General features: G+C 40.9%; 1 protein-coding gene across 1 annotated transcript; it reads right to left on the bottom strand.

The window, feature by feature from the left end:
* Positions 1-17,699: 17,699 nt before the first annotated feature.
* On the bottom strand, positions 17,700-66,951 carry LOC311035506 (NACHT, LRR and PYD domains-containing protein 3-like; the record flags this gene model as incomplete). The annotated part of the gene is made up of 21 exons (XM_084043763.1): positions 17,700-17,730; positions 20,769-20,942; positions 23,126-23,293; positions 32,556-32,827; positions 33,101-34,623; positions 34,863-34,975; positions 38,026-38,139; positions 39,078-39,191; positions 41,023-41,136; positions 42,968-43,081; positions 44,913-45,026; positions 46,858-46,971; positions 48,804-48,917; positions 50,749-50,862; positions 52,694-52,807; positions 54,639-54,752; positions 56,571-56,684; positions 58,503-58,616; positions 60,414-60,527; positions 62,283-62,396; positions 66,848-66,951. The coding sequence occupies 21 exons, from the start codon at positions 66,949-66,951 to the stop codon at positions 17,700-17,702; spliced, it is 3,981 nt and encodes a 1,326-aa protein (XP_083899889.1).
* Positions 66,952-72,089: the final 5,138 nt, after the last annotated feature.

Genomic DNA, 72,089 nt, shown 5'->3' with positions numbered 1-72,089 from the left:
TTACATACAGAATCTGCAGTTACCATTACAAGCCTACAACAACAACATTATGTGGGCTCACTGACAGCACAGAGTGCAATTGAGATGTTAATAGCTATTTAGAAGACAATGGAACCCCCCATTGTTTGGGGGAGAAGGTGTGAGCTAGTCTGGAGCACGGAGGGGAGACAGTGGCCAATAGGATAGCCTGATTTGGGGATCAAAATGACCGTTTTTCAGGCAGTGTGTGGGATAATGAAACCTCAGTCATGCTAGTGTTAAGCACAACTAGACCATACCCGGTCGACGCATCCGTGGGGGGATATGCGCACATGATCTGGCAACCCGGGAGGCGACATTGTTTGACACATAAACGCAAATAAGAAGCTGAGATTTGATGAAATTGAAAAACGGGCTTTACAGTTAAGTTCAGATGGTAGTGGTCAATGGCTGTGTGCAAATCAGAGCAATTGCTCCAGCCAGTGAGGAGAACCGGGTAGTGACACCACTACAGACACCACTACAGACGGACAAACAGAGGTTACTAGAATTATAGTAGGAGTTTGAGGAATCTTTACTTTACTGGAGTATTTCCAATGTTCAGTACTTTTACTTTTACTCCACTACATCTCAGAGGCAAATATACTTTTACTCCACTACAATTATTTGAAAACCTTAGTTACTAGTTACTTTGTAGATTTTGATTATTATTATTACAAAACATATATTAACCATTTCAGCCGGTGGTTAATATATGTGTTTATTTGAAACCATGTGACAAAGTAGTATGTACATACTACTGTACATTAAATGTCTGAAAATACACATGAATATCAAGCCAACATATTAATAGAAGAAAATATGTGTAAACTAGAAAAAGTGCTCCTCGGAGCACAGGTCTCCCGCCAGGTCAGGTAGGTTATTATGGCCTCCTGGTGGTGCTATAATAGGCCAATGTGAAAAGGGTGCCATTTCTTCTTAGGCCTTGCACGACAATCGGACACTGCATTCATGATTTGAGGCATTTTGTTCCAAAAATGTCGTTTGCTAAATTAGACCTGCTGGTGGCGCTATAACAGACCCATTTCTAAAGGGTGGCATTTCTTCCGTGGCCTAGTGGGAATATGCGTGCAGAATTTCACAGAAATCGCACACTGCGTTCATGATTTGAGGAATTTTGTTCAAAAGGGACCTATCCTGCAACCTTTGGAAGCCAATGTTAGCCATGTAGGATGGAATATGAAATATCACACACACCATACAGTTTTTTTTTCTTTTTTCCAAAACCGATACCGATATTTTCCGATATCGATTGTTATGCTAATATCGGCCGATAATATCGGGAGGCCGATAATATCGAACATCACTACTGTGTACCGATTTGCGTGATTTTTGGACAGAATCTGAAGGAGTAAGAGCAAAAAAATTATATTACAAAACTCAGCCTCCTGGTGGCGCTCTAAAAGGTATATGTGAAAAATGCAGGGCAAAGGTTTTCACTTTGTGATACAAGCATGAAATTTGGCACACATACCCTCTAAGGGCCACTCTTATGGAAAAAGGTGCTGGCCACTCAAAAATCGAAGATGGCGACCATTTTTTCCACATGGCCGCCACCTTAGCAGAGCAGATAGTGATATAATCTTTCAGGTTGTGATACAAATATGAAATTTGGCACACATACTCTAGGGGCCACTCTTATGGAAAAAGGCACTGGCCACTCACAAATCCAAGATGGCAACCATTTGTTTAAAGATGGCCGCCACCTTAGCAGAGCATAGTAGTGATATAATCATTCAGATCGTGATCAAGCATGGAAATTGGCAGGAGCAGTCTCCAAAAGTCATTTGACAATAAAACAATCACAAACACATGAAATGTGAAGATGGTGACCATCTTCCAAGATGTTGTTTTGCCCAAATAGTTTACTCACATTTGCAACTGCACAGTGCTGTGCAGACAAAACCCAATTTGAAGCATTTGCACCTTCCACTGCACCCTTTTTTGCAGCCACATTTGGTGAGGTCTTGACAACTCTCTGCAAGTGGTGAATTGGCTGTCCAGAAGACCTGCCATTCTTCACCAAATTTCTTCCATCCCCAGTGAGCTGGACTTTCCGATTTTGGCTGACGCTGGGTGGACTGACCCAATATGCAGCCTGCCTGATACGCTGCACGTTTGGTGTGTTGAAGCAGAGCTGCTCTTGTTGGAGGAATGGCTTCATATGGCCTCTGCTTTCGGGCAAACATGTCAAGTCTAGCTTCATCCACACTGATAGCTGTGCTCGATCGATCGTACATCACAACCACAAACTTCTCCAGGATCTCCAGGTCATCATCATTCAGTTTGGGAGGATATTGGCTTGGTTTGGTTAAGATGGGAGAAGCCTCTGAGCAAATGTCCTATGTTTGCCAGGCAGTCTTTTTGCCTTTATTGCGAAAGGCAGATACAGTATCACAACCAGTGGAGACGTGAAAGAACAGTATGCCTTTGGTCTTTACTTTACTATGGTGGCATCGCCACCACTCAGTTTAGTCAATAGTTTGCCATAATTTAGTGTCTGGGCACATTCATGTAGTCTGTTGTTCAGGTTCATTGTCATTACCTGTCTTAGGTCAGATTCAGGGGATATTTTATCACAACATATGCAAGCCAGACTAACATGACTGGTTCTACGGCGGTTTGTGTGGCCTTCGCTCATCTATTTCACTACTTTGAGCATCTGACTGTCGCTTCCTCGCACAATCTAATTTGGTGTTGTTGAACATTAGTCGAAAACTTGTGTGATACTTGGCCTGGTTTCTTCTCAAAGTAGCTTCTATGCCACCACCTTCATCCAACTTTGCTGGGTTCAGGATCATTGGCATTTGATTGATCTCACGAAAGAGTGGAACATTGGTGGCAAGCATGGTGTAGCCATCATGTTGAGGAACATGATGGGTTGGTGGTGATACTAGGTCATCATTATTTTTGTCTATCTGACAAAGACAACATGTCTTCCAATCAGTTTGTCTGTTGGCTAACATTGGATTTGCGTTTGCCATTTTTTGGTGGTTGATTTCTGACTAAGGCCGAGGGGCTATCCTTTTACCAACTTAATCAAAGTGATACTGCACATTCAGGTATGGGATACAACTACAGTGGTCACCTATTCACATACGCACCAGAGTCTCTGAAAGGTACCCACCATAACCCACCATAACCTTAGGTTGTGAAAGGTTGGGGGTGTGGCTATGCCTTGGGGGTGTGTTTTAAGTTTTTCATTTTAGGTGGACAGTAGGTGGCAGAAGAGAGCAGAGGAAAGCAATTACTCTACTTGCAGTTTATTTCTTAAAAGCAGAAGTCATTAGAGAACTTATGAATGCAGACAATTTATCATTGAATTAATAAAACAAACTTATGTACTAGAGTATTTCCAATTTCCAGTACTTTTACTTTATTTTATACATAGGCTATTTGAAAATAGCTGATCTACAAGCTCACAATTTTCACAATGCTATTTTGAAACATTTTACACAACAGTGTATTTTCAAACATTTTACAGTGGTGTAAAGTAACAAATTACATTACACAAGTACTGTACATAAGTAAAGATTTTAGTTTTTTTTTTTTCTTTACTGGACTATTTCCCTCTCTCTCTCTTTCTCTTGTTATGCAGAAAGTCCTCTTTCACACGTTATGTCAAAATCGTCACCTTATTAAACTAATGGCCTAAGTCATTTTTTGAGGAAATTATATTTTTGCCTAAGTCAGGTCCTCATGACACTAGCCTTATATAAACGTTGGCTATTTAAAAATAGCCATGTGATGCGTTGTGAGCTTATAGATCTGCTATTTTCAAAGGATTTTTATATATTTTGATAACCTGTGAAACGGGACATTCTACATGTATTTTTATGTGGTATATGTGGTGGCTTTTACTTTAAGTAAAATATCTGAGTACTTCTTCCACCACTGAAGAACAACAATTAAAGAACAGAGGATAAGCCAGTGTTTTTCTCATTCTTTTTTTTTTCTCTCTCTCTCAGTCATAGGAGACAGCTGTTGCGACCAGTGTTGCCAGAGTTTACGAGAGAAATAAGCAAACAGGTCTATGAAAACAAGCCCAAAAGAGATTGATTATTATAGGCCACATGAGCACATTAAACCTATATGCACCTCAAGTTCTCAAATAAAAAGCAGCAAGCTTCTACCAATATTTACAAGCAACTTTACAGAAAAACAGGTTGCTTATAATAAGCAAACATGGCAACGCTGGTCGCGACCCCTTCCTTTCATTCAGTGAGAGAGGATCATGGTTAACATATGCTAATAGACAGACAGTGGCTTCAAGCTTGGCCATTGTTGTCACAAAACAAGTTTGGCCACCTTCACACACAGTTAGGTAGGCTACAGTCAGCAGGGAGAGGGGGTTGGGGGAGAATTTAGCTTTTTTTGAAATCATGTTCTCAGTGGTGGAAAAAATGCTCACATTAGCTCAAGCACCCCTCTCTCTCTGTCTTCAGTATTAACTGGGTATCAACTGCCTTTTAAGGTCAACCCTAAATGCATCAAATTTTCTCTGATGTGATGTTTTAAGTTGTATGTATCTTTCTGATGCTTAAGTAAGAGTCCCTCTTGTGGTTAAAGCTGATGTCCAGTGATTTTGCGGCCCGGGTTTAAATCCCACGCTATGAGCTTGCAAATTCCATGCGGAATGTCCAGTTTTTGTTACCACAATATAAAAATACTCTGTTACAAGTAAAAGGCCTGTGTTAAAAATGTTACTGAGTAAAACTACAAAGTACTGGCATCAAAATATTTTCAAACATTTTACACAACAATGTATTTTCAAACATTTTACTGTGGTGTAAAGTAACACATTACATTACACAAGTACTGTACATAAGTAAAGATTTTAGGTTTTTTTTTTTCCTTACTGGACTATTTCCCTCTCTCTCTCTTTCTCTCTACTTGTTATGCAGAAAGTCCTCTTTCACACGTTATGTCAAAATCGTCACCTTATTAAACTAATGGCCTAAGTCATTTTTTGAGGAAATTATATTTTTAAGTCAGGTCCTCATGACACTGGCCACCTCTGGTAAAATCGCCTATCTCCTAATTGAAAAGGATCATGCTGTTCACGCCCCTTTTAGTATAATGGCCTAACTCCCTAGTGTGACTTAGGACAAAATAGGCCTTTCGTTTGGCCTAAGTCACATGTTTTTGTGACTTAAGCCAAATTATTTACTGATTTAGGCCATTTTGTAATTTGTTTTGCTTTTTATTTTGGCCTAAGTCAGATTTAATCCTATTTAAACCTATTTAAATCTCTTATGTTACATAACTGACAGACAGTGTTATTTCTATTTAAATAGTCATAATTTGTTATAAACATTTTGGGTGAAATGATTAAGAAATATCATATAGTTTTGTTCTGGATCAGTTTTTTATTTTTCCTGAAAACCTTGAAAAAATGACTTAGGCCATTAGTTTAATAAGGTGACGAAATGTAAAATAGCAGATCTACAAGCTCACAACGTGTAGCTTAGTTCTGCTATTTTTAAATAGACAACTTTATATAAGGTTAATGGTTAATGTATGTTTTGTAATAATAATCAAAATCTACAAAGTAACTAAAGTTTTCAAACACTTGCACATCGTGTGTGTGTGTGTGTGTGTGTGTGTGTGTGTGTGTGTGTGTGTGTGTGTGTGTGTGTGTGTGTGTGTGTGTGTGTGTGTGTGTGTGTGTGTGTGTGTGTGTCTGACTGTGCAGTGTGTGGGCACAGACAGACAGACAGACAGTAGGGGGAGGTAGGTAGCAGATAGCAAAACCGGTTATGTTAATGATATACTGTGTAGCCTACACTACAGTATTCCAAATAAGCTGAGGAACTCTGCTATCAGGTTCCCCTCCCCCCTACAGTACCTCTGTCCCCACCACACCGTGGAACCACACATTACTGCCGGACCCCCGGCAGTAACTCTGAGGACCCTCTAGGGGTCTCGGACCTCCTGTCGAAGACCCCTGATTTAACACTCTCTCTCTCTCTCTCTCTCTCTCTCTCTCTCTCTCTCTCTCTCTCTCTCTCTCTCTCTCTCTCTCTCTCTCTCTCTCAAAATGGGGGTCCGCGGGCTAATAAGTGTCAATTTGGAGGTCCTTCACATGAAAAAGTTTGAGAACCACTGCTCTATATCTCCCCCCCTTGCACTTTGGCTAATTAATATTGACTGTTGTAAGTGAAAAGGTTAAGAAATGTTCAAAAAGTTTACTTTATTGTTTCAGTTTCTGAGAGGCTGCAGCCAGTGTGTGCAGTTCAGATTTATGTTGTTCCTGTAAGGATAATTATTGTTCCAATTCCAAATATGGAATCTGTAGCAGCAAAATACTTAAAAAGATAAAAACTGTTTTCTATTGTTCCATTAAATTGGATTCAGTTCTAAAAGGCTAAAAACTGTACACGTCTTTTTTTTGAGGGGGGGGGGCACGGGGAAAGTAATATAAAGTAATATGTAATATATTACTCTTGATTCCAAGTAATACGTTATATAATATTATTACTTTTCAAAGGAGTAATAAGTAATACAAGTAGGTAACATATTACTCTCCTAAGTAATATAGCCCAACACTGATTATAAAACATATACATTAACCACTTTAGCCCTATATTATACCACGGCCATTAGAAAATAGACGATCTACAAGCTCGTAGATCGGCTACTTTCAAACATTTCAGTACTTTTACTTTTGGTACTTTAAGTATATTTTGATGCCAATACTTTGTACTTTTACTCAAGTAACATTTTGAACACATGCCTTACTTACTTTTTTAAAATACATTTTGATACCAAGCGCCATCTCGTGGCTGGACGGCCACACTACACTTTCTAATCATTTCAATGGGAGGTGCCAAGAATCTGTGGGCGTCAACTTTGAAAGGTACCTAAAGAAACCTTTGAAAACCTCTGATGTCCAATAGGTGGCCGTTTGAAGATCGTGCATGAATGAACAGGTGACCACTGTAGACCTAGCCCGATCATTCATCCAGTGTCATTTAAGTCCTGTGTGATCTGTACACCTTCCGGGTATACATGCACAAGTCATGAATAGCCCCGCTTACCCTTGGCTCGGCTCTCCCGCGCTGGCACACCCTGTCAATTCAGGCACGGCTATCTAACTACATCTACTAACTATTACTAGCTATTTGACCAGGGCTGTTAGACAGCATTTGGGACACTGATAGGATATACTATTACTACAGTATTAGTAAAACTAGATCAGCTGACACTGAACCCCATGCTGAGTTACACAGCAGTGATGCCACCATTGTGCCCTGGTTGTGCAATGCCATTCACTCTATTATAATGAGCTATATAAGACATAATGGTACAACTCCTGGAAGTCATCTTGAAAAATGGCAGCCATTTTGAATTGTTTGGGTGGTCAGCTCCCCTTTTCACAAGAGTGGACCTTGAAGAGTATTTGTGCCAAATATCATCCTTGTATCACCTGAAATATTATATTGATTGACTGATGTACTTTTATTTAGTAAGACATGAGAATAGCAGTACATGGAAGTACAAATTCACAATACAAGGTCTACTAAACTGGAAGACTCACCATCTGCTCCACTAAGCCACAAACACATTTGCAAGGTTGGCACCGCTGTTGCAGTCCAGCAAGATTTTGTTGTTGTTGGTCTTGGCCATCTTGAAAAAAAATGGTTGCCATCTTGGATTTTTGAGTGGCCAGCACCCCTTTCCATACAATCGGCCCTTATAGAGTATCTGTGCCAAATTTCATGCTTGTATCACAAAATGAACGATTCTTGCGAAATATGGTCTTTAGCTGCTCTACTATAAGGAGTGTGGGTGCAAAGTTTCACACAGATTGGTGCAATTATAGCTAAAAACGTGAATCGGCCTGTTATAGCGCTACCATGGGGCTGATGTGAACGTTTTCAAGGGGCATATCTTCCTGGGCCAAGTGGGAATCTCTGTGGAAAATGTCACGGAAATCGCATGTTGCGTTTATGATTTGAGGCATTTTGTTTATAATGTACCAATCCTGTAAACTTTGGAAGCCAATTTTAGCCAATCATGATGGAATGTAAAATCAGACATATCCGTGTTGATCACATGGCTATAGAGATACTGTGTACCGATTTGCGTGGTTTTTGGACAAAATCTGTAGGAGTAATAGCAAAAAATGTGTTTTGCAAAAGTCTGCCTCATGGTGGCGCTATGACAGGCTGATCTGTGGGAGTCCAAGGAGTGTGTGTGCGCAGTTTCACAGCGACCGGGCCAACGGTGGCGGAGATTCGGACACACACACACACACACACACACACACACAAGGACACACGGACGGAGGGCAAAACATAAACATGTATCTGCAAGACAATTTTATGCAATATGTAGTGGGGGTCGCTGTTTCATCTCTCTCTCTCAGCTAAGGGGTCCTTGGCCTGAAAAACATTTAAGACCCCTGCATTAGAATGTACTTAAGTCTCAGGTTTCTTGTGGTGTATGCTCCTTATAATTACATTCTCTTTTAAAGATAGAAGGATTGCACTCAGCAAAACAAGGTGACTTTCTAATTGTGTTTATTTGAAACCATTTGACAAAGCAGATAGACTTTACATAGGGTACTATATGGCTGCTCAAAGCTTATTACATAAGAGTAAATAAGCACACCATTGTACAACGCATCTCACCATCCATCACACAACACATCAATACAATCATATGTTAGTAATACATAGCATTTGATCAAATATGGCTTTTAGTACAATACATGAATAAAATCACAAGCCATTACATACCATTTTATCAAATATATGCCTTTGTTAAGTACAATGAGCAACAAAGGCATTAAGAAAATCTTACAAACAGAAATCATAATGATCAGTTATTCAATTATCCTATTATAGAATGTCTGTCGCCATCCATTTTTCTCCTCATAGGGTTGACACATTTGTTCTGGCCTGGCCACTGGCATATGAAGAGAGTAATTTAAATGTTCCCAAAATGTAACCACTTGAAATCTAAAATGATTAATCAGACTCTGTTCTGATCGTATTTGCGCTTGAGTATAAAATGTGTCCTATATCCAAGCATCATGAATAAGGCCCATTATCTCTCCTGACACAGAGACACTGAGGAAGCAGACTTAGTATAAAACGCTGGGTAGAGGGGTTGACTGAATGTGTTCTGGAAGATGTACAGGTGTGTCAGTGTGTCAGAGGACACTCTGTAGAAGGACAGAACCCCAGCAGGGAAGTCCAAATACACTGCTACTCTGTGGGAGCCAGAGGGGCGGACAGGGAGGTTAGTGTGCCTACTATTGTGTCTGACAGTGTATTTGTTAGCATCATGGTAACATTTCAGAGTCCAGGACTTGTCATTATGTCCAAAATCACTTCCTTTCCTGTTGAATTCTCTGTAAATCACTGCTATGTCAACTGTTCCACTCCACTCTACCTCCCAGTAACAGCATCCAGTCAGACCCTCTGTACACAAAACATATGCCCTGTCATGAAACCTGTCAGGATGATCAGGATACGACAGAGCCTGGCTCACCCGTGTCACCTTTCTGTTGTCCTCAGACAGACAGAGGTTTCTGTGTGCTGTGTTGGTGTCCAGTGTGAGAGGATGGAAATCTATTGAGAACATAAGACAGTAAACATTATAAATATAATTTGCTCACACACACACACACACACACACACACACACACACACACACACACACACACACACACACACACACACACGCAAGGGATCCAATCATCAACAATATCACCATCGTCATCATCATCAACCTTTATTTGACCAAACACATTCATGAAATTTGTGAGCTTGTAGATCAGCTATTTTTGCTATTTTTGAAATGCAGCCGATCTAAAAGCTCACAATGCATCATGATGCAACACTTTGTGAGCTTGTACTGTAGGTCGTCTATTTTTGAAATACTAGATGTTCAGGCCGCTACGCAACCTTCACATCCGGTCCTACATTGAGCTGATCAGCGCAATGGTTACCGAGTTATGGGCATTTTTCCTTTCTTTTATAAAAATTTTGAGTAGACAATTAGTTTTTAATAATTTAGTAGTTATGCCAATTAAGGACGTAGAGCCGTCGTGCTACTGCTCCCACCCAACACTCCCTGCTGACAGGTGCCGTCCCAGCCCGTAGGAGTATGTGCAATGACCGATATAACCCTCCCTGACCGGCTTCCCTCAATCAATCAAAGATCATTCATAATAATACCAGAATTCAATAATTCATAATAATACATTGAGTAATTAATTAATTAGCCTAGTACTGAAAAAGGGGCGTGTCCAGGAACGGTTTCGCTTCAAGATAGGATCGGACATCATTCCAACTGTCCAAGAGAAACCTGTGAAGTGCTTGGGGAAGTGGTACAGGGCAGACCTCAATGACAGGCAGAGTGTGAAGGAGATGCTTAGCCAGGCAGAAACCTGGATGACATCTCTGGAGAAGAGCGGTCTGCCTGGCAAGTATAAGGCCTGGGGCTACCAACATGGGGTTCTCCCCAGACTGCTCTGGCCACTCCTGGTTTATGAGGTACCTGTCTCTACAGTTGAGGGGCTGGAGAGGAAGCTGAACACCTACTTGAGGAGATGGTTGGGCGTCCCAAGAAGCTTCTGCTCCATTGGCCTGTACAGCACAGGTAGCAAGCTACAGCTGCCCATAACATCAGTAGTGGAGGAGTACAAGGCCACAAAGACACGCCAGGCCATGATGCTACGAGACAGCAACGATGAGAGAGTGCGCCAGGCGGGCATTGTTGTCAGAACAGGGCGAAAGTGGTCAGCCAGCAGAGCACTGAAGGAGGCGGAGGATCGACTGCATCATGCTGACATCGTTGGGTCAGTAAACCAGGGAAGGCTGGGTCTGGGCTGCTCCACCAGAACAAGCTGGAACAAAGCTGACCCAAAGGAGCGGCGAGGCTTGGTGCAGAGAGAGGTGCGGAAGGCAGAGGAGGAAAGCCGGCATGTCAAGGCTGTGGCCATGAACAAACAAGGCAGCTGGACTAGATGGGAGGGTGTGAGGGAGAGAGCTCTAACCTGGCAGGACATCTGGAGCATGGAAGGCCACCGGATCAAGTTTCTGTTGTGCTCTACATATGATGTCCTGCCGACCCCATCAAACCTCCATACTTGGGGATTGGTGGAGAGCCCAAGCTGCACGCTCTGCGGAAAGATATCTAACCTCGAGCATGTCCTCTCCTCATGTCACTCGAGCCTAGCAGACGGCAAGTTCCGGTGGCGACACGATCAGATCCTCGCACAATTGGCAGATGGTGTTGAACAGGCGAGGAAAAAGGCAAGACAGCTTTCTAAGGGGCCTCGCTTCATCCAGTTTGTCAGGGCAGGAGAAAGCTCTGCAGCAGGAGGGAGGAGCAAAGGGGTCCTGGCCACAGCAAGTGACTGGGAGATGCGGGCCGACCTGAAAAAGCAGCTCAAATTCCCAGAGGAGATAGCCCACACTAACCTGAGACCTGATATTGTATTGTGGTCTAAAGGTACCAAACAGGTGGTGCTCATGGAGCTGACGGTACCATGGGAAGAGAGGATAGAGGAGGCGTATGAGCGCAAGCTTAAGAAATATCAAGCCCTCATCCTCGAGAGCCAGCAAAATGGATGGAAGGCCTGGAACTTGCCGGTGGAGGTGGGCTGCAGGGGGTTCGCTGGGCGGTCACTCTGGCGAGCCCTCGGACTGCTGGGGATCGAAGGGCTGGCTAGGAAGCGGCTGGTAGCAAACACTACTAAACGGGCAGAGGAAGCTTCACGCTGGATCTGGATACAAAGAGAGGTGCGGTGGCAGAGACGACCTACTGAAGGACCAAAGACATAGAGTTGGGTGGTGTTCAAGCGGGGGTAGAGCCAGGACGCTGGATCTGCCGTTGAGCCCCTCCGAGGTGTCATGGGCTTAAATCAACGAAACATCAGTGAAGGGGGGTGCCCATTTGACAACCTGCTGAAGCCACCCAACTCCTGTCCAGTTGTGGTATGCGGTCAAGCCTAGTCTTGGCTCAGGGAGGAGGACGCCCCTGCCATGCAGAGTCCCGTCGGTGCCTTGAGGGAAGGAGAGACGGAGAGAGCGATGCCACTGGCTCACAGATGGCGCAGGGGCGAGTACCTGTAAAGGTGAGCCAGTTGCGATACCCTATCGTATTTTGCATATACATAAGTTGGAAAATATAATTAAATAATATAGCTGCAAGCAGCGATAATACGGGGCCAGTGAATAGAGAGAGAGAGAGACATGGAAACGGAATAGATTGAAGAGAGAGAGAGTGACATGGAAACAATAGATTGATGAGAGAGAGAGATGGAAACATAATGGTTCGATTGGACATCTCAACCTACTGCCATTAACAGGATTCGAACTCTCAACCTTCAGACTAATAGGCTGCAACACTACCTATAGTGCTATAGCTTTGTCCAGGCTGATATTGTCTGTTGAAGATCATAAACTCTTGCCTTCTTTCATGAACCAAGCCCCTGTCTCACTAACACTAAGATCACTCGTTCACAAACCATTTACCAATGAAGAAATTGTACATCTCCTCAGAACCAAAACTAGTGAAAGTAGCCAATCTACAAGCTCACAAACCATGAAAAGTTGTGAGATTGTAGATCAGCTATTTTCAGAATGAAGTATGTCATACGTTGAAAAAACGTACTCTCAAATAAGCATTTCAGGTTATATTTACCATTTGCACATGTATTCATTGATACAGTCATGTTGTTTGCAATTCAACTTAAATTAAGTCTGCATCAAGTGAGGCTTGAACTGGCGACCTTGAGATTGTGAGGCATTCATTTAAGGGAGACGCCATTGGCCCAACAGACAAGTAACTGTGAAAAAGGAGATCACACAGATGATACAGTTTCACGCAAATAGCTGAAAAATCCTGGGTTTAAGTGTTTTTCAAACTGCTCAAAATTGTGGACAATCTAAGGGCGGAGCTTACTGGTCAAAGCGATAGATGTGTTCCTCATGAGTCAAGGCACAAGTGTAAGCAAGTTTCACGACTTTCGGGCCAACCGAGGCATGACTTTTGCCTGTTTAAAGTTTGCATTTTCAAAAAAATGCTATAGCGCCCCCCTTTGGCCAATTGGAGTGAGATTGGTTTCAGTGAGTCTTGCATGTATGTGTTAGGGGCAGATGAATCATTTTCATAAAACTGCAATAGTTAAAATCTATTTCCTCCTGGGATTTTTGAGTAATCTGCACAAAACATTTTACACATGAACTTAGGACCTTTGCCGACAAAACAAAAGTGGCGGATTTTCCATAAGTGAAAAAATGCAGAAGTTATGAGCCAATGGCTGTTTTTCATATAATTCAAAATGGTGGGCGATCTAAAGGTCAGAGGTCAAAAGTCAGACCATGAAAGTTGTCGGGCATGAAGAGACGCATGTGTGTATCGAAGTTTCATGGTTGTAGGTCAAACAGGGCATGAGTTGTACCTGTTCAAAGTTGGCACTTTCAATTGAGTGCTATAGCGCCACCCTTTGACGAATGAGTGTGAGAATTATTTCTTGATAGTTTTTCATGAGCATCTACCATATGGCCGAGTTTCGTAAAACGCGTATGCCCGGTTAAGCCAGAACTGTCAAAAACAAGTATTTTTCAAACTGCTCAAAATTGCGGAAAATCTAAGGGCGGAGCTTAATGGTCAAATCAATACGTGTGTTCCTCATGAGTCAAGGCACGTGTAAGCAAGTTTCACGACTTTCGGCCAAACGAGGCATGACTTATGCCTGTTTAAAGTCTGCCTTTTCAAAACATTGCTATAGCGCCCCCTTTTGGCCAATTGGAGTAAGATTGGTTTCAGTGATATTTGGAATGACCCTGTACATTTCTGCAAAGTTTCAAAGAAATGTGAGTCTGCATGTATGTTTTAGGCACAGATGAATAATTTTCATACAACTGTAATAGTTAAAATCTATCTCCTCCTGGGATTTTTGAGCAATCTGCACGAAACGTTTAACACTTGAACTTTGGACCACTGCCTACAAAAATTTCCAACGGATTTTCCATAAGTGAAAAAATGCAGAAGTTAGGAGCCAATGACTGTTTTTCATATAATTCAAAATGGTGGGAGATCTAAAGGTCAGAGGTCAAAAGCCAGAGGGTGAAAGTTGTTCAGCATGAGGAGACGCATATGTGTATCCAAGTTTCATGGCTGTAGGTCAAACAGGGCATGAGTTGTACCTGTTCAAAGTTGCCATTTTCAATTGAGTGCTATAGCGCCACCTTTGGACGAAAGATTGTGAGAATTATTTCTTGATCGTTTTTCATGACCATCTACCATATGGCCGAGTTTCGTAAAAAGCGACTGCACGGTTCAGCCAGAACTGCGAAAAGTGGCAGAAAAAACAGAATACTGCCAATAACAAAACAGGTCCAGAGCTGAGCTCTGGCCCCGTAATAATTCAAGCAGGATAAACAAACTCATTCTATAGGCCTATTCCATAATCAAACCAAAAGGAAATAGGCATAACTTTAGAATAGGATTGCATCCAATGTTATCCAATGATTTTGGAATCTCGGATCGGAATGATTTAAATAATATATACAAACATTGTCCATTTAAGCAAAGCAATTTTATTTGTATAGCACATTTTTTGCGTCTGAGGGATTTTTTTGAGCGGAGCTCTTGCCAGGGGTGAAGTGCTATCGCCAAACCGGTTAGTCAGTCAGACCACTTGAATGAATGTATTTTAGTTATCACAGTTATCTCACAACCTCCCACTTGAATCAGTCCCTGTGGCAAGTAGATGATCGCTAGACTCTTAATCCATGCACTCCATGTATCATGGGATCGAATTCCACTGCTGACATGGATTTTGCACTGAATTTATTTTCTCAAACAAAACGGTTCTTTTACTGAGGTTAAGGTTAGGAATAAGGTTAGGGTTAATAGGCATAATTTTACTGAGGTAAATGTCATTGTTTTTTTTAGGGAAGGGTTAATCCTTTTTTTGGCAGATCTTCAAGCTCACAATGTCACACGATGTGACGCATTGTGAGTTTGTAGATCTGCTATTTTCAAAAGATGCGATGAGTTTTATTGATTACCAAGTTTGTTCATATAGAGTCCTATATCCAGTGGTGTAAAGTAACTAAGTACATTTACTCAAGTAACGTACTTAAGTAAAATGTTGAGGTATTTTTTGCTTTACTGGAGTATTTCCATTCTCTGTTATTTCTACTCCACTACATCTCAGAGGCAAATATTGTACTTTTACTACACTACAATTATTTGCAAACTTGAGTTACTATAGTTACTTTGCAGATATAAATTATTATATTATCAAACATACATTAAACACTTTAGCCTCTACCACGGCTATTTGAAAATGGCAATCTACAAGCTCACAACACGTCGCATCGTGTTGTGAGCTGTTAGATTTATTTTCAAACATTTTAGTACTTATACTTTTTGTACTTTAAATATATTTTGATGCCAATACTTTTGTACTTTTACTCAAGTAACATTTTGAACACAGGACTTTTAGTTGTAACAGAGTGTTTTTATATTGTGGTATTGCTACTTTTACTTAAGTAAAATGTCTGAGTACTTCTTCCACCATGTTCCCTGAAACTAACCTGACTTAGCCAGATGGGGGCGGTAGGCTGTGAAACAAAATGTGTGTCGCAAGCTTCTTCCATTTGGCGGAGTCAGGTTACCATGAAACACAGTTGTGTTTAAATAAATAATTGCTTTTGAATTCATCCTAAGGACTTAGCTCTACTGAAGAGTTTTCATCCAGGGAGGGAGGGACCAACAGAGTATAAAACAGTGTTGAAAATGTCAATATGGGATACAGACAGACAGACAGACAGACAGACAGACAGACAGACAGACAGACAGATACTCACATCTTTTAAAGAGTTGAGAATTTGTCCAGAGTTCTCCATGTTTCACACTGTAGGAAGTAGAACAACAATGCATCAATGTCTGACTGTCTAACACAACGTCTCCACTACCTGACACTACAGTGTTTCTGCTACCATTATCTTTACCAGGCGGCTGCCTGGTAAAGATAATGGTAGCGTCTGGACAAACTCACTGCCACCTGGCTTGGAGGAGAAGAGTTAGAAACATTTCTTGTTTTTATATTTACTGTATATAGAGTAATGTTATTTCTTCCCATGGTACTGGCCAGCAGGCCGTGGTCATACAATGTTAAATTGAGGACACTCAAATGGAACTGCAGCAGTATGTGCTGGATGAGCAACTGTCATGAAATGAGTGGGATGTGATTTTCTATGTCTTCTCCAGTTAGATCTGCTATTTGAGCTTGTAGGTCTGCTATTTGCACTTGTAGATCTGCCATTCTCACTGAATGGTTGTCAATTTTCTCAGAATGTTCACATATCATGACATGCCTAGAGGGATAGGGTACTGACTCCTCTAAATAGTTTAAATTGATGCCAAACTACAGCTAACATGTATTATGCTAGACAATTCTTTATATACAATTTTACGGTTCAGTTAAAAGTATGTGCCATAAATCTACCATTATTAATTTGTAAATATTAACTAAATATATCAATTGAAATCATGAATTACTTTCCTAACCATATATTTTAAGCTGAGAATGATTACGTTTAAACTCTATGCGCTTATTTGACAGATTAGTGCACATTAATGAACTCTTAACATGATTATAGTAAATACAGATGTGCCAAATCAAAACTTCACATGTTACTGTTCTTTCCCTGAAAGTGCCCTGAAAATGCATTTTTTCCTCCCTTTTCTGCCCTTAAAAATGCACTGTTTTGCCCCTGAAAAGAAGTTGTCACTACACACCCCCGTTTTTCCCTTCAACAGACATCCATATACATGAGATCAAGAAGAAGGTGTCAGACTCATTATGAGGCGAAAGGTGATTTGAAGAGGTCCTTGACCAGTTGCTCAAATTAATTAGCATCATAAAAGCAGTGATCTGGAGAGGCTTAAATATGAAATGCAAGATAAGACAGAGGGGTTTCTGGAGGTATGGTCTCCCTTTCTGGACTTCATGGAAGAGAGTCATTGATTCAGACCGGTTCAAGATATGTATTTAAGCTGCTTTGATGAAATAATAACAGACATCCCACCCTCAATTGTGCACACACATACCCCTTACTTCTGAAGCTTTACCACTTGATATTTTTTATTTTTTACCTTTTGTTTTATTGTTCTTGTTCCCTGTCTTACACTTATGATTTTCTGTACGTTCACTGTGTTGTATGTAGGTCTGAGTCTGTTGTAGTCTGTTGTTTGTAGTCTTGTTGTTGTTGTAGTCTGTTGTCTAAATGTAAACCAGAAAATTGCAAAAATAAATGATTATAAAAAAAATAAAAATAAAAGCAGTGATCATCAAAATAATTGCCCTTCTCTGTCCCTCTTATTGCCCTGGGAATCCCCTGAAAATGTACTGTCTTGGCGATGGCAGGACATTTGAAGTTTTGAAATGGCACATCTGTATGTATGAGTAAATAAGCTGGATTTAGCACAAAACTGTGACTTTTCAGGAAATGGAAAGAATAACCTGTGTTCCAATGGATCCCATGTAGTTATTATTTTAAGTTTGGAAATAGGTGATGGAACGTGCTTGCCTTGTACATCAGGCATTTTTGCTGCTTTTACATGGGACAGTCATAAAGTGAAGTATATAGTATAGAAGTGGTTAGACAAATGAGCAATAGCTGTCAGAGCTCTGACAACGAGCAGTTCATCAGTCTAAATGAAAAATAAATCACCAGAAGTTTGAATGTCTGCTATAAATAAAACATATTAAAGGACCTGGTCTGGATGGACTGGCTGGGTTTAGTAGAAAACCAAGAGCTGGAAAGAGCAGGCAACCTAAATGGTCTTTATTTCCAACATGCAGGTAACAGACAGCAACAGGTTGAAAACAGATGATCAACAAACAGAGAGGACAGAGTTTATATACAGTATTGTATACAGAAGACCTAACAGAACAAACGACAATTGATGGACAATTTAAGACAAGTGAAGCTGATAGGACATCTGCTGGAGCAAAAGACAATACAGACCAGTGGTGTAAAGTAACTAATAACTAGTAACTACTTGAAGTAACATTTTAGGAACTTTTACTTTACTTAAGTACTCCCATTATACTTTATATATTCCACTACATCTCAGAGGAAAATATTGTACTTTTTACTCAATTATTTTAAAAAGTTGCTATTTACAATGTTATACTGTAGCAAAATATGTATCATTGTTATAGTTAATGGGATCATTTACATCCATGGGCCTCATTCACCAAATATTCTTAAAGGGCAAGACCACTTTGGTAGAGGTTTGGGTTGTGCAGTTTCCTTGTCATGATGTAACTCCAAAGGTGGACAAGCAATGAAAAATAATTGCTCCATTAATTAGAAATTGATATTTCAAAATATGCTCCTCATTGACTTACATTGTAGCCTACACTGACACAGCTCTCAAAGTCACTCTTTTAGCACATAAACGAACACAAACTAAGCTGATTCAAACAATATAGAACATCACCACACCCAGTACTGTTTATATTTTTAATAAAAATGTCAACTTCCTGATGATTTTACTATTTGAAAATCCGTATCCGGATCCGCCGATCCAGTCCGGGTTTTCTTTCTAATAAAAATAGCTAAATCAACAGTAAGTTAACATTTTTATCAAAAAACAAACAGTACTGGGTTTGATGATGTTCTATATTGTCTGAATCAACTTAGTTTGCGTTTGTTTACATGCTAAAAGAGTGATTTTGAGAGCTGTTTTACTGTACAATGTAAGTCAATGGGGAGCATATTTTGAATGATCAATTTCTAATCAATGGAGCAATTATTCTTTTATTTTTTGTCCACCTTTGGAGTTACATCATGGCGAGGTAACTACACAACCCAGACCTCTACCAAAGTGGTCTTGCCCTTTAAGAAGAGATTTCTTCTTAGGACCCATTTACTTGGTTTTCACAAAGATTCTGACATTAACCAATGTTTTCTTAGCTGTCATTTATACTTAGTTAAAAATAAAATCTACAAACACTCAAGAACATTCTTAGGCACATTCAAGTGTTGATATGTTTGTACAAAAGCGTTCTTGTTTCTTCTATTTTCTTCAATTCTACTATAACATAATATAGAATTTAAATTACAATCATATTTATTGCATATCCTTAGAGCAGTGGTTCTCAAAGTGCAGTCTGAGGACCTCTGGGGTCCTTGAGGGAGTTCCTGCGGGTCCACAGCAAAATGAGGAACAGTTTAACCACTTTAACTCTATTTTATACAATAGCCGATCTACAAGCTCACTACACATCCCATTGCATCTTTTTTGTTTTTTTTTGTTTTTATTATCAGCTATTTTCTATACATTTCAAAACCCACCCCCACAAACCCCCACAAACCCCCAGCCCCCTACTCCGACATACCCCCACACCCAAATCCCAGATAGCTGCCACACCATGTTTTAAAATGAGACATATGCGTTGTAATTACGCTATAAAATCCATATTGTCTGTTCATTATTGAATACGCCACGTTTAACAGCTGATTGAAACAGTTAATGTCATGCGCACTGCACTGAACACCATGGAGTTTTTTTAGCAGGTGTGGTATATTTAAAGCCACCGACTTACAGGTTTAATGCACTATACTAATTGCCAACAACGCCATATTGTAAAGTTAGTTTGATGTTCCAGAGATGTGAATGAATGGTGAAGAATGGATGAGACATCACTCCAGCAGTGAGGTTTGTTGCTTCGGATTTATTTCATGGAACAAACAGAGTACAAACAGCATAGGGAGCCTCAGCTCCCCTCAGCCCTCCGGCCTCGGACTAGCACACTAAGTTAGTTACATTTCAGTCAGTCCTTTATAGCAGTGGTCACCTTTGAGATCTAAGAAGAGGTACATGTGGGGTGTGTCAGCCCTGTAAGGTGAACCCCCACCTCCCCTGGCCCTCCACATTTGCAACTGTAAAGGGCCAGGAAAGAAGAGGTGCCAGCCTTGATGACAAATGGATAGACGCACTGTCTCCAAGATAAGACAATAGTCAATGCTAATTGTACCCCCACCAGGCTCCTCTCTGTCTGCAACTTGTGAAGTGAAGTCACCTTACATCTATGTATGTTATATGGAAATATATTACACAGGTGAAAAGCAAACAAAAGCCACCGGGAAGATGCAGGTTGGAACGTCATCAGTATGGAACATGTTAATGGTCATCATCTACGGGGATGGACGGTAAAATAAATTCTCTGTCTGTCTGCAACAGCAGAGCGCACACCACGCTCCTGTCTCAACTTAGCTTGTTTGTGACTCCTCTGTTTGCCAGCTTTGTTGTTGCTGGATCCCTGGACCTCAACTCACCTGCCAAAATAGAAAAACTTTGGCCTTTGTTTTGGCCTGTTCCTTTGTTTGATTTTCCCCAACTTTCACCTTTTTGTGTTGCTCTGCTTGGCAGGCATTAGAGACTTAGATTTTTGACTTATTCCTGCCTCTCTGTGTTTGAGTCTGCACTTGGGTTCAACTTGACTATTCAGCGTAACAAGAAAGAAAGAAAGAAAGAAAGAAAGAAAGAAAGAAAGAATGTATCTCAATTGTAATTGTACCACGTACTGTAGTCACTGTACCTTATAATTGTTCTAGTCAAGGTGTGTCACTATGATATCAACCTTATTCACACTCTACAAATAAAGCATCACCACAATATTCATAGTATAATCTCATGATAAATAAATGATGAAAATAAGTTTTGTAAATTAATCTGACCGTAGCGTCACCAGTCCATAATGAGGATTCTTCAGTGCATCAAACAGCAGAGCCAGGTCCTCCAGGTCCAGCCCGTTATCACTTAAGTCCAGGTGTCTTAGATGGGATGGATTAGAACTGAGAGCTGAAGCCACAACTTCAATGTGTTCCTTCTGGAGGTTACAGCCAACAAGTCTGTAATGACAGATTCATGTAAAATAAGAAATGATCAGACAGATCAGCCAAGTTCACTGTCAAGGAAGTTAACCCATTAAGAACGGGAACACATCTGTGTAACCACTTAAACCATTATTTTACATTGGCAAAAATAGCACAGAGTGCCGCACTATGAGCTTGTAGATCTGTTATTTTAGAAAAATCTTGAACATTTGTGCAAATCTTTATATATATTCTTAAAGCGAACATTTGTAACTCAAATCTTTGCTTCTTGGGGGGTCCCTGGAACAACATATTTTGAGATGGGGGTCCGCGGCCAAATACATATAATTTTGGGGGTCCTTGACATGAAAAAGGTTTGAGCACCACTGATATTATAGCAAAATATACGTTTTTTCAAAAAACTGTTCCCCGAGAAGCGAAGATTTGAGTTGCAAATGTTCGCTTTAAAACATACTGTATATATTCAAAGATTTGCACACATTTTCACGATCAAAAAAATAATAGCAGATCTACAAGCTCATAGCGCGGCACTCGGAGCTTGTAGATCTGCTATTTTTGAATAGCCAAAGAAATCTAAAAATGACAGAGATGTGTCCCCGGATTGACTGGGTTAACTAAGAGATTGTCTATGTAGTTCCCCAGCCATTAAAGGACTATTTCACTATTTCACTTTTTTGTTGCTTGATTCATTATTTAGATATTTGATATTCATTTTATCAGAAACGCCCCCTTCTTATACAAACCCAGTGTAACTTCAAACTCCATTTTAACCATGTTAGATTCTTTGAAAGCACCCGCCCTTGGTTCTGGTGACTGATATTGTCCTTCTAATGCGTGAGGAGACCGTGTTTTTTCTATTATCCTTTTCATTTATTTTAAATAGTTTTGGGGGATTTTTTTTTTTTGTATAAAATAAATGAAAAAAGTAATGGAAGAAACACCGCCCCCTCACGTATTAGGAGGGCAAGATGAGTCACCAGAACCAAGAACGGGTGTTTTTGATTAATCTAACATGTTAAAAAAATGGAGTTTGAAGTTACAATGGGTTTGTATAGGAAGGGGGGTGTCTGATGAAATTAATATCAAATATCTAAATACTGAATCAAGCAACTTAAAAACTGTCTTGGGGAGTCACAAACGCCTGTGCTCAAGTACTGTACTTAAGTAAGATTTTGAGGTATCTTTACTTTACTGGAGTATTTCCAGTTTTCAGTACTTTTACTTCTACTCCACTACATCTCAGAGGCAAATATTGTACCTTTTACTCCACTACAATTATTTAAAAACTTTAGTTGATGGTTAATTTGTAGATTTTGATTATTATTACAAAACATACATTAACCCCTTCAGCCCTATATACATTTCAGCCATTTGAAAATAGCTGATCTGCAAGCTCACAATGTGTCGCGATGCGACGCATTGTGAGCTTGTAGATCTGCTATTTAAAAAAATATATTACATTTGAAAACTTGAAATGGGACATTCTGCATAATGAGTACTTTCTACTTTGGGTACTTTAAGTACATTTTAATGTCAATACTTTTGTACTTTTACTCTAGTACATTTTTAATTCCGGACTTTTACTTGTAACAGAGTATTTCTATATTGCAATCCTACTTTTTACTTAAGTAAACTATGTGAGTACTTTTTTGGAATCCCTGGACCTCGCCTCGCTTCACCTGCCCAGCCAGATAAACTTCAGCCTTAGTTTTTGCCTGTTCCTTTGTTATATTTTTACCTACTTCTACCTTTTTGTGTTTGCTCAGCTTGGCAGGCATTAAATACTTAAATTTTGATCTTATTCCTGCCTCTGTGTTTGAGTCTGCGCTGGGGTTCAACTTGACTGTTCAGCATAGAAAGAAAGAAAGAAAGAAAGAAAGAAAGAAAGAAAGAAAGAAAGAAAGAAAGAAAGAAAGAAAGAAAGAAAGAAAGAAAGAAAGAAAGAAAGGGTGAATGTATCTCAATTGTAATTGTAACACGTACTGTAGTCACTGTACCTTATCATTATTCTAGTCAAAGTGTGTCACTATGATATCAACCTTATTCACACTCTACAAATAAAGCATCACCACAATATTCATAGTATAATCACATGATAAATAAAATGTATTTATCATGTGATTGTACTATGAATATTGTGGTGATGCTTTATTTTTTCATCCTTTAATGATGAAATAAGTTTTGTAAATGAATATGACCGTAGAGTTTCCAGTCTACAATGAGGACTCTTCAGTGCATCACACAGCAGATCCAGGTTCAGCCAGCGGTTAGAACTTAAGTCCAGGTGTCTTAGATGGGATGGATTAGAACTGAGAGCTGAAGCCACAACTTCAATGTGTTCCTGTCGGAGGACACAGCCAACAAGTCTGTAATGACAGATTCATGTAAAATAAGAAATGATCAAACAGATCAGCCAAGTTCACTGTCAAGGAAGTTAACTAAGAGATCGTCTATGTAGTTCTCCAGACATTAAAGGGATATTTCACTTTAAAAAGAAAATTGGGTAATTTTATTGTCTACTCAGGCTTTTGTGAGCACTACGGACAGTTTTTAAGTTGCTTGATTCAGTATTCAGATATTTGATATTCATTTCATCAGACACGCCCCCTTCCTATACAAACCCAGTGTAACTTCAAACTCCATTTTAACCATGTTAGATTCTTCGGAAACACCCGTCCTTGGTTCTGGTGACTGATATTGTCCCTCTAATGCGTGAGGAGACCGTGTTTTTTCTATTACCCTTTTCGTTTATTTTAAATCATTTTGGGGGATTTTTTTTTTCTTTAAATAAATGAAAAAAGTAATCGAAGAAACACCGCCCCCTCACGTATTAGGAGGGCAAGATGAGTCACCAGAACCAAGGACGGGTGTTTTTGATGAATCTAACATGTTAAAAAATGGAGTTTGAAGTTACTATGGGTTTGTACAGGAAGGGGGGTGTCTGATAAAATGAATATCAAATATCTAAATACTGAATAAAGCAACTTAAAAACTGTCTTGGGGAGTCACAAAAGCCTGAGTAGACGATAAAATTACCCAATTTATTTTTTTAAAGTGAAATATCCCTTTAACAGGATGTCAGTAAGAATAGAGAACCAGAAGACAGATGGAAAGTTGTCTCTGTAAACTACAGCAAGGGTTCCCAACCTTTTCAGGCCGCGACCCCCCACAAACAAAACACCTAACCCAAAAACTAAACACCAATACACACACACACACACACACACACACACACACACACACACACACACACACACACACACACACACACACACACACACACACACACACACACACACACACACACACACACACACACTTTTGATTCCGGACTTTTACTTGTAACTGAGTATTTCTACATTGCAATATTGATACTTTGGTAGCACTTTACAATAATGACCCGTTATAAAGCATTTATAAATGTTTACAAGCAGTTTGTAGACTATTAACAAATCATTAACAACCTGTTTGTTGACATTCATAAATGATTACTAAAACCTTTATAACTACAGTTACAAATCATTTATAAAGTATTAGTAAGTAGTGAACTATTCATGAATAAGCCATTTATATACATCTGTAAATGATTATTAAATCATTTGTAACGACCCATTCTAAAGCATTTATAAACGTTTATAAGCAGTTTGTAGACTATTAACAAATCATTAACAACCTGTTTATTGACATTCGTAAATGATTACTTAAACCTTTATAACTACGGTTACAAATCAACTATAAAGGTATTAGTAAGTAGTAAAACTATTCATGAATAAGCCATGTATAATACACCTGTAAATGATTATTAAATAATTTGTAACTGATGTTACATAATATATACAAGCTATTGGTAGCTTGTTCATGTTTAACTATGCTTTGTTAAACATTCCTAAAGTATCTATAAATCCTTAGTACATGTTACTAAGTGCCCTATAGTAAAGTGAAGACAGTTCATCATTTACAACTGTCTGTTAATGTGTTTGTTCATGTTTAACATACTGTATGCTTTGTAAAACATTCCTAAAATATCTATATATCCTTTGTACATGTTATTATGTGCCCTATAGTAAAGTGAAGACAGTTCATCATTTACAACTGTCTGTTAATGTGTTTGTTCATGTTTAACATACTGTATGCTTTGTAAAACATTCCTAAAATATCTATAAATCCTTTGTACATGTTATTATGTGCCCTATAGTAAAGTGAAGACAGTTCATCATTTACAACTGTCTGTTAATGTGTTTGTTCATGTTTAACATACTGTATGCTTTGTAAAACATTCCTAAAATATCTATAAATCCTTTGTACATGTTATTATGTGCCCTATAGTAAAGTGAAGACAGTTCATCATTTATGACTGTCTGTTAATGTGGACTTTCTCCTTACCTGTTGCAAACTACCTGGCTTTCATGAATGCAGACACCAAACAATTACTAGAATTATCTTTCATGTTAAGCAAATGATGCGTAAGACATTCGTAAAGAGTATGTAAACCATTTGCAGACGTTATCATGGGCCTGAGCCTAGTTGCTTCTTTTGGGCTTGTTTTCATAGACCTGTCCGCTTGTTTCTTTTGCAAAATCTGGCAACACACTGATTACCTGCATTACACCTGCAGTAGCCTACTAGGGAGGAAGTGAACAGTGATGCAGTTGTAGACTGGACAGAAATGTGTCTAATTCATGTTTTATGTGTTTTAACTGTCTTGTTGTAGGTGATCGAGGTAACATAAAATGGCTAATCTTACACACATGAAGTAGCATTATGACCAAGGGGTATTTTGATGGTGGCTGTTTGTATCCACAATGTTTGTGTTGATGTGTAGGCTAGTAATGTCCTCCATGCTTAGCAGTTTAGCTTAACAGCTAAAGCTAACTTGCACTGGGAGGTGGTGACTGCAGAGGCTCCAAGCTGCTACTCTGTGATTCTGTTGTGATTCATGTCTTTGTTTAAATGTCAGTGTGTGTGCTTTGGCCAAGAGTTGCTACATTTTATATCTTAATAGGTAGTTTTTTACTTTTATACTCTATGACGTTACTTCTGCCACTTTTTGATGTCACATTGTTCGCAGATGACTCGGCCCTGCTAGTCTCGGACAGGGACAGGCTGCAGGTTGAGAAAACTCTCAGCTCGGAACTCAACAAGCTCTGCATCTGGCTCTCCGACAACAAGCTTTCATTACACCTGGGTAAAACGGAATGCATCCTCTTTGGGTCCACTCCTAACCTTAGAAAGGCAGAGAGTTTCACGATCAAAGCGGGTGATGATATCATCAAAAGAAAAAACGAAATTACCACGCTATTTGTGGAGTATTGTTCGTCTAGTCAGTAAGAATACTCTGAAGACTCTTGCAGTGGCCCTCATACAAGGTCATTACGATTATGCATGCACTTCGTGGTATCACAACACCTCCAAGGCCTTAAAAACAAGGCTCCAAACATCCCAAAACAAACTTGTAAGGCTACTTCTTTGCCTCAATAACAAAACCCATCTAACCCCTGATCATTTTGATAGGATTGGATGGCTTAGGGTTGAGGACAGAGTACAGCAACTTGCTATGGGCCTGGTCTTCAAGATATACCACAACATTGGGATCCCCCTGTTTTTGTCAAAATACTTCCAAAATGTTAATGATGTCCATGATCACAATACCAGAGGCAGCTCCACAAACCTTGTCCAACCCTTCTTTGGCTCAACAAAGGGAAGTAACTCGTTCTTATGCTATTCATCAAAAATGTGGAACGCCCTACCAAAAGGAGTAAAGGAGTGTAAAACCCTACTCTCCTTCAAAACTGCCCTAAAGATACACCTTCAGGAGGCTGCAATTGGAAAATGGCACCTGTCTAAGTCCTAACCTAACCTACCCCCCTACCCTCCCCCTCTCTCCTTCTTCTTTTGTACATATTTCTCACTCTTCATACCAGTAACCTGTTAACTGATTGTATGACATTCTATAGTAGTTGTGTATATCTGTCTGTCTCTTATATGTCACCATGATTTGTGTGCGTGGGGAACTCATTTGAAACAAGCTCAGTGCTTTTATGAGTCTTCCAGTTTAGTAGACCTCGTATTGTGAATTTGTACTTCCATGTACTGTTGTTCTCATGTCTTACTAAATAAAGTACATCAATCAATCACATGTTTTACTAATCCTTAGGGTTGTCCGATATTGGCTTTTTTACCGATAACCGATATACCGATATTGTCCAACTCTTAATTACCGATACCGATATCAACCGATACCGATATATGCGGGGATTATTGTGATTAGGGTAAGCTCAAATTTCATATCACACACACCATATACAGTAAAAACTCCTGTAACTTATTTATAAAGCAAAAAGTTTTTTTCAAAAACCGATACCGATATTTTCCCGATATCAATTTTTATGCTAATATCGGCCGATAATATCGGGAGGCCGATAAAATCGGACATCCCTATCCTTGTTAAACATGAAATAATAATGCATAGTCTTCACTTTACACCAAGGCCCATGATAACGTTTGCAAATGGTCAACATACTCTTTACGAATGTCTTACGAATCATATATTAAACATGAAAGATAATTCTAGTAATTGTTTGGTGACTGCATTCATGAAAGCCAGGTAGTTTGCAACAGGTAAGGAGAAAGTCACAAATTAACAGACAGTTGTAAATGATGAACTGTCTTCACTTTACTATAGGGCACATAATAACATGTACTAAGGATGTATAGATATGTTAGGAATGTTTTACAAAGCATATGTTAAACATGAACAAACACATTAACAGACAGTTGTAAATGATGAACTGTCTTCACTTTACTATAGGGCACATAATAACATGTACTAAGGATTTATAGATACTTTAGGAATGTTTAACAAAGCACAAGCTACCAATAGCTTGTATATATTATGTAACATCAGTTATAAATTATTTAATAATCATTTACAGATTATACAGTATTATACATGGCTTATTCATGAATAGTTTTACTTCTTACTAATACCTTTATAGATGATTTGTAACCGTAGTTATAAAGGTTTTAGTAATCATTTACAAATATGAATAAACAAGTTGTTAATGATTTGTTAATAGTCTACAAACTGCTTATAAACGTTTATAAATGCTTTAGAATGGGTCGTTACAAATGATTTAATAATCATTTACAGATGTATATAAATGGCTTATTCATGAATAGTTCACTACTTACTAATACTTTATAAATGATTTGTAACTGTAGTTATAAAGGTTTTAGTAATCATTTATGAATGTCAACAAACAGGTTGTTAATGATTTGTTAATAGTCTACAAACTGCTTGTAAACGTTTATAAATGCTTTATAACGGGTCATTATTGTAAAGTGCTACCGATACGTTTTACTTAAAAAATATATATATGTTAGTACTTTTTTCCACCAATGCACAGTTGTCTTGTCTTGTGTTGTGTACGTTTAATTCGAAACTTTTTTACAACATCACACATCTCATGTTGGGGTCCCGGGCATAAAATGTATTCAGGTGTACATATTACTTGTGTAATATTGTGTGTGTGTGTGTGTGTGTGTGTGTGTGTGTGTGTGTGTGTGTGTGTGTGTGTGTGTGTGTGTGTGTGTGTGCGCGTGCGTGCATGCTAGTGTGTTAAGTATGTTTATTCATGTTGGATGAATGCATGTAATATATGAGCGAAAGGTGATCTAACATGTTGATATTCACATGACTACTAACCTAGTAGAGTCAAAAATGGAGGTTCCGTGACCATCCTTTGGCAAGGATGGTTTGACGATTGATTTGACCTCTATGGACCCTTTAGAAAAGATTTAGCCCCCAGGTCCCTCCCAAAAATCCTGGCATTTTTAGCTAGACAGCCAAATTCAAAATGGCGCCCGGCGCCATCTCTAAAAATTAACTTTTGATCTGAATGACCTAGAATCATGTATGAAGGCACTTTTCCATACAAGTCAACCATGAGGATTCCAAATCTGGCACAATTTTAATTGTAAGACCTCGTTTTGACTCCGAAATTCAAGATGGCCGACATCCAGTAGAGTAAAAACTTATACCCAGGGGGCAAAGTATGCTGCATTTGCCCTGCCATAAAAGGTTGGCCACCAGAAATAATATCTATGACCCAGTAGGATCACAACCTATATGGACAACCCGGTCAACTTGCTGCTGGAAATCCAATATGGCCACCTCAATATTATCAGAAATAGCTTTGGCAATAACTTTTGAACCAGATGGGCTAGAAATAAAAACTTGGTGTCTATTTCCTGGTTTCAGAGCATGAGAAACTCAATGGAATACTTATCTTTATGATTGGGTGTGTCTGGGCCTTTCATTTGCATATTTCCAAGATGGACGCCACGCGAAAATGAGTTTTACTATGACTTTTACAGTGACAGCTGACTGTTATGGCAAAAAGTCTCCTTTTTAAGCAATATGAACACATTTGGTCAGTTTGAGCTTTAATTTATATGTTGTCAATATGGCAGACCCACACCATGAGTCTGGTCAGAGTCGTGTAATCCGGGATGCAGAGATGGTAGTCAAGGTCATGGCAGCAGTGGAGACTAACCCATTTACAGTGAGCACATCATTCATGATCAACATATCTACAGGACAGTGTGCTGATTCCACAGTCAAGGACGACTTGATGAGTGTGAAAGAACTGGGTCTGAAGGCACTGTGTGAGTCACTGTCCAGTGAACAGAAGAAGACAAGCATAATGAAGCTTAACACTTTCTACACTCAAAACACAAAATCTAAAAAATCTAAGGGGAAAACCTCAGCAACTGGCAAGAGCAATGAAATTACTGCCCTCCTGCGCATGACCCTGCATTGTGGCAGCGGTGGCCTAGTGGTTAGAGGGGCGGCCTTGATACCGGAAGGTCCCTAGTTCGATTCCCCAATTCATCACATCAATCATGAATCACCGCTGAATAGCCCTTGAGCAAGGCTTCCATGCAGGGTCCGGCTGGAAACAAGCTTCGTGCTTAGTCCGACACCCTGGGTAAACAACAAACTTTGCTTTGCTTTTACCCAAATCATAGCCAGTGGTGGAGAACTCAACCTTGTTGACTTTATAGGCAACCACGAGTGCAGTGACTTCCCCCCTTCCCTCTTCCAGGAATATGGCAGGATGAGAACAGGTACCAAGGCAAGCCTTGTGAAGGCCCTGAAAGAGGAGACCAAAGTTGCATGCATCCCTGACCTGCCTACAGAAGACAGAAAAACAGCAGTAGTTATTGATGCCATGTATGCCATGCGCCATTGGTCGTTCCTGAAAGGTGAAGCATTTGGAACAATCGCTGAACGATACCAACGTCTGCTGTTGAATGATGTGCCTGCTGGCACAGAGATCATTCACTTCTGTTTTGACCGGTACAGTGGACCTAGTCTTAAGACAGCTGAGCAAGAACACAGATGTGCTCGACCAAAACCTACCAAAGAATATGAAGTCAGTATGCATTACACAGCTCCAGATCCTCAGGAGTTTTTTGCTGTGTCAGCTAACAAGGCAAACCTATTGAGTTTCCTCTGTGACGAATGGTGTGAAAATTAGAAACTTAAGTCGACCCTTGGTCCAACACATCTTTACCTGGGTGGGGGGTTTAAAGAAGAGACAATGAGTGTGGTGATCAAGGAGGGGTCTATTGAAGATGTCCCTGCATTAGAATCCACACAACAGGAGGCTGATACAAGAATAATACTCCACACCCTGTACAGTGTCCAGAATGACAAAGTTGACAGAGTTGTCATCCATGCCAATGACACAGACATCATCATCATGTGCCTTTACTATGCAGCAACCCATCTCAGATGCCTTCCAGAGCTGTGGGTGAGAACAGAGCAAAATTCATACCTTCCTATCCATCAAATGGTATCAGCACTGGGGCTCGCACAGTGTCGTGCCCTGCCCTTTATCCATAGTTTAAGTGGCAGAGATATCTTCACTGGGAAGAAGGCATGGTTCAAGGCCATCATGCGTCTGGATCTCTGCACTTGAGGAGTTTGGTGAAAACTCTTATGATTCCCTCTCAGATGACGTCCATCAATCAGGCACGAGACCTCACAATTGCTGTATATACTGTACATCCAAAGCGGACCACCAGGAGGATTTTGACCTGAGTAAGCTCAGAGTGTACAAGTTCCTCAATAATAGATCAACCCTCTTAAAGCTGCTGCCCCCGACAGAGAATGCCTTTGACCTGCACCTGAGAAGAGCTGATCTAGCAACCATAATAGATAAATGTGCACATATCGCCAAGCCGGATATTCCTTCTTTCACAGAGTATGGATGGTCTCTCAGTGCTAGCAATGCAGTCCCCTTGCATCTACCGAGCCAGCCTGGCCTGTGTCAATGAACAAGGCAATATCATGCAGCTATATCAAAGGCTGCCAGAAAAACGGTTCCTGTGCAAAGAAGGCAATTCCATGCTACTTAGGATGCCGTTGCCAGGGACTGGAGACACGATGCAGCAGGATCAGTGCAACACATGACAACAGTGACAGTGAATAGCATCGTACCATAGTATCATTGGCTTTAGAAGCAGGCAAGACAGCACCATAGAGGTCAAAATGAACCTTTTGTAGGCAACCTCAACTCCGCCTTTACTCTATTTGTCACTAAGTAGTCTATCTTTTCTTATGTTACTTGAATGCATACCACTATGTTAATTTGTATAGCCCTAAAGTTGAAGTTTTTGGCAAGTCTCGGAGTGTGCATGTGTCTGTTTATATTGTATTTAGTTTATTAAAATGATACATAAGATACATTGTGGGCTTTTTCTCCGATTTTTCTCTGCAATCATCCCCACAACTATAGATCTATAAATCAATAAATCTGAGGGAAAATGTAATACCATACATTATTTATGACTGCAGCCATATTGACAACATATAAATTAAAGCTCTAACTGACCAAATGTGTTCATATTGCTTAAAAAGGAGACTTTTTGCCATAACAGTCAGCTGTCACTGTAAAAGTCATAGTAAAACTAATTTTCGCGTGGCGTCCATCTTGGAAATATGCAAATGAAAGGTCCAGACACACCCAATCATAAAGATAAGTATTCCATTGAGTTGCTCTGAAACCAGGAAATAGACACCAAGTTTTTATTTCTAGCCCATCTGGTTCAAAAGTTATTGCCAAAGCTATTTCTGATAATATTGAGGTGGCCATATTGGATTTCCAGCAGCAAGTTGACCGGGTTGTCCATATAGGTTGTGATCCTACTGGGTCATAGATATTATTTCTGGTGGCCAACCTTTTATGGCAGGGCAAATGCAGCATACCCCCCTTTGCCCCCTGGGTATAAGTTTTTACTCTACTGGATGTCGGCCATCTTGAATTTCGGAGTCAAAACGAGGTCTTACAATTAAAATTGTGTCAGATTTGGAATCCTCATGGTTGACTTGTATGGAAAAGTGCCTTCATACATGATTCTAGGTCATTCAGATCAAAAGTAAATTTTTGGAGATGGCGCCGGGCGCCATTTTGAATTTGGCTGTCTAGCAAAAAATGCCAGGATTTTTGGGAGGGACCTGGGGGCTAAATCTTTTCTAAAGGGTCCATAGAGGTCAAATCAATCGTCAAACCATCCTTGCCAAAGGATGGTCACGGAACCTCCATTTTTGACTCTACTAACCTGGCTGTTGTGCAGTTCCTCACAGCTGGGATCAGTCTCAGTCGCCCCAACCAGTTTGTGTTGTATTTTTCCAGATCCAACACCTCCAGAGCCTTCTCTGACATCTGCAGCATGGTGGCCAGAGCTGAACACTGGGTCTGAGAGAGTTTTTTCCCTGATCTGCTCTCTGACTCCAGGTACTGTTGGAACCCGTGACTTACTGAGGAGTCGTTCATCTCCATCAGACAGTGAAAGATGTTGATACATCTGTCAGGAGAGAAGCTGTCAATAAGCTCCTTCTTCAGGTTGTTGAGGTCCATCCGTCTGTTGGCGGCGCAGCAGATGGCGACCCCTGGGATGGCGAGGCTGGCGATGCCGATGATGCCGATGACGGCGCCGGCTAATGCGCCGTTGGCGGCGCCGGCTAATGCGCCGACGAAGGCGCCGCTGATGATGCCGAGGGTGACGCAGATGATCAAGACGATGATGCAGACGGTGATGAAGCCGGCGAAGACAGTGATGTCGGCGAAGAACTGTGTCATGCGGCCTGTGTGATGATCAGTGACCATCTCCTTCAGGTTCTTTATGGCTCTCTGGATCTCCTCTGGACTGTTCTCTGTCTGACCCAGCAGGTCTCCTAACAGACTCTGGTTGGACTCCAGTGAGAGACCATGAAGGAAGCGAACAAAGAGGTCCAGATGACCATTCTCACTCTGCAGGGATTTCTTCATAGCAGCCTTCAGGAAATCAGAGAGGGAACTGTCACTGTTGTAATACTCATCTTCCAGGAATGGCTCCAGGACATCCATGTTCCTCTGTGTGAAACAGTGGAACAGGTAGACTGCAGCCAGAAACTCCTGGATGCTCAGATGAACAAAGCTGTAAACTGTTTTCTGGAAGAGCACACTCTCTCTCTTGAAGATCTCTGTGCACACTCCTGAGTACAGCGAGGCGTCTTTCACATCAAGACCACACTCTTCCAGGTCTTCTTGGTAGAACATGATGCTACTTTTCTGCAGATGTTCAAACGCCAGCCTGCCCAGCTTCAGAAGGACTTCCCTGTCCGTCTCCACGAGCTGCTGTTGATTCAGTTCATGAGACTCATCATACTTCTGCTTCTTCCTGTTTGTCTGGACCAACAGGAAGTGGCTGTACATCTGAGTCAGGGTCTTGGGCAGCTGTCCTGTCTCGTCTGTCTTCAACATGTCCTCCAGAACGGTAGCAGTGATACAACAGAAGACTGGGATGTGACACATGATGTGGATGCTCTTTGATGTCTTCATGTGTGAGATGATTGTGCTGGCCAGCTTCTCATCACTGAATCTCTTCATGAAGAACTCCTCCTTCTGGGGGTCTGTGAACCCTCGTACTTCTGTTACCATGTCAACACATTCAGGAGGGATCTGATTGGCTGCTGCAGGTCGGGTAGTTATCCAGATGACAGCCAATGGGAGCAGATTCCCCTCGAGGAGGTTTGTCAACAGCATGTCCACTGATGAGGTCACTGTGACATAAGAAATTATGTCTTTGTTGTGGAAGTTCAGTGAAAACCTGCTTTCATCTAGACCATCAAAGATAAAGCCAACTTTCCAGACAGCGAGCTGCTCTGCTGTGACCTTCTTTAACTTTGGATGGAAAACATGGATCAGTGTGAGAAAACTGTACTGCTTATCTTTGACCAAGTTCAGCTCCCGGAATGAGAAGGGAACCAGGAGAATGATATCTTGGTTTTCCAAACCCTTTGCCCAGTCCAGAGTGAACTTACGCACAGAGAATGTTTTTCCAATGCCAGCGATGCCTTTGGTCAGGACTCTTCTGCTGGGTGTCTCTCTGCCAAGGAGGAGGGGTTTAAAGATGTCACAGCACTTGATTGGTTTGTCATGGAAGGTCTTCTTCTTGGAAAGTGTCTCTATCTGCCACACCTCATGTTGGTTATTAACCCCTTCTCTCTCTCCCACTGTGACGTAGAGCTCTGTGTAGATGTCAGTGAGGGAGGTTCCTGTCTCTTTAGTGATGTGTTCTGTCACACAATCAAGACTGTTCAAACTGATCTTATAATCCTTTAAATGCTCCTGCTGACCGACATCTGCTATGAGAAGACAATGAAGACATTTTAAACATTCAGCTTCATTTATAACTGTACATTCTTACAGCTGTGTACTCAAATTATTAATGTGTTAAATCCTCCATTAGGAAACAATACACAGCCTGGATTTATGATAGTGTGTAAATTGTCTATGTCAGGAGTTGACAGATGTTTTTCTGACATTTAAATATTGAAGTCATTAACATGAATTGTTAATTAGTATAAATAATGTCCAGTCTTACTTTGTCCACAGCTGGTTTGACCGGATGTCTTCAGTCCAGGTGTGGTTATGAATGTCTCTCCTGAACACCTGGACGCCTGCACTGTCAGAACACAACTACTCCTCTTTCTCTCTCTGTGGAGATGAACAACATTTATTATGACTATATTCCTGACTGAAATAAGGATATTTCCATACTGTTTGGTGTTGATAGGTATACAATAATAGGGTCCACTCTGTCATGGAATTATACATTCATAATTCTAACTTTCAAATATATTGTGCACTTTTTGTTTGACTGGTTTCAGACTTTGTTTCAGTTTGTTCTTCTCATTGCTAATTGTTGGAATTCTGCCAAAATTCTTGACCTTTTGTGTTTGTGGACATAGTAGAGAAGTAGTAGTTAATGTGGTCTAAATAGTAACTTTATTTATTCAGAGATGTCTTCTCTCTCCAGAGGTCTTGCTCACTGTTTCCCAAACAGTGGGTCGGGACCCATGTTTGATTTGCGGACCAAATTTTAAGTCAATATCCCCTTTTTTTCCCGTTTCCTACATTTCAAATAATATACTGTATTATTTCAAAAAATATATTAAAAAAAAGTTTAAACAAAAACAATCATTTTCATCAATTAAAAACAATGTCAACATTTTTCTAAAGTATTTCATGAATAAAACCAGAAAATCAAATAATACAAAAAATATGAATAATCTACAACCTTGCAACGTGGCACGAAGCGATGCATTGTGAGCTTGTAGATCTGCTATTTTCACTAGTTTGGGTGCAGGGCAAACGTCTTATTTCTCTTTTGGGTCTTGAGCTAAAAAGGTTGGGAACCACTGGTGTAGCTGACAGGTGAACTACCAGCTCCTCTCTGGAGGAACCACTGGTGTAGCTGACAGGTGTGTCAATCATTGTTTAGTTTATCACTGCCTTCCATTCTACAGTATAACATCAGCAGTGAGTTTAACAGGAGAGGGAGGGTCTGCTGAGAGCCAGGGCAGCAGCTAATTCTGGTCCATAGCGTTAGGCAGCGGCAATTGCTTCCTACACTACAGAACACATTCCAGAACAACAGGACATTAAAGACAGAAACATAACCAGCTGAGAGTTAATTTGTGCTCATTCTCTGTGGTTAAATACACAGGCTTGCTTGCTCAAAGCGGCCATTGGGTTGCACTCGAGTAACGAGTGCTTGTTACTTTGATGTTAAATAACAAGGCAATATACACATTAATGTTGAAAATATATCCTCCGCAGTATCACTACCATAAACTAATATAAGATGTATTTGGTATGGACATTACGTTTTTTGCTGTTTGACTGCTACACGGCTTCTCTCTCTCTTCACTGACACTGGGTCAGGCAGCAGCTACTATTCTGACTCTCTTAAAGAGACAGGCAGACTGGCTGCTCTGCATGCACAAAAGCCATTGACGGTCACATTATTATTCATCAATATCGGTGAACATAATCTGGTTTATTTTTAGATCGGTTTTATACCGATATGGCATTTTACTGCCGATATCGGCCGATTTCGATACGTTACCGATATAATGGTGCATCCTCAGTGTAAACTACCAGCTCCTCTCTGGAGGAAAGCTGGTTGAGGTTCCTTTCAAGGATGCTCTTGCTCTGACTTTAGACTTCCACAGAGTCCTGGTAACCTAGGTTATGAGCAGGAAAAGTAACATTGCCTGCTCATTCTGATAGCTTGTGTGGAAGCCAACTTGAGTTGAATCACTGAATCACATATTACTGCAGACAGATGTTACAGGGAGATTGGAGAACCACGGAGATTGAAGAAGGCACGCTCGTTTTTACCACCAGCAATTCTGTAGAAGCAACACTAGAGGGAGCCACAAGCCAGGCTTGTGCACAACATATGGCCGCATCCACACACACACACACACACACACGCACGCACGCACGCACGCACGCACGCACGCACGCACGCGCGCTCATGCTTTCAATTTAGAAACAACACTAGAGGGAGCCACGCAACAGACTTCCCAACTAAAGTGCACAAACATAATATGGCCGCGACCACACACACACACACACACACACACACGCGGATGCGCTCATGCTTTCAATTTGGATTATTGAAAGCGGGACTGTTGAGATACTTTTATTGTGTTCTGGCTTTTGTTTTAGTTTCTCCCTGACACACACACACACACACACACACACACACACACACACACACACACACACACACACACACACACACACACACACACTTCAGCTGTCTAAAATTCATCAGTCTATGAAAGATTTTTCTGATGACAATTGGTCACAGTGATCCATGAAAATAACTATTCTGTCCCTATGGGTTTACAACTCGAACGGCGCTGATTCGACTAGTAGAGCATCGGCGGGTCGGCGCGGGCACTCGCGCCTGGAGGCGCTCGGGTGCCCGTCATGGACAAGTGCGTGCGTGTGAACGCGTGTGAACGCGTGTTCAGCGTTCCCCTAGCGTAGCTTCCTGGTTGCTATGTGGGGGGGAACAACAAAAGACAGGTCCGCGTCGCATCAAAGCCCCGCCTCGTGGCGCCGCGTTCTCCTTCTCCTCCTCGGAGAAGGAGGACTGTTTATTACGCGAGGCTCGCGAGGAGGTATATATATATATATATATATATATATATATATATATATATATATATATATATATATATATATATATATATATATATATATATATATATATAATTGGGTCAAATCCAGGCCTTGGATACTCTACTCTAGAGTCCAAGTTCAATGGCTTATATTTCATTCTGATTATTTAACCACATGTGGGTGAACAATCAGCAAAAGTAGCAGATCTACGAGCTCACACCATGACGTGTTGTGAGCTTGTAGATCGGCTATTTCCGGCAAAGCAATTTGGTGTAGAGGGGTATATAGAGTTTATGTTAAACGATAAATCAGGTTTGCAAGGAAGTCTGTACTTGAGTAGTATTTTCACTAGATCATTTTACTTCTACTCAAGTCACTATTATTTACAGTAACACTACTTTTACTTGAGTACAGTTTAGGGCTACTCTATGTCCAAAACAACCTAAGAATGACTGAATCAAAGATAGCTGACAGTGAGATCCTCTACTACTGTCTACATCTGTGAGCAGATACAAGACATTCTTTGTGCCTTTCCAGTTGAAGTTCACAGAGATCAGTGTTCTTACTTTGTGTCTGGAGGTCCAGGTTCATTACTGAAGTTGGGAAAATGTCCTTTAGACCGGTCACTCTTCATAGACACACAGCTGGGTGTTGAAGACTGTGGTCTGTGGCAAACACTTCTGGAATGAAACAAGTTTATTCAATGATCATAGTTCCCCACTGACCATGATGTGTGTTGATTACTGTAAGGCTGACACTAATACATAATCTAACACACGTTTTCTACCAAAACTTTCAAATGGATATGACACTAGAAGACAATATCTGACTCCAAGTTGCAGGAATTAGTTAATGGGTGAGTACACATGCAGCGCGTATGTAATATCACAACCATTCTAGGGCTTTATTACACAGCTTGGTTGAATGCTTGATTCTGATTGGTCAATCGCTGAAATCAGTGGTGTTATTTCTGAATAATGACTGATGAGCTCAATAATGTTTAATTATGTCTAATCAAAGACTCAGAGCACCTGCTGCACTGCTTGAATTTTATGTTTTATCCAACATGACAGCCATGTACACAAACTCATAATGCTAAACATTGCTCTCAATATTGTTTTTGAAAACATTTGAAGACAGAAATAAACGATGCAGTAACGAAACATTTATTCTATTTGATCAACACTTCCTTGTTTTCTGAGGCGACCGTATGGAATACTTCTATTTAATTCTGATTATTTAACAACATCTGGGTGAACATTCAGCAAAAGTAACAGATTTACAAGCTCACGCCATGACACGTTGTGAGCTTGTAGATGGGTTATTTTCGGCAAGTTGATGTGGTGTAGAGGGGAGTTTATATTACACAATAAATCAGGTTTGAATAAAGTTAGTACTTAGTATTTTCACTAGATATTTGTACTTCTACTCAAGTCATCATTATTTTAAAGTAACAATACTTTTACTTGAGTACAGTTTAGGGCTACTCTAAGTCCAAAACAACCTAAGAATGACTGAATCAAAGATCACTACAGCTAACAGTGAGATCCTCTACTACTGTCTACAAGACATTCTTTGTGTCTTTCCAGTTGACGTCCACAGAGATCAGTGATCTTACTTTCTGTCTGGATATCCAGGTTCATTACTGAAGTTGGGAAAATGTCCTTTAGACCGGTCACTCTTCATAGACACACAGCTGGGTGTTGGATACTCTGGCCTGTAGTAAGCATTTCTGGAATAAAAAAAAAAGTATATTCAATTATCAAAGTTCCCCACTGTCCATGATGTGTGTTGATACATTACTGTAGGGTTGACAATAGAACATCATTATTCTTTTATAATAGACTAGGTGTATTGATGCATTACTGTAAGGCGTACAATAGCTCATCATTAAATACACGTTTTATACCAAAACTTTCAAATGGATATGAAACAAGAAAAAGTGCTCCTCGGAGCACAGGTCTCCGCCAGGTCAGGTACGTTATTCTGGCCTCCTGGTGGCGCTATAATAGGCCAATGTGAAAAGGGTGCCATTTATTCTTAGGTATTTCACGGCAATCAGACACTGCATTCATGATTTGAGGAATTTTGTTCCAAAAATGTGTTTTGCTAAATTAGACCTGCTGGTGGCGCTATAACAGGCCAATGTGAAAAGGGTGGAATTTTTTCCTCGGCCTAGTGGGAATCTGCATGCGAAATTTCACGGAAATCGCAAGCTGCGTGCATAGTTTGAGAATTTTTGTTCAAAACGGACCAATCCTGCAAACTTTGGAAGCCAACCAATAGGCAATGAGGATGGAATATGGGAAATCGGACAGATCCGTGTTGATCACATAGAGATACTGTGTACCGATTTGCATGACGTTTGGATAAAATCTCTAGGATTTAGGTTTTGCACAGGTTTTGCACAAATCTGCCTCCTGGTGGCGCTATAACAGGCCCATGTGAAAAAGAATGGGGCAGAGGTTCTGAATTGGCATCCAGGGAGTGTGTGTGCACAGTTTCGGAGCGAACGGGCCAATGGTGTCGGAGATTAGCTGCTAACACACAGACAGGAGGGACACACACACACGGACACACGGACAGACGGACGGACGGAGGGTAAAACATACTCTCTCGCCATGCCTTCGGCCTGGCGGAGACAACTAGAAGACAATGTCTGACTCCAAGTTGCAGGAATTAATTATTGGATGAGTTGCACATGCAGCGCTTAAACACCGCCGAGATCAGTCTGCTACCCGGGCGGGGATAGGACCCATCTATGGCTGTGTATTTGGAATACATAAAATGTAATATCACAGACATTCTAGGGCTTTATTACACGACTTGGTTGAATGCTTGATTCTGATTGGTCAATCGCTGAAATCAGCGGTGTGTTTCTTCTGGATAATGACTGATGAGCTCAATAACAGACCTCTGTCTAATCAAAGACTCAGAGCACCTGCTGCACTGCTTGAATGTTATGTTGTATCCAACATGACAGCCATGTAAACAAACACATAATGTCATTTACAGCTAAACATTGCTCTCAATAAGGTTTTTGAAAACATTTTTAAGCGAGAAATAGAAGATGCAGTAACCAAACATTTATTCCATTTGATCAACACCTTTTTTTTTCCCGAAGCAACCGTATGGAATACTTCTATTTAATTCTGATTATTTAACAACATCTGGTTGAACATAAAGCAAAAGTAACAGATTTACAAGCTCACACCATGACACGTTGTGAGCTTGTAGATCGTCTATTTTCGGCAAGTTGATTTGGTATAGAGGGGAGTTTATATTACACAATAAATCAGGTTTGAATAAAGGAAGTCAGTACTTGAGTAGTATTTTCACTAGATATTTTTATTTCTACTCAAGTCATCATCATTTTAAAGTAACAGTAATTTTACTTGAATACACTTTAGAGCTACTCTATGTACAAGACAACCTAAGAATCAGTGAATCAAAGATCACTACAGCTGACAGTGAGATACTCTACTACTGTCTACATCTGTGAGCAGATACAAGACATTCTTTGTGTCTTTCCAGATGAAGTTCACAGAGATCAGTGATCTTACTTTGTGTCTAGAGGTCCTGGTTCATTACTGAAGAAAAGAGGTTCTCCTTTAGACCGGTCACTCTTCATAGACACACAGCTGGGTGTTGGATACTCTGGTCTGTAGTAAGCACTTCTGGAATAAAAACAAAAGTGTATTCAATTATCAAAGTTCCCCACTGTCCATGATGTGTGTTGATACATTACTGTAGGGTTGACAATAGAACATCATTATTCTTTTATAATAGACTAGGTGTATTGATGCATTACTGTAAGGCGTACAATAGCTCATCATTAAACACACGTTTTATACCAAGACTTTCAAATGGATATGAAACAAGAAAAAGTGCTCCTCGGAGCACAGGTCTCCGCCAGGTCAGGTACGTTATTCTGGCCTCCTGGTGGCGCTATAATAGGCCAATGTGAAAAGGGTGCCATTTATTCTTAGGTATTTCACGGCAATCAGACACTGCATTCATGATTTGAGGAATTTTGTTCTAAAAATGTGTTTTGCTAAATTAGACCTGCTGGTGGTGCTATAACAGGCCAATGTGAAAAGGGTGGAATTTCTTCCTCGGCCTAGTGGGAATGTGCATGTGAAATTTCACGGAAATCGCAAGCTGCGTGCATAGATTGAGAATTTTTGTTCAAAACAAACCAATCCTGCAAACTTTGGAAGCCAACCTGATAGGCAATGAGGATGGAATATGGGAAATCGGACAGATCCGTGTTGATCACATAGAGATACTGTGTACCGATTTGCATGAGGTTTGGATAAAATCTCTAGGATTTAGGTTTTGCACAGGTTTTGCACAAATCTGCCTCCTGGTGGCGCTATAACAGGCCCATGTGAAAAAAATGGGGCAGAGGTTCTGAATTTGCATCCAGGGAGTGTGTGTGCACAGTTTCGGAGCGAACGGGCCAATGGTGTCGGAGATTAGCTGCTAACACACAGACAGGAGGGACACACACACACGGACACACGGACAGACGGACGGACGGAGGGTAAAACATACTCTCTCGCCATGCCTTCGGCCTGGCGGAGACAACTAGAAGACAATGTCTGACTCCAAGTTGCAGGAATTAATTATTGGATGAGTTGCACATGCAGCGCTTAAACACCGCCGAGATCAGTCTGCTACCCGGGCGGGGATAGGACCCATCTATGGCTGTGTATTTGGAATACATAAAATGTAATATCACAGACATTCTAGGGCTTTATTACACGACTTGGTTGAATGCTTGATTCTGATTGGTCAATCGCTGAAATCAGCGGTGTGTTTCTTCTGGATAATGACTGATGAGCTCAATAACAGACCTCTGTCTAATCAAAGACTCAGAGCACCTGCTGCACTGCTTGAATGTTATGTTGTATCCAACATGACAGCCATGTAAACAAACACATAATGTCATTTACAGCTAAACATTGCTCTCAATAAGGTTTTTGAAAACATTTTTAAGCAAGAAATAGAAGATGCAGTAACCAAACATTTATTCCATTTGATCAACACCTTTTTTTTCCCCGAAGCAACCGTATGGAATACTTCTATTTAATTCTGATTATTTAACAACATCTGGTTGAACATAAAGCAAAAGTAACAGATTTACAAGCTCACACCATGACACGTTGTGAGCTTGTAGATCGTCTATTTTCGGCAAGTTGATTTGGTATAGAGGGGAGTTTATATTACACAATAAATCAGGTTTGAATAAAGGAAGTCAGTACTTGAGTAGTATTTTCACTAGATATTTTTATTTCTACTCAAGTCATCATCATTTTAAAGTAACATTAATTTTACTTGAATACACTTTAGAGCTACTCTATGTACAAGACAACCTAAGAATCAGTGAATCAAAGATCACTACAGCTGACAGTGAGATACTCTACTACTGTCTACATCTGTGAGCAGATACAAGACATTCTTTGTGTCTTTCCAGATGAAGTTCACAGAGATCAGTGATCTTACTTTGTGTCTAGAGGTCCTGGTTCATTACTGAAGAAAAGAGGTTCTCCTTTAGACCGGTCACTCTTCATAGACACACAGCTGGGTGTTGGATACTCTGGTCTGTAGTAAGCACTTCTGGAATAAAAACAAAAGTGTATTCAATTATCAAAGTTCCCCACTGTCCATGATGTGTGTTGATACATTACTGTAGGGTTGACAATAGAACATCATTATTCTTTTATAATAGACTAGGTGTATTGATGCATTACTGTAAGGCGTACAATAGCTCATCATTAAACACACGTTTTATACCAAGACTTTCAAATGGATATGAAACAAGAAAAAGTGCTCCTCGGAGCACAGGTCTCCGCCAGGTCAGGTACGTTATTCTGGCCTCCTGGTGGCGCTATAATAGGCCAATGTGAAAAGGGTGCCATTTATTCTTAGGTATTTCACGGCAATCAGACACTGCATTCATGATTTGAGGAATTTTGTTCTAAAAATGTGTTTTGCTAAATTAGACCTGCTGGTGGCGCTATAACAGGCCAATGTGAAAAGGGTGGAATTTCTTCCTCGGCCTAGTGGGAATGTGCATGTGAAATTTCACGGAAATCGCAAGCTGCGTGCATAGATTGAGAATTTTTGTTCAAAACGGACCAATCCTGCAAACTTTGGAAGCCAACCTGATAGGCAATGAGGATGGAATATGGGAAATCGGACAGATCCGTGTTGATCACATAGAGATACTGTGTACCGATTTGCATGACGTTTGGATAAAATCTCTAGGATTTAGGTTTTGCACAAGTTTTGCACAAATCTGCCTCCTGGTGGCGCTATAACAGGCCCATGTGAAAAAAATGGGGCAGAGGTTCTGAATTTGCATCCAGGGAGTGTGTGTGCACAGTTTCGGAGCGAACGGGCCAATGGTGTCGGAGATTAGCTGCTAACACACAGACAGGAGGGACACACACACACGGACACACGGACAGACGGACGGACGGAGGGTAAAACATACTCTCTCGCCATGCCTTCGGCCTGGCGGAGACAACTAGAAGACAATGTCTGACTCCAAGTTGCAGGAATTAATTATTGGATGAGTTGCACATGCAGCGCTTAAACACCGCCGAGATCAGTCTGCTACCCGGGCGGGGATAGGACCCATCTATGGCTGTGTATTTGGAATACATAAAATGTAATATCACAGACATTCTAGGGCTTTATTACACGACTTGGTTGAATGCTTGATTCTGATTGGTCAATCGCTGAAATCAGCGGTGTGTTTCTTCTGGATAATGACTGATGAGCTCAATAACAGACCTCTGTCTAATCAAAGACTCAGAGCACCTGCTGCACTGCTTGAATGTTATGTTGTATCCAACATGACAGCCATGTAAACAAACACATAATGTCATTTACAGCTAAACATTGCTCTCAATAAGGTTTTTGAAAACATTTTTAAGCGAGAAATAGAAGATGCAGTAACCAAACATTTATTCCATTTGATCAACACCTTTTTTTCCCCCGAAGCAACCGTATGGAATACTTCTATTTAATTCTGATTATTTAACAACATCTGGTTGAACATAAAGCAAAAGTAACAGATTTACAAGCTCACACCATGACACGTTGTGAGCTTGTAGATCGTCTATTTTCGGCAAGTTGATTTGGTATAGAGGGGAGTTTATATTACACAATAAATCAGGTTTGAATAAAGGAAGTCAGTACTTGAGTAGTATTTTCACTAGATATTTTTATTTCTACTCAAGTCATCATCATTTTAAAGTAACATTAATTTTACTTGAATACACTTTAGAGCTACTCTATGTACAAGACAACCTAAGAATCAGTGAATCAAAGATCACTACAGCTGACAGTGAGATACTCTACTACTGTCTACATCTGTGAGCAGATACAAGACATTCTTTGTGTCTTTCCAGATGAAGTTCACAGAGATCAGTGATCTTACTTTGTGTCTAGAGGTCCTGGTTCATTACTGAAGAAAAGAGGTTCTCCTTTAGACCGGTCACTCTTCATAGACACACAGCTGCGTGTTGGATACTCTGGTCTGTAGTAAGCACTTCTGGAATAAAAACAAAAGTGTATTCAATTATCAAAGTTCCCCACTGTCCATGATGTGTGTTGATACATTACTGTTGGGTTGACAATAGAACATCATTATTCTTTTATAATAGACTAGGTGTATTGATGCATTACTGTAAGGCGTACAATAGCTCATCATTAAACACACGTTTTATACCAAGACTTTCAAATGGATATGAAACAAGAAAAAGTGCTCCTCGGAGCACAGGTCTCCGCCAGGTCAGGTACGTTATTCTGGCCTCCTGGTGGCGCTATAATAGGCCAATGTGAAAAGGGTGCCATTTATTCTTAGGTATTTCACGGCAATCAGACACTGCATTCATGATTTGAGGAATTTTGTTCTAAAAATGTGTTTTGCTAAATTAGACCTGCTGGTGGCGCTATAACAGGCCAATGTGAAAAGGGTGGAATTTCTTCCTCGGCCTAGTGGGAATGTGCATGTGAAATTTCACGGAAATCGCAAGCTGCGTGCATAGATTGAGAATTTTTGTTCAAAACGGACCAATCCTGCAAACTTTGGAAGCCAACCTGATAGGCAATGAGGATGGAATATGGGAAATCGGACAGATCCGTGTTGATCACATAGAGATACTGTGTACCGATTTGCATGACGTTTGGATAAAATCTCTAGGATTTAGGTTTTGCACAGGTTTTGCACAAATCTGCCTCCTGGTGGCGCTATAACAGGCCCATGTGAAAAAAATGGGGCAGAGGTTCTGAATTTGCATCCAGGGAGTGTGTGTGCACAGTTTCGGAGCGAACGGGCCAATGGTGTCGGAGATTAGCTGCTAACACACAGACAGGAGGGACACACACACACGGACACACGGACAGACGGACGGACGGAGGGTAAAACATACTCTCTCGCCATGCCTTCGGCCTGGCGGAGACAACTAGAAGACAATGTCTGACTCCAAGTTGCAGGAATTAATTATTGGATGAGTTGCACATGCAGCGCTTAAACACCGCCGAGATCAGTCTGCTACCCGGGCGGGGATAGGACCCATCTATGGCTGTGTATTTGGAATACATAAAATGTAATATCACAGACATTCTAGGGCTTTATTACACGACTTGGTTGAATGCTTGATTCTGATTGGTCAATCGCTGAAATCAGCGGTGTGTTTCTTCTGGATAATGACTGATGAGCTCAATAACAGACCTCTGTCTAATCAAAGACTCAGAGCACCTGCTGCACTGCTTGAATGTTATGTTGTATCCAACATGACAGCCATGTAAACAAACACATAATGTCATTTACAGCTAAACATTGCTCTCAATAAGGTTTTTGAAAACATTTTTAAGTGAGAAATAGAAGATGCAGTAACCAAACATTTATTCCATTTGATCAACACCTTTTTTTTCCCCGAAGCAACCGTATGGAATACTTCTATTTAATTCTGATTATTTAACAACATCTGGTTGAACATAAAGCAAAAGTAACAGATTTACAAGCTCACACCATGACACGTTGTGAGCTTGTAGATCGTCTATTTTCGGCAAGTTGATTTGGTATAGAGGGGAGTTTATATTACACAATAAATCAGGTTTGAATAAAGGAAGTCAGTACTTGAGTAGTATTTTCACTAGATATTTTTATTTCTACTCAAGTCATCATCATTTTAAAGTAACAGTAATTTTACTTGAATACACTTTAGAGCTACTCTATGTACAAGACAACCTAAGAATCAGTGAATCAAAGATCACTACAGCTGACAGTGAGATACTCTACTACTGTCTACATCTGTGAGCAGATACAAGACATTCTTTGTGTCTTTCCAGATGAAGTTCACAGAGATCAGTGATCTTACTTTGTGTCTAGAGGTCCTGGTTCATTACTGAAGAAAAGAGGTTCTCCTTTAGACCGGTCACTCTTCATAGACACACAGCTGCGTGTTGGATACTCTGGTCTGTAGTAAGCACTTCTGGAATAAAAACAAAAGTGTATTCAATTATCAAAGTTCCCCACTGTCCATGATGTGTGTTGATACATTACTGTAGGGTTGACAATAGAACATCATTATTCTTTTATAATAGACTAGGTGTATTGATGCATTACTGTAAGGCGTACAATAGCTCATCATTAAACACACGTTTTATACCAAGACTTTCAAATGGATATGAAACAAGAAAAAGTGCTCCTCGGAGCACAGGTCTCCGCCAGGTCAGGTACGTTATTCTGGCCTCCTGGTGGCGCTATAATAGGCCAATGTGAAAAGGGTGCCATTTATTCTTAGGTATTTCACGGCAATCAGACACTGCATTCATGATTTGAGGAATTTTGTTCTAAAAATGTGTTTTGCTAAATTAGACCTGCTGGTGGCGCTATAACAGGCCAATGTGAAAAGGGTGGAATTTCTTCCTCGGCCTAGTGGGAATGTGCATGTGAAATTTCACGGAAATCGCAAGCTGCGTGCATAGATTGAGAATTTTTGTTCAAAACGGACCAATCCTGCAAACTTTGGAAGCCAACCTGATAGGCAATGAGGATGGAATATGGGAAATCGGACAGATCCGTGTTGATCACATAGAGATACTGTGTACCGATTTGCATGACGTTTGGATAAAATCTCTAGGATTTAGGTTTTGCACAGGTTTTGCACAAATCTGCCTCCTGGTGGCGCTATAACAGGCCCATGTGAAAAAAAATGGGGCAGAGGTTCTGAATTTGCATCCAGGGAGTGTGTGTGCACAGTTTCGGAGCGAACGGGCCAATGGTGTCGGAGATTAGCTGCTAACACACAGACAGGAGGGACACACACACACGGACACACGGACAGACGGACGGACGGAGGGTAAAACATACTCTCTCGCCATGCCTTCGGCCTGGCGGAGACAACTAGAAGACAATGTCTGACTCCAAGTTGCAGGAATTAATTATTGGATGAGTTGCACATGCAGCGCTTAAACACCGCCGAGATCAGTCTGCTACCCGGGCGGGGATAGGACCCATCTATGGCTGTGTATTTGGAATACATAAAATGTAATATCACAGACATTCTAGGGCTTTATTACACGACTTGGTTGAATGCTTGATTCTGATTGGTCAATCGCTGAAATCAGCGGTGTGTTTCTTCTGGATAATGACTGATGAGCTCAATAACAGACCTCTGTCTAATCAAAGACTCAGAGCACCTGCTGCACTGCTTGAATGTTATGTTGTATCCAACATGACAGCCATGTAAACAAACACATAATGTCATTTACAGCTAAACATTGCTCTCAATAAGGTTTTTGAAAACATTTTTAAGCGAGAAATAGAAGATGCAGTAACCAAACATTTATTCCATTTGATCAACACCTTTTTTTTCCCCGAAGCAACCGTATGGAATACTTCTATTTAATTCTGATTATTTAACAACATCTGGTTGAACATAAAGCAAAAGTAACAGATTTACAAGCTCACACCATGACACGTTGTGAGCTTGTAGATCGTCTATTTTCGGCAAGTTGATTTGGTATAGAGGGGAGTTTATATTACACAATAAATCAGGTTTGAATAAAGGAAGTCAGTACTTGAGTAGTATTTTCACTAGATATTTTTATTTCTACTCAAGTCATCATCATTTTAAAGTAACATTAATTTTACTTGAATACACTTTAGAGCTACTCTATGTACAAGACAACCTAAGAATCAGTGAATCAAAGATCACTACAGCTGACAGTGAGATACTCTACTACTGTCTACATCTGTGAGCAGATACAAGACATTCTTTGTGTCTTTCCAGATGAAGTTCACAGAGATCAGTGATCTTACTTTGTGTCTAGAGGTCCTGGTTCATTACTGAAGAAAAGAGGTTCTCCTTTAGACCGGTCACTCTTCATAGACACACAGCTGCGTGTTGGATACTCTGGTCTGTAGTAAGCACTTCTGGAATAAAAACAAAAGTGTATTCAATTATCAAAGTTCCCCACTGTCCATGATGTGTGTTGATACATTACTGTTGGGTTGACAATATAACATCATTATTCTTTTATAATAGACTAGGTGTATTGATGCATTACTGTAAGGCGTACAATAGCTCATCATTAAACACACGTTTTATACCAAGACTTTCAAATGGATATGAAACAAGAAAAAGTGCTCCTCGGAGCACAGGTCTCCGCCAGGTCAGGTACGTTATTCTGGCCTCCTGGTGGCGCTATAATAGGCCAATGTGAAAAGGGTGCCATTTATTCTTAGGTATTTCACGGCAATCAGACACTGCATTCATGATTTGAGGAATTTTGTTCTAAAAATGTGTTTTGCTAAATTAGACCTGCTGGTGGCGCTATAACAGGCCAATGTGAAAAGGGTGGAATTTCTTCCTCGGCCTAGTGGGAATGTGCATGTGAAATTTCACGGAAATCGCAAGCTGCGTGCATAGATTGAGAATTTTTGTTCAAAACGGACCAATCCTGCAAACTTTGGAAGCCAACCTGATAGGCAATGAGGATGGAATATGGGAAATCGGACAGATCCGTGTTGATCACATAGAGATACTGTGTACCGATTTGCATGACGTTTGGATAAAATCTCTAGGATTTAGGTTTTGCACAGGTTTTGCACAAATCTGCCTCCTGGTGGCGCTATAACAGGCCCATGTGAAAAAAATGGGGCAGAGGTTCTGAATTTGCATCCAGGGAGTGTGTGTGCACAGTTTCGGAGCGAACGGGCCAATGGTGTCGGAGATTAGCTGCTAACACACAGACAGGAGGGACACACACACACGGACACACGGACAGACGGACGGACGGAGGGTAAAACATACTCTCTCGCCATGCCTTCGGCCTGGCGGAGACAACTAGAAGACAATGTCTGACTCCAAGTTGCAGGAATTAATTATTGGATGAGTTGCACATGCAGCGCTTAAACACCGCCGAGATCAGTCTGCTACCCGGGCGGGGATAGGACCCATCTATGGCTGTGTATTTGGAATACATAAAATGTAATATCACAGACATTCTAGGGCTTTATTACACGACTTGGTTGAATGCTTGATTCTGATTGGTCAATCGCTGAAATCAGCGGTGTGTTTCTTCTGGATAATGACTGATGAGCTCAATAACAGACCTCTGTCTAATCAAAGACTCAGAGCACCTGCTGCACTGCTTGAATGTTATGTTGTATCCAACATGACAGCCATGTAAACAAACACATAATGTCATTTACAGCTAAACATTGCTCTCAATAAGGTTTTTGAAAACATTTTTAAGCGAGAAATAGAAGATGCAGTAACCAAACATTTATTCCATTTGATCAACACCTTTTTTTTCCCCGAAGCAACCGTATGGAATACTTCTATTTAATTCTGATTATTTAACAACATCTGGTTGAACATAAAGCAAAAGTAACAGATTTACAAGCTCACACCATGACACGTTGTGAGCTTGTAGATCGTCTATTTTCGGCAAGTTGATTTGGTATAGAGGGGAGTTTATATTACACAATAAATCAGGTTTGAATAAAGGAAGTCAGTACTTGAGTAGTATTTTCACTAGATATTTTTATTTCTACTCAAGTCATCATCATTTTAAAGTAACAGTAATTTTACTTGAATACACTTTAGAGCTACTCTATGTACAAGACAACCTAAGAATCAGTGAATCAAAGATCACTACAGCTGACAGTGAGATACTCTACTACTGTCTACATCTGTGAGCAGATACAAGACATTCTTTGTGTCTTTCCAGATGAAGTTCACAGAGATCAGTGATCTTACTTTGTGTCTAGAGGTCCTGGTTCATTACTGAAGAAAAGAGGTTCTCCTTTAGACCGGTCACTCTTCATAGACACACAGCTGCGTGTTGGATACTCTGGTCTGTAGTAAGCACTTCTGGAATAAAAACAAAAGTGTATTCAATTATCAAAGTTCCCCACTGTCCATGATGTGTGTTGATACATTACTGTTGGTTTGACAATAGAACATCATTATTCTTTTATAATAGACTAGGTGTATTGATGCATTACTGTAAGGCGTACAATAGCTCATCATTAAACACACGTTTTATACCAAGACTTTCAAATGGATATGAAACAAGAAAAAGTGCTCCTCGGAGCACAGGTCTCCGCCAGGTCAGGTACGTTATTCTGGCCTCCTGGTGGCGCTATAATAGGCCAATGTGAAAAGGGTGCCATTTATTCTTAGGTATTTCACGGCAATCAGACACTGCATTCATGATTTGAGGAATTTTGTTCTAAAAATGTGTTTTGCTAAATTAGACCTGCTGGTGGCGCTATAACAGGCCAATGTGAAAAGGGTGGAATTTCTTCCTCGGCCTAGTGGGAATGTGCATGTGAAATTTCACGGAAATCGCAAGCTGCGTGCATAGATTGAGAATTTTTGTTCAAAACGGACCAATCCTGCAAACTTTGGAAGCCAACCTGATAGGCAATGAGGATGGAATATGGGAAATCGGACAGATCCGTGTTGATCACATAGAGATACTGTGTACCGATTTGCATGACGTTTGGATAAAATCTCTAGGATTTAGGTTTTGCACAGGTTTTGCACAAATCTGCCTCCTGGTGGCGCTATAACAGGCCCATGTGAAAAAAATGGGGCAGAGGTTCTGAATTTGCATCCAGGGAGTGTGTGTGCACAGTTTCGGAGCGAACGGGCCAATGGTGTCGGAGATTAGCTGCTAACACACAGACAGGAGGGACACACACACACGGACACACGGACAGACGGACGGACGGAGGGTAAAACATACTCTCTCGCCATGCCTTCGGCCTGGCGGAGACAACTAGAAGACAATGTCTGACTCCAAGTTGCAGGAATTAATTATTGGATGAGTTGCACATGCAGCGCTTAAACACCGCCGAGATCAGTCTGCTACCCGGGCGGGGATAGGACCCATCTATGGCTGTGTATTTGGAATACATAAAATGTAATATCACAGACATTCTAGGGCTTTATTACACGACTTGGTTGAATGCTTGATTCTGATTGGTCAATCGCTGAAATCAGCGGTGTGTTTCTTCTGGATAATGACTGATGAGCTCAATAACAGACCTCTGTCTAATCAAAGACTCAGAGCACCTGCTGCACTGCTTGAATGTTATGTTGTATCCAACATGACAGCCATGTAAACAAACACATAATGTCATTTACAGCTAAACATTGCTCTCAATAAGGTTTTTGAAAACATTTTTAAGCGAGAAATAGAAGATGCAGTAACCAAACATTTATTCCATTTGATCAACACCTTTTTTTTCCCCGAAGCAACCGTATGGAATACTTCTATTTAATTCTGATTATTTAACAACATCTGGTTGAACATAAAGCAAAAGTAACAGATTTACAAGCTCACACCATGACACGTTGTGAGCTTGTAGATCGTCTATTTTCGGCAAGTTGATTTGGTATAGAGGGGAGTTTATATTACACAATAAATCAGGTTTGAATAAAGGAAGTCAGTACTTGAGTAGTATTTTCACTAGATATTTTTATTTCTACTCAAGTCATCATCATTTTAAAGTAACAGTAATTTTACTTGAATACACTTTAGAGCTACTCTATGTACAAGACAACCTAAGAATCAGTGAATCAAAGATCACTACAGCTGACAGTGAGATACTCTACTACTGTCTACATCTGTGAGCAGATACAAGACATTCTTTGTGTCTTTCCAGATGAAGTTCACAGAGATCAGTGATCTTACTTTGTGTCTAGAGGTCCTGGTTCATTACTGAAGAAAAGAGGTTCTCCTTTAGACCGGTCACTCTTCATAGACACACAGCTGGGTGTTGGATACTCTGGTCTGTAGTAAGCACTTCTGGAATAAAAACAAAAGTGTATTCAATTATCAAAGTTCCCCACTGTCCATGATGTGTGTTGATACATTACTGTTGGGTTGACAATAGAACATCATTATTCTTTTATAATAGACTAGGTGTATTGATGCATTACTGTAAGGCGTACAATAGCTCATCATTAAACACACGTTTTATACCAAGACTTTCAAATGGATATGAAACAAGAAAAAGTGCTCCTCGGAGCACAGGTCTCCGCCAGGTCAGGTACGTTATTCTGGCCTCCTGGTGGCGCTATAATAGGCCAATGTGAAAAGGGTGCCATTTATTCTTAAGTATTTCACGGCAATCAGACACTGCATTCATGATTTGAGGAATTTTGTTCTAAAAATGTGTTTTGCTAAATTAGACCTGCTGGTGGCGCTATAACAGGCCAATGTGAAAAGGGTGGAATTTCTTCCTCGGCCTAGTGGGAATGTGCATGTGAAATTTCACGGAAATCGCAAGCTGCGTGCATAGATTGAGAATTTTTGTTCAAAACGGACCAATCCTGCAAACTTTGGAAGCCAACCTGATAGGCAATGAGGATGGAATATGGGAAATCGGACAGATCCGTGTTGATCACATAGAGATACTGTGTACCGATTTGCATGACGTTTGGATAAAATCTCTAGGATTTAGGTTTTGCACAGGTTTTGCACAAATCTGCCTCCTGGTGGCGCTATAACAGGCCCATGTGAAAAAAATGGGGCAGAGGTTCTGAATTTGCATCCAGGGAGTGTGTGTGCACAGTTTCGGAGCGAACGGGCCAATGGTGTCGGAGATTAGCTGCTAACACACAGACAGGAGGGACACACACACACGGACACACGGACAGACGGACGGACGGAGGGTAAAACATACTCTCTCGCCATGCCTTCGGCCTGGCGGAGACAACTAGAAGACAATGTCTGACTCCAAGTTGCAGGAATTAATTATTGGATGAGTTGCACATGCAGCGCTTAAACGCCGCCGAGATCAGTCTGCTACCCGGGCGGGGATAGGACCCATCTATGGCTGTGTATTTGGAATACATAAAATGTAATATCACAGACATTCTAGGGCTTTATTACACGACTTGGTTGAATGCTTGATTCTGATTGGTCAATCGCTGAAATCAGCGGTGTGTTTCTTCTGGATAATGACTGATGAGCTCAATAACAGACCTCTGTCTAATCAAAGACTCAGAGCACCTGCTGCACTGCTTGAATGTTATGTTGTATCCAACATGACAGCCATGTAAACAAACACATAATGTCATTTACAGCTAAACATTGCTCTCAATAAGGTTTTTGAAAACATTTTTAAGCGAGAAATAGAAGATGCAGTAACCAAACATTTATTCCATTTGATCAACACCTTTTTTTTCCCCGAAGCAACCGTATGGAATACTTCTATTTAATTCTGATTATTTAACAACATCTGGTTGAACATAAAGCAAAAGTAACAGATTTACAAGCTCACACCATGACACGTTGTGAGCTTGTAGATCGTCTATTTTCGGCAAGTTGATTTGGTATAGAGGGGAGTTTATATTACACAATAAATCAGGTTTGAATAAAGGAAGTCAGTACTTGAGTAGTATTTTCACTAGATATTTTTATTTCTACTCAAGTCATCATCATTTTAAAGTAACAGTAATTTTACTTGAATACACTTTAGAGCTACTCTATGTACAAGACAACCTAAGAATCAGTGAATCAAAGATCACTACAGCTGACAGTGAGATACTCTACTACTGTCTACATCTGTGAGCAGATACAAGACATTCTTTGTGTCTTTCCAGATGAAGTTCACAGAGATCAGTGATCTTACTTTGTGTCTAGAGGTCCTGGTTCATTACTGAAGAAAAGAGGTTCTCCTTTAGACCGGTCACTCTTCATAGACACACAGCTGCGTGTTGGATACTCTGGTCTGTAGTAAGCACTTCTGGAATAAAAACAAAAGTGTATTCAATTATCAAAGTTCCCCACTGTCCATGATGTGTGTTGATACATTACTGTAGGGTTGACAATAGAACATCATTATTCTTTTATAATAGACTAGGTGTATTGATGCATTACTGTAAGGCGTACAATAGCTCATCATTAAACACACGTTTTATACCAAGACTTTCAAATGGATATGAAACAAGAAAAAGTGCTCCTCGGAGCACAGGTCTCCGCCAGGTCAGGTACGTTATTCTGGCCTCCTGGTGGCGCTATAATAGGCCAATGTGAAAAGGGTGCCATTTATTCTTAGGTATTTCACGGCAATCAGACACTGCATTCATGATTTGAGGAATTTTGTTCTAAAAATGTGTTTTGCTAAATTAGACCTGCTGGTGGCGCTATAACAGGCCAATGTGAAAAGGGTGGAATTTCTTCCTCGGCCTAGTGGGAATGTGCATGTGAAATTTCACGGAAATCGCAAGCTGCGTGCATAGATTGAGAATTTTTGTTCAAAACGGACCAATCCTGCAAACTTTGGAAGCCAACCTGATAGGCAATGAGGATGGAATATGGGAAATCGGACAGATCCGTGTTGATCACATAGAGATACTGTGTACCGATTTGCATGACGTTTGGATAAAATCTCTAGGATTTAGGTTTTGCACAGGTTTTGCACAAATCTGCCTCCTGGTGGCGCTATAACAGGCCCATGTGAAAAAAATGGGGCAGAGGTTCTGAATTTGCATCCAGGGAGTGTGTGTGCACAGTTTCGGAGCGAACGGGCCAATGGTGTCGGAGATTAGCTGCTAACACACAGACAGGAGGGACACACACACACGGACACACGGACACACGGACGGACGGAGGGTAAAACATACTCTCTCGCCATGCCTTCGGCCTGGCGGAGACAACTAGAAGACAATGTCTGACTCCAAGTTGCAGGAATTAATTATTGGATGAGTTGCACATGCAGCGCTTAAACACCGCCGAGATCAGTCTGCTACCCGGGCGGGGATAGGACCCATCTATGGCTGTGTATTTGGAATACATAAAATGTAATATCACAGACATTCTAGGGCTTTATTACACGACTTGGTTGAATGCTTGATTCTGATTGGTCAATCGCTGAAATCAGCGGTGTGTTTCTTCTGGATAATGACTGATGAGCTCAATAACAGACCTCTGTCTAATCAAAGACTCAGAGCACCTGCTGCACTGCTTGAATGTTATGTTGTATCCAACATGACAGCCATGTAAACAAACACATAATGTCATTTACAGCTAAACATTGCTCTCAATAAGGTTTTTGAAAACATTTTTAAGCGAGAAATAGAAGATGCAGTAACCAAACATTTATTCCATTTGATCAACACCTTTTTTTTTCCCGAAGCAACCGTATGGAATACTTCTATTTAATTCTGATTATTTAACAACATCTGGTTGAACATAAAGCAAAAGTAACAGATTTACAAGCTCGCACCATGACACGTTGTGAGCTTGTAGATCGTCTATTTTCGGCAAGTTGATTTGGTATAGAGGGGAGTTTATATTACACAATAAATCAGGTTTGAATAAAGAAGTAGTATTTTCACTAGATATTTTTATTTCTACTCAAGTCATCATCATTTTAAAGTAACAGTAATTTTACTTGAATACACTTTAGAGCCACTCTATGTACAAGACAACCTAAGAATCAGTGAATCAAAGATCACTACAGCTGACATTGAGATACTCTACTACTGTCTACATCTGTGAGCAGATACAAGACATTCTTTGTGTCTTTCCAGATGAAGTTCACAGAGATCAGTGATCTTACTTTGTGTCTAGAGGTCCTGGTTCATTACTGAAGAAAAGAGGTTCTCCTTTAGACCGGTCACTCTTCATAGACACACAGCTGCGTGTTGGATACTCTGGTCTGTAGTAAGCACTTCTGGAATAAAAACAAAAGTGTATTCAATTATCAAAGTTCCCCACTGTCCATGATGTGTGTTGATACATTACTGTAGGGTTGACAATAGAACATCATTATTCTTTTATAATAGACTAGGTGTATTGATGCATTACTGTAAGGCGTACAATAGCTCATCATTAAACACACGTTTTATACCAAAACTTTCGAATGGATATGAAACAAGAAAAAGTGCTCCTCGGAGCACAGGTCTCCGCCAGGTCAGGTACGTTATTCTGGCCTCCTGGTGGCGCTATAATAGGCCAATGTGAAAAGGGTGCCATTTATTCTTAGGTCTTTCAAGGCAATCAGACACTGCATTCATGATTTGAGGCATTTTGTTCCAAAATGTGTTTTGCTAAATTAGACCTGCTGGTGGCGCTATAACAGGACAATGTGAAAAGGGTGGCATTTCTTCCTCGGCCTAGTGGGAATGTGCATGTGAAATTTCACGGAAATCGCAAGCTGCGTGCATAGTTTGAGAATCGTTGTCCAAAACGGACCAATCCTGCAAACTTTGGAAGCCAACCATAGGCAATGAGGATGGAATATGGGAAATCGGAAAGATCCGTTTTGATCACATAGAGATACTGTGTACCGATTTGCATGACGTTTGGATAAGATCTGTAGGATTTAGGTTTTGCACAGGTTTTGCACAAATCTGCCTCCTGGTGGCGCTATAACAGGCCCATGTGAAAAAATTGGGGCAGATGTTCTGAATTGGCATCCAGGGAGTGTGTGTGCACAGTTTCGGAGTGAACGGGCCAACGGTGTCGGAGATTAGCTGCTAACACACAGACAGGAAGGACACACACGGACAGACGGACGGACGGAGGGTAAAACATACTCTCTCGCCATGCCTTCGGCCTGGCGGAGACAACTAGAAGACAATGTCTGACTCCAAGCTGCAGGAATTAATTATTGGATGAGTTGCACATGCAGCGCTTAAACACCGCCGAGATCAGTCTGCTACCCGGGCGGGGATAGGCCCCATCTATGGCTGTGTATTTGGAATACATAAAATATGTAATATCACAGACATTCTAGGGCTTTATTACACGGCTTGGTTGAATGCTTGATTCTGATTGGTCAATCGCTGAAATCAGCGGTGTGTTTCTTCTGGATAATGACTGATGAGCTCAATAACAGACCTCTGTCTAATCAAAGACTCAGAGCACCTGCTGCACTGCTTGAATGTTATGTTGTATCCAACATGACAGCCATGTAAACAAACACATAATATAATTTACAGCTAAACATTGCTCTCAATAATGTTTTTGAAAACATTTTTAAGCGAGAAATAGAAGATGCAGTAACCAAACATTTATTCCATTTGATCAACACCTTTTTTTTCCCCGAAGCAACCGTATGGAATACTTCTATTTAATTCTGATTATTTAACAACATCTGGTTGAACATAAAGCAAAAGTAACAGATTTACAAGCTCACACCATGACACGTTGTGAGCTTGTAGATCGTTTATTTTCGGCAAGTTGATTTGGTATAGAGGGGAGTTTATATTACACAATAAATCAGGTTTGAATAAAGGAAGTCAGTACTTGAGTAGTATTTTCACTAGATATTTTTATTTCTACTCAAGTCATCATCATTTTAAAGTAACAGTAATTTTACTTGAATACACTTTAGAGCCACTCTATGTACAAGACAACCTAAGAATCAGTGAATCAAAGATCACTACAGCTGACAGTGAGATACTCTACTACTGTCTACATCTGTGAGCAGATACAATACATTCTTTGTGTCTTTCCAGATGAAGTTCACAGAGATCAGTGATCTTACTTTGTGTCTAGAGGTCCATGTTCATTACTGAAGAAAAGAGGTTCTCCTTTAGACCGGTCACTCTTCATAGACACACAGCTGGGTGTTGGATACTCTGGTCTGTAGTAAGCACTTCTGGAATAAAAACAAAAGTTTATTCAATTATCAAAGTTCCCCACTGTCCATGATGTGTGTTGATACATTACTGTAGGGTTGACAATAGAACATCATTATTCTTTTATAATAGATTAGGTGTATTGATGCATTACTGTAAGGCGTACAATAGCTCATCGAAACAAGAAAAAGTGCTCCTCGGAGCACAGGTCTCCGCCAGGTCAGGTACGTTATTCTGGCCTCCTGGTGGCGCTATAATAGGCCAATGTGAAAAGGGTGCCATTTATTCTTAGGTCTTTCACGGCAATCAGACACTGCATTCATGATTTGAGGCATTTTGTTCCAAAAATGTGTTTTGCTAAATTAGACCTGCTGGTGGCGCTATAACAGGCCAATGTGAAAAGGGTGGAATTTCTTCCTCGGCCTAGTGGGAATGTGCATGTGAAATTTCACGGAAATCGCAAGCTGCGTGCATAGTTTGAGAATTTTTGTTCAAAACGGACCAATCCTGCAAACTTTGGAAGCCAACCATAGGCAATGAGGATGGAATATGGGAAATCGGACAGATCCGTGTTGATCACATAGAGATACTGTGTACCGATTTGCATGACGTTTGGATAAGATCTGTAGGATTTAGGTTTTGCACAGGTTTTGCACAAATCTGCCTCCTGGTGGCGCTATAACAGGCCCATGTGAAAAAAATGGGGCAAAGGTTCTGAATTGGCATCCAGGGAGTGTGTGTGCACAGTTTCGGAGTGAACGGGCCAACGGTGTCGGAGATTAGCTGCTAACACACAGACAGGAGGGACACACACGGACAGACGGACAGACGGACAGACGGACGGATGGAGGGTAAAACATACTCTCTCGCCATGCCTTCGGCCTGGCGGAGACAACTAGAAGACAATGTCTGACTCCAAGCTGCAGGAATTAATTATTGGATGAGTTGCACATGCAGCGCTTAAACACCGCCAAGATCAGTCTGCTACCCGGGCGGGGATAGGACCCATCTATGGCTGTGTATTTGGAATACATAAAATATATGTAATATCACAGACATTCTAGGGCTTTATTACACGGCTTGGTTGAATGCTTGATTCTGATTGGTCAATCGCTGAAATCAGCGGTGTGTTTCTTCTGGATAATGACTGATGAGCTCAATAACAGACCTCTGTCTAATCAAAGACTCAGAGCACCTGCTGCACTGCTTGAATGTTATGTTGTATCCAACATGACAGCCATGTAAACAAACACATAATATAATTTACAGCTAAACATTGCTCTCAATAATGTTTTTGAAAACATTTTTAAGCGAGAAATAGAAGATGCAGTAACCAAACATTTATTCCATTTGATCAACACCTTTTTTTTCCCCGAAGCAACCGTATGGAATACTTCTATTTAATTCTGATTATTTAACAACATCTGATTGAACATAAAGCAAAAGTAACAGATTTACAAGCTCACACCATGACACGTTGTGAGCTTGTAGATCGTTTATTTTCGGCAAGTTGATTTGGTATAGAGGGGAGTTTATATTACACAATAAATCAGGTTTGAATAAAGGAAGTCAGTACTTGAGTAGTATTTTCACTAGATATTTTTATTTCTACTCAAGTCATCATTATTTTAAAGTAACAGTAATTTTACTTGAATACACTTTAGAGCCACTCTATGTGCAAGACAACCTAAGAATCAGTGAATCAAAGATCACTACAGCTGACAGTGAGATACTCTACTACTGTCTACATCTGTGAGCAGATACAATACATTCTTTGTGTCTTTCCAGATGAAGTTCACAGAGATCAGTGATCTTACTTTGTGTCTAGAGGTCCATGTTCATTACTGAAGAAAAGAGGTTCTCCTTTAGACCGGTCACTCTTCATAGACACACAGCTGGGTGTTGGATACTCTGGTCTGTAGTAAGCACTTCTGGAATAAAAACAAAAGTGTATTCAATTATCAAAGTTCCCCACTGTCCATGATGTGTGTTGATACATTACTGTAGGGTTGACAATAGAACATCATTATTCTTTTATAATAGATTAGGTGTATTGATGCATTACTGTAAGGCGTACAATAGCTCATCGAAACAAGAAAAAGTGCTCCTCGGAGCACAGGTCTCCGCCATGTCAGGTACGTTATTCTGGCCTCCTGGTGGCGCTATAATAGGCCAATGTGAAAAGGGTGCCATTTATTCTTAGGTCTTTCACGGCAATCAGACACTGCATTTATGATTTGAGGCATTTTGTTCCAAACATGTGTTTTGCTAAATTAGACCTGCTGGTGGCGCTATAACAGGCCAATGTGAAAAGGGTGGCATTTCTTCCTCGGCCTAGTGGGAATGTGCATGTGAAATTTCACGGAAATCGCAAGCTGCATGCATAGTTTGAGAATTTTTGTTCAAAACGGACCAATCCTGCAAACTTTGGAAGCCAACCATAGGCAATGAGGATGGAATATGGGAAATCGGACAGATCCGTGTTGATCACATAGAGATACTGTGTACCGATTTGCATGACGTTTGGATAAGATCTGTAGGATTTAGGTTTTGCACAGGTTTTGCACAAATCTGCCTCCTGGTGGCGCTATAACAGGCCCATGTGAAAAAATTGGGGCAGAGGTTCTGAATTGGCATCCAGGGAGTGTGTGTGCACAGTTTCGGAGTGAACGGGCCAACGGTGTCGGAGATTAGCTGCTAACACACAGACAGGAGGGACACACACGGACAGATGGACGGACGGAGGGTAAAACATACTCTCTCGCCATGCCTTCGGCCTGGCGGAGACAACTAGAAGACAATGTCTGACTCCAAGCTGCAGGAATTAATTATTGGATGAATGCACATGCAGCGCTTAAACACCGCCGAGATCAGTCTGCTACCCGGGCGGGGATAGGACCCATCTATGGCTGTGTATTTGGAATACATAAAATATATGTAATATCACAGACATTCTAGGGCTTGATTCTAATTGGTCAATCGCTGAAATCAGCGGTGTGTTTCTTCTGGATAATGACTGATGAGCTCAATAACAGACCTCTGTCTAATCAAAGACTCAGAGCACCTGCTGCACTGCTTGAATGTTATGTTGTATCCAACATGACAGCCATGTAAACAAACACATAATGTAATTTACAGCTAAACATTGCTCTCAATAAGGTTTTTGAAAACATTTTTAAGCGAGAAATAGAAGATGCAGTAACCAAACATTTATTCCATTTGATCAACACCTTTTTTTCCCCCGAAGCAACCGTATGGAATACTTCTATTTAATTCTGATTATTTAACAACATCTGGTTGAACATAAAGCAAAAGTAACAGATTTACAAGCTCACACCATGACACGTTGTGAGCTTGTAGATCGTCTATTTTCGGCAAGTTGATTTGGTATAGAGGGGAGTTTATATTACACAATAAATCAGGTTTGAATAAAGGAAGTCAGTACTTGAGTAGTATTTTCACTAGATATTTCTATTTCTACTCAAGTCATCATCATTTTAAAGTAACAGTAATTTTACTTGAATACACTTTAGAGCCACTCTATGTACAAGACAACCTAAGAATCAGTGAATCAAAGATCACTACAGCTGACAGTGAGATACTCTACTACTGTCTACATCTGTGAGCAGATACAATACATTCTTTGTGTCTTTCCAGATGAAGTTCACAGAGATCAGTGATCTTACTTTGTGTCTAGAGGTCCAGGTTCATTACTGAAGAAAAGAGGTTCTCCTTTAGACCGGTCACTCTTCATAGACACACAGCTGGGTGTTGGATACTCTGGTCTGTAGTAAGCACTTCTGGAATAAAATCAAAAGTGTATTCAATTATCAAAGTTCCCCACTCTCCATGATGTGTGTTGATACATTACTGTAGGGTTATAGTGGGCTTTCTGCCTACTTCCTACACACTACAACTACACAGATCAATGGTGGACATACAGACACTCACAGGAGGAATACGTATTTGTCAATACAGTTTTTATTATCTATGGACAGACATAATCAATTTGAACCTGGCCTACATTTGGACATGTCACTATCGGTGTGACATTTTAAAATAAAATATATTTTTGTGTGACACTAACAGAGCCAATGTATTCTAAGGATTTATTATCCCACAATTTTTGTAACCCATTTTTTCACCAGTGCCAATTGCCTAAGCTGTAATCCTGGGCGCTACTTTCCCTCTGCCAGCTTGGGGAGAACCCTAAACTGATCTCATACTTCCTTCAACGCATGAGGAGTGAGCAGGCTGCTTCTTATCACCTGACAGGGGGGAGTTTCCCCGGTAGGACATAACGCGTTATTCCAACCAGTTCCTTTCCCCTCCATCAGGCGCTTCGACAGATCAGGGGGAGGCAGTATAGAGACCAGGATTACTGCATGTTTTTTGTGAGGGTACCTACTACCTACCCTAGGGGACATGGGGAGAACATGCAAACTCCACACAGAAAGTCCCTTTCGCCAACCCCACCTAGGGTATGGGCACCGAAGACGCAGAGGAGATGAACAAATCCTCAGTACCCACAGCGTCCACAGCGTGTGAGGCGATAGCGCTAACGACTGCACCACCGTGCACCCGTATTCTATGGATTTCTGTAAAATAGTCAAAATATTGTCTCTCCAAACTCCTCACATGTTTCACTTCTGTCTGAACTTGAACTATGACCTTTGACGGTCACATCGAGGATACATTATGAGATGATAATAGGATAAAAAGTCTATTAGTTATCTATCAATGAATCAATCTGACAAACTTGAATCAAAACTAAATCTATACTTTGGACACTGTGTTGAGTTTATTAAGATGTTGAAAGCATACTTTCCTTAGTGGGAACACTCTCAGCCCCCCACATCCCGTCTAAAAACACTTGTTGGTCAGAAAAGAAAATAATTAAGCAGACGGAATGTTTTTGTAGTTACTCCACTGCGCCCCCAATGGAATTGTTCTATTGAATTAAAAGTGTATCTTTATTGTTACTCCAGTCAAGAGGCTGTGTTACCGACGATATGCGGACAATGACCGAAAAGTCACATAGCGTTGAGGAGAACTCCTTCTAATGCTATGGACCAGAGCTAACTGACATGGTGAGAAGACTAATCTTCATGTACAGAACTAACAGGCCGCTGTGCCAATGTTATCATCATTATAGCTTAGATATTGATGAAGAGATATTGCTCAGTCAGTGTGTGTGTGTGTGTGTGTGTGTGTGTGTGTGTGTGTGTGTGTGTGTGTGTGTGTGTGTGTGTGTTTGTGTGTGTGTGTGTGTGTGTGTGTGTGTGTGTGTGTGTGTGTGTGTGTGTGTGTGTGTGTGTGTGTGTGTGTGTGTGTGTGATAAAGTGGTGATTGTGAAATTAGAGCAGCAGCCAGCAGAAGGACTGTTATGGTTTTAACTAATCATTAACATTAAAGACCAAGACAACATGGCCGTAGTGGTTAGTAAATGTATAACTTTGTGTGTCTTTTGTGCAGTTTGTCATCTGTATGTTTTGCAATGATTTCTCAAATTATTTTAATTCATGACATGAATGTAGTGGTGGAAAAAAGTACTCCCTTTTTTCACTTAAGTAAAAGTATCAATACGGCAAAAGTACAAAAGTATTGGTATCAAAATGTACTGAAGGTACCAAAAGTAAAAGTACTCATTAATGGAGTCCCATTTCAAGTTTTCAAATGTATATATATATTTTTTGAAAATAGCAGATCTACAAGCTAACAATGTGTCGCATCACGACGCATTGTGAGCAGTTGTGAAACAGTAGTGTCTCATCCACTTTTGCATGTGTTGTCGTTGCATATGGAAATGGAACATGACTTATTATTCCTCATCTTTTGAAGCAATGGTTTAACTGCTACTTTATGGATGTTATAAAGGTCATGTTTGTGGAGCGTGAAAGAGGAGGTTTTATTGGTGCTCCTCCAGTCAGAATCTAAATGAGGCGTCTGTGTTCAACATGAGTGTCTTTTTATTGGTTAAATATTGCTATAATCTAGAGACAGACTGACCTCATGTCATTATAGGTGTGACTTTTAAAAGAGAATAGCAGATCTACACGCTCACAACGTATCGTGATGTAAGGTATTGTGAGCTTGCAGATCTGCTATGTTTGCTACGTGTGTGTGTGTGTGTGTGTGTGTGTGTGTGTGTGTGTGTGTGTGTGTGTGTGTGTGTGTGTGTGTGTGTGTGTGTGTGTGTGTATGTGTGTGTGTGTGTGTGTGTGTGTGTGTGTGTTACCACAACCACACATGGTTAATACAGGACATACAGTTCATTATGACACAGTTCTATCTAGTGGAGCCTGACTCATAATCATCAAAGTTGACATACTTTTATTTGGTATTAAATCACCTCTAGGTAGAACACAGACAATGTATTCTGTGGAGTTATGTATAAATATTAAAGGATGTTGTCATTGGTAAAATAGTCAACATGAGTGTTGTGTTGAATGTAGAAGTGTGCACAGGTTGCAGACCCACCTATATGTGTCACTATACTATCTAATGCGTTGGCTCTCACAGTGGGTGCTGTGGCACCCTAGGGTGCAGTGACGCAAGTCCAGGGGAGAATACCGTGTTAATGTTGGAATACTGTGATATTTGGAATTCATCACTATCACTTAAAATATCGTCACCTTCTTAAACTAATGGCCTAAGTAATTGCTTGTTTTTTTTTATAAAAACTGATCCAAAACGATATGATATTTCTTAATCGTAACGTTTATAACAAATTATGACTATTAACATAAACATCACACCGTCTGTCAGTTAAGTAACGCAATATATTTAAATAGGTTTAAACCTGATTTACTCCAGAAATGATCGTATTTTGGCCTAAGTCACACTAGGGAGATAGGGACATTTTACAAACAGACAAGGGAACAGCATGATCCTTTTCAATTAGGAGATAGGCCATTTTACCAGAGGTGGTCAGTGTCATGAGGAGCTGACTTAGGCAAACATATCACTGATCGTAAACACCAATAAAACCAAAGTCATGCCCATCAACACCAATGCACCAACACATAACAATACAGGAACAGGTCTTGGAAAATGCAGACCATTTTACATATCTTGGAAGTATCATTCACCATGATGGGGGAGCAAGTAAGGACATTCAAAACCTGATCAACAAAGCATACCCACCCTTCATAAGACTTAAACAAATCTGGAAGTCAAACCAATACAGCACTAAAACAAAACTCAGGATCTACCAAAGCTGCGTACTATCAGCACTACTATACGGTGCAGAATGCTGGAAAACCAGAATGCAACATCCATAAATTATCCACTTTTCACACATCATGCCTGCTCAAACTCCTGCGTATATTCTGGCCCAAGACCATCTCGAACAATAAACTCCTCAACATCACCCAACAAGATGACATGCACTGCATAATCAATAAACGCAGGTGGACCTGGATTGGCCATGTCCTCAGAATGGACATCAACGCGATCCGAAGAGTCGCATTACACTGGACCCTAGAAGGCAAAAGAAAGGGAGGCCTAAAACGACATGGCGTGGGACGATAGAGAAGAAGCTCCAGCAACAGCACCGGGGGGACCATAGAGAAGATCGCCAAAGACAGATTGAAGTGGAGAAACTTTGTTGCTGTCCTATATGCCAGCCGGCATAATGGGGATAAGTAAGTATGTAACAACATGGACACTGTGTGTGAAAATGACCTCTGTGGTTGTAAACTAGCAATGACTGAGAGCTGCACTTTGCACCTTTTATGACAGGTGTAAAGTAGGGCCCTGGCCTACAGGACGTCTTGTTTTTAAGTTGCACGTACAATTTAACACTTTGTCATGTTCTAGTGTTGTGTATATTGTTTAGGAGGATTCACATACTTTGTGTGTGGAGGTCCAGGTTCATTACTGAAGTCAGGAGGATGATGTTTAGACCAGTCACTCTTCATAGACACACAGCTGGGTGTTGGAGACTCTGGTCTGTGGTAAACACTTCTGTAAGCATACAAACATTGACAATTATTGTGTGGATGAAAAAGTCAATTTGTTCAAGATTTCTAAATATTTTGTTCCATTATGCAAGTATAATATAGTCATATTCTAGGGGTTTGGCTTCACCACAGTGTAGCAACAATAATAGAGACACAATCAATATATTTCCAAAAACACAGAGTTTCATAGATGGATAAATATTCCATTGTTTGTTGGGTAGAACTTTAGAAGTCTGTGCTATGTCATGTTCTAGAGCTGCGTATATGGTATAGGAGGATTCACATACTTTAAGTGTGGCGGTCCAGGTTCATTACTGAAGTGTGGAGGGTCCGGTCTGTGGATGTGCTGTTTTTGACTTCCCTCCTCCCCTCTCTCCACAGACTCACTCATCTTTGGTCTTTATTTAACCTTAGGTTACAGATAGTAAAATAAACCAGAAAACATGACATGATGAATGAATGTACAAAGCTCTCTCACACGCAAGCACACACACACACACACACACACACACACACACACACACACACACACACACACACACACACACACACACACACACACACACACACACACACACACACACACACACACACACACACACACACACACACATGTGACAGACCCTCCTATGTGACTGACAGCAGAATGTGGGCGTGTCTTCTCTCACTCCCAGCTCCTAATGTGTCGACTCACCAGAATCAATATTTATAGCTTGTAACCTATGAGCTTTAGGGCTGTGTGTCTGTGAGGCCCCTATTACTCTATAGTGGCCCCTAGTACTCTATAGGGGCCCCACAGACACCTGCAGTATGAGCTTTAGGGCTGTGTGTCTGTGAGGCCCCTAGTACTCTATAGGGGCCCCACAGACACGTACAGTATGAGCTTTAGGGCTTTGTGAGTACAAGGGCCCCTAGTACTCTATAGGGGCCCCACAGACAGTCACCCACAGTATGAACTTTAGGGCTGTGTGTCTGTGAGGCCCCTAGTACTCTATATGGGGCCCACAGACACCTACAATATGAGCTTTAGGGCTGTGTGTCTGTGAGGCCCCTAGTACTCTATAGGGGCCACACAGACACCTACAGTATGAGCTTTAGGGCTGTGTGTCTGTGAGGCCCCTAGTACTCTGCTTCAGAAGCAGACTGGAGCCCAGTAAGACCCTATAGCCTGAGTGGGACCCTATAAAGACCCTATAGCCTGAGTGAGACATTATAGTCTGAGTGAGACCCTAAACTCAGTGAGACCCTATTCACCTTATTCCTGGTTATCTCCGGGGTGCCTCCATTGGCTCTTACAGGGGGCGCCATTTAGTTTTTCCTCTGTGTGCTGCTTCATTCAATATCTGTTCACTTCCTCCCTAGTAGGCTACTGCAGGTGTGATGCAGGTAATCAGTGTGTTGCCAGATTTAGCAAAATAAACAAGCAGTCAGGTCTATGAAAACAAGCCCAAAATAATAAATGGTAAATGGTGCATTTGTATAGCGCTTTTATCCAAATCGCTTTACATAGATTGTGCATTGCATTCACCCATTCACACACACATTCATACACCGATGGAGGAGGAAACCATGCAAGGCACCAACCTGCTCATCAGGAGCAATAAGGGGTTCAGTGTCTTGCTCAAGGACACTTCCACACTAACTCTGGGGGAGCCCGGGATCGAACTGCGAGGTTCCCATCCGGCCGCTCCACCGGCCACTCTACCCCTGAACCACTGCCGCCCCAAAAGAAGCAACTAGGCTCAGTTTTACCACTTTACACCGACTATTTGAAATTAGCAGATCAACAAGCTCACAATGTGTCACATCACGACACGTTGTGAGCTTGTAGATCTGCTAATTTCGAAAAATATTGTGAAAGAAAGTATTTTGAATATTGTTGAAACATTTTAACAACACAAATCTGGTATGGGAGTCCCTGGCACCACATATTTGCAGATTGAGGTCTGCAACAAATACATATTAATCTGGGGGTCCTTGACATGAAAAAATGTGGGAATCATGGCTTTAAAAACATTAGAAAGCAAGCCCAATTAAGAAACTACACTTAATAAAAGCCCCTCAAATTGCTTATTATAAGCAGACATGGCAACAATGGTGAACAGGAAACTCATTGATATGGGGCTCCCCACCTCCCCTACTGGAGTGTCCAGGAATAAGGTGAATAGTCTGAGCAGATGTCCGTGCCAAGCGAGTGGGCGGGCCTCACTCAGACTAGGGCCTCCTTCCGTAATTCATACTGATTGGCTGTGATGGTGACCCTACAGTATATACATACTGATCACTGATAGGCTGTGATGGTGACCCTACAGTATATACATACTGATCACTGATAGGCTGTGATGGTGACCCTGCAGTATATACATACTGATCACTGATAGGCTGTGATGGTGACCCTACAGTATATACATACTGATCACTGATAGGCTGTGATGGTGACCCTACAGTATATACATACTGATCACTGATAGGCTGTGATGGTGACCCTGCAGTATATACATACTGATCACTGATAGGCTGTGATGGTGACCCTACAGTATATACATACTGATCACTGATAGGCTGTGATGATGCCCTATACAGTATATACATACTGATCACTGATAGGCTGTGATGGTGACCCTACAGTATATACATACTGATCACTGATAGGCTGTGATGGTGACCCTACAGTATATACATACTGATCACTGATAGGCTGTGATGGTGACCCTACAGTATATTCATACTGATCACTGATAGGCTGTGATCGTGACCCTACAGGTCCTTGTCTCTTCAACCGTCTGAAGCTTGGTCACAGGTCCCAAATTCATCACTGTCACATGACCTGGGTGGGTGTGAGAATGTGTGGTAGGAACACACACACACACGCGCGCGCGCACGCAGGGGCGCACACACGCACACACGATCACAAACTTATGACAGACACACACAGGCGTAATGGAGCCCTACTAAGGTAAAAGGTCCTACATGGTATAGAGTATTAAAAAGTATTAAAACACTTACCCTTCATTCCACTGTATCCATTAGTTCCTCTGGGTTGCTGTTCTGTGTTTCCTCTCCTACTATTGTGTTGCTGTGTTGTGTCAAAATGGAGGTTGAACACAGAGTGTTTCTTCTCCGACTGTTGCTAGGCCACACCTACTAATAATATCCTACTAATAATCTACCTCACACACCTACTGTATGTGACCTTTGATCTTCTCTGTTCCTGTAAGTCAGCAGGTCTCAACTCTGTGTGTGTGTGTGTGTGTGTGTGTGTGTGTGTGTGTGTGTGTGTGTGTGTGTGTGTGTGTGTGTGTGTGTGTGTGTGTGTGTGTGTGTGTGTGTGTGTGTGTGTGTGTGTGTGTGTGCGCGCGCGCGCGCTCTCCCAGGTGTCCCCAGCAAAACTAGTTAATATGGCGTCTCAATCATTTTAACCACTTTAACCATATTCTATACTTTGGCTATTCAAAAATAGCAGATCTCCAAGCTCACAATGCGTCATGGTGCGGCGTGTTGTGAGTTTATAGAGCTGCTATTTAATGTGACTGAGGTTTCTAAAGAGCACAAAGTCTGCTTGTTCACTGTGCAGTTTGTATGATTTATTATTTATCACCAGACTGTTACTTATGGACACACTGTCAACCACTTCTCTATGTCAGGGCTCTTTATTCAACCCAGGGACCCCTTAGCTGAGAGAGAGATGAAGCAGGGACCCCTTAGCTGAGAGAGATGAAGCAGGGACCCCCCTTAGCTGAGAGAGAGAGATGAAGCAGGGACCCCTTAGCTGAGAGAGAGATGAAGCAGGGGACCCCCTTAGCTAAGAGAGAGATGAAGCAGGGACCCCTTAGCTGAGAGAGATGAAGCAGGGACCCCCTTAGCTGAGAGAGAGATGAAGCAGGGACCCCTTCGCTGAGAGAGAGATGAAGCAGGGAACCCTTAGCTGAGAGAGAGATGAAGCAGGGACCCCTTAGCTGAGAGAGAGATGAAGCAGGGACCCCTTAGCCGAGAGAGAGATGAAGCAGGGACCCCTTAGCCGAGAGAGAGATGAAGCAGGGACCCCTTAACCGAGAGAGAGATGAAGCAGGGACCCCCTTAGCTGAGAGAGAGAGAGAGAGATGAAGCAGGGACCTCTTAGCTGAGAGAGAGATGAAGCAGGGACCCCTTAGCTGAGAGAGAGATGAAGCAGGGACCCCTTAGCTGAGACAGAGATGAAGCAGGGACCCCTTAGCTGAGACAGAGATGAAGCAGGGGACCCCCTTAGCTAAGAGAGAGATGAAGCAGGGACCCCTTAGCTGAGAGAGATGAAGCAGGGACCCCCTTAGCTGAGAGAGAGATGAAGCAGGGACCCCTTAGCTGAGAGAGAGATGAAGCAGGGACCCCTTAGCTGAGAGAGAGATGAAGCAGGGACCCCTTAGCTGAGACAGAGATTAAGCAGGGACCCCTTAGCTGAGACAGAGATGAAGCAGGGACCCCTTAGCTGAGACAGAGATGAAGCAGGGACCCCTTAGCTGAGACAGAGATGAAGCAGGGACCCCTTAGCTGAGACAGAGATGAAGCAGGGACCCCTTATCTGAATGAGAGGAAGCAGGGACCCCTTAGCTGAGACAGAGATGAAGCAGGGACCCCTTAGCTGAGAGAGAGAAGAAGCAGGGACCCCTTAGCTGAGACAGAGATGAAGCAGGGACCCCTTAGCTGAGACAGAGATGAAGCAGGGACCCCTTAGCTGAATGAGAGGAAGCAGGGACCCCCACTACATATTGTATAACATTGTGTTGCAGATTAAACTTTTTCATAGATTTGATATTTGTTGAATTTATGTTCATGTGTATTTTCTGATATTTAAAGGGATAATACTTTAAAGGGAAATGTTTTTTTTTCCCTATGGATTACTCACCCATGGAGACTTGAATTCATGGATATTTCTTAGTTTTTGTCACTTTCCTAAGCCAATAATGTTATGACCAGCGGACCCGTACGCAGCGGTTCCGGTAGGAGATACAAAGGAGACTCTTTGTGTCTCCTACCGGAACCACTGCCTACCGGTCATCAAATTATTGGCCTGTGTGTTGGCTAGGTTCATTGTGGGACACGTAGCTTACTTACTTACTTGGTGCAATGTGGTGTGAGTTTATAGAGCTGATATTACATTTTATAACGGTATCAGATTCTAAAGGGCACAAAGTATCTTTGAGACGTTTTTTTATGGGCTGTTATCACCAGACTGTTAATTATTGACAAACTGTCAACCAATTCTCTGTGCTATATGCATATACCTCAATCAGAGGTTGCATTAGACCGGTAATTGACGTTTGTTTTTTTATATATTTTATTTTATTTTATGGGGAGATTTTCTTGATTCTAGGCCAACTGGTGTAATTATTTTTAAAATAATTTCGCACTAAATTATGAACCTCCCCTCCAAGTCTTGTAACTCTAACGCTCACGGTTTTTTAGAAAAAAATTCTTGAATGGGAGTTTTTTCATTTTCCCATTGAAATGAATGGCAAAAATGTAATGCACTAATAAATCAATATCAATTAAACT

The sequence above is a fragment of the Gymnoscopelus microlampas genome (assembly GCF_963454915.1).
Source record: "Gymnoscopelus microlampas genome assembly, chromosome: 2".
Lineage (NCBI taxonomy): Eukaryota > Metazoa > Chordata > Actinopteri > Myctophiformes > Myctophidae > Gymnoscopelus > Gymnoscopelus microlampas.
The sequence above is the reverse complement of the archived record's forward strand: the minus strand, read 5'-3'. Positions and strand labels throughout refer to the sequence as shown.